This window comes from Muscardinus avellanarius, assembly GCF_963383645.1.
Source record: "Muscardinus avellanarius genome assembly, chromosome: 1".
Taxonomy (NCBI): Eukaryota; Metazoa; Chordata; class Mammalia; order Rodentia; family Gliridae; genus Muscardinus; species Muscardinus avellanarius.
Genome location: NC_137786.1, coordinates 87281944 through 87354032, shown reverse-complemented (window position 1 = coordinate 87354032; position 72089 = coordinate 87281944).

The window sequence follows — 72089 nt, the reverse complement described above, 5'->3', positions numbered from 1 at the left end:
TAGAAATCTCTGATTTTATGTTTTATCGGGTTCTGATGTTGTGGGGTTGTGGGCATACATTGCTCCATTGTTATTCCTCTTTCCCATGATTTCAGAAGTTTGTGCCTTCTCTGGGTTCTTCCCTTGGGTCACTATGACTTCACTTAAGGTGCTCTGGATCTCGAGTCTGTAGTATCTCTGACCCCACTACTCCTTTACTGGGTTGTATCACAGAGTCTTTGACCCAGGGAGTCGATAGAGGCTGCTTTAGACTATGGGCGGTGCCAGGTTGCACGTTCTCCTATGGTGTGATATCTCTGCCACTGCCAATCCCCCACTGGGTCAAGTCCCAGGGAGTACAGTACTGGGATTTCTCCTCTGTGGCCCGCAATTTGACTCACTGTTCTTGAGTATGCAGATGTAGCTGTACTGGACTCAGTGAATTCACTGCTGCTGCCGCCGGTGACAATATGGCGCCACTGCCATGCCCTCGGCCATGAGACTGGCGTATTTTTTCTTCTCTGGTTTTGAGTTCCACTCTGAGTCCCTGCAGAGTGTGCTGAGCTCAGCCACTGGGAGCTTTAGATGGTCCCTGCGCTGAAAGATCCCGCCTGGCTGTTCCGCAGCGGCCTACCTCAGCTTGCTGTAGTCGTCCGGTGAATTCGCCGCTGCCGCCGGCAGTATGGCGCTGCTGCCGCGTCCTCGGGCGTGAGGCCGGTGTATCTCCTCTGTGGCTCTGAGCTCTGTTCTCAGTCCGCTTTCTCTCTGGAGCCTGGTGATTGTTTTGTTTCTCTGGTGATGATGTTTTCTGGCTATGAAAGGCACTGATTTTGTGGTAATGGAGATTGGTTGTTATCGGGGCTCTTAAGCCCCACTTTTCTCGGTCACCATCTTCCCGGAAGTCAACAAGTTTATAATAGTGCTTAAGCCAGCTGAATTTTGCTTTTTGTTGCTCAAAGTACACAATTCTGAGTTAACTCCATTATTCCACACAGGGAATTTAGTTTCCTTGTTTTGCATTATGAAAGCACAATAAACCATTTTATTTATATGAATGGCTATTACTAAAGTTCAGTGTAGTATAATAAAAATATTTGTCAGAATTATAATGAGTAAAGTGCACTGCAAATGTTTTTTGTAAGCAAAATGTTAAAAGAGCATAAATGATGCTATAGATATCCTGCTTTCATTTGCTGTTGTTAATTATTTTAAGTAATTTCTATATGCTGCATTTATAACATTCTAGAAATGTGAAAATACATATATTATAAAAAGAATGTCTTATTTAATAAGAAAGAAATACAAAGTCATATGATGATAATATTTCAGTATCACTAATTTACTTGAAACAAAAATAATTTATTATCCTCTATGAAACATCTGACTAAATATTAGTTATATAGATATATACATTTCCATGCTATTTATTTCACTTTCAAGCCTTTTGTAACAGCAAATTGAGAAAGTTAACTCTATGTTTCTGTACTTTTTAATACATTATCTATCTTATATTCTCTTCTTAACATGATCTGACAATAATGTAATAATTTTAGCAGTAACATAAATTGTTAAAGTTAACCAATTAATATCTCACACTGAAAGCTATCATTCTTTTATTTTTGAGTCATTCAAACAAAATTTTTTAATAAAAAATCATTTGTCATGCTGGGTACAGGAAAAGAAGGGTATGTTGTGGTGCATGTCTATAATCCCAGTACTTGGAAGGCTGAGATAGGTAGTAGCTCATATTTGAGGCCAGTCATAGAAACTTAGTGAGAATTTCTTTCAAAAATAAAAAGAGCTGGGAGTGTAGCTCAATGGTAGAATGCCCCTGACTTCAGTTCTCAGTACCAAAAAAAATTATTTTCCATAGGCTAAGTCACTTGAAACTATAAAATAGTCAACCTGATATTTTAAAACTAATAAATTAAAAAAATCACATCATATCATGATTAATGCAAATTTTAAGATTCAACATCTTATTGTTCTATTAAAATGTGACAATCCACAAAATGATTTTTCATTTTGAAGGTAGTAGCGGTAACTAAGAAGTTGAGAACTAAAAATTGCCATTAAATGAAAGGTTTTATTGGATTTTTCTGTCTGCTAAAAGACAGTTCATTAAGTTTAATCCTCTTTTTTAAAACAGTTTTATTAAGGAGTATAGCTTACCATAAAATTCACCCATTGCTAATTCAATGAGTTTTAGTAAATTTATGGAGTTGTACTACCATTACTGCAATTTTAGATCATTTCATCACCCTGAAGGAAACCCTTTTCATTCCCTGCCTTCACTCCAACTCCACGCCTAGGGGAGCAATATTATGGTTTGTCTCTGTGAGCAGATTTGTTCTGAATATTATGTATGCGAAAAATCACAAAATATATCATCTTTTGCATCCTTTTTCACTCTGCATAATATTTTTGAGGTGCATCTATAATGTGGCACATATTACTGTTAATATGTAACAATTACTAGTATTTTATTCATTTTTATTTACTAATACATAATAAAATGTAAGGATATTTTGCTTATTCATTAGTAAATAGATATTTGGGTTTTTTCTACTTTTTGGCTATTATAAACAGTGTCACCATTAACATTTTTATACATATCTTTCCATGGACATTTTTCTTCTTTTCTTTCTTATTTTTATTTTTTGAAACTCTATGAGAGTGGTATTCTTGAATCATATGGTAAACTTATGGTTAACTTTTAAAAAACTGCCAATGATTTTTAAAAATAGTCATAACAAGATTAAGTGTGGGGGCTTTGCCTGTAATCTCAGTGCTTGGGGGACTGAGACAGGAAGATCACAGGTTCCAGGTCACAGTGTGTAGCATTAATGAGATCCTGTTTTAAAATAAAAATAAATAATAAAATAGATCTTAGGGCATTGCTTAGAGGTACAAAATTATAAAAAATAATTTAACTCTTATTCATGTTCCTGAGCTCAGTCCCCAATAAAACACACACACACAAAACACACACACAAACACAAAATGCTCTAACATTTTACATACTTCCAACCTCCTGTCTCCGCCTCCCAAGCACAGGGATTACAAGCATGCACCACCAAGCCCAGCCTTAGCAAACTTATTTGATACAAAAAATAATTTCCCTCTTACATTATCTTGTTGCTAATACCCAAATGGTCCATTAATCTGTAAAGCTATGTATCAAAAGCACATTATTTGGTTATTGTGGCATTATAGAAAGTTTTGAAGCTAGATTGAATTCTACAATGCTTTTCCTCTTTTTAACATTGTTCTGTCTATTCAATGTCATTTGAATTTTCATAGATAGTTTTAGATCAGTTTATCAATTTCTATAAAAATAATATGTGATTATGTTGAATATATTCATCAATTTTAAAATAATGAATATCTTGAAACCCTTGAGTCATTCAGTCCATGGATAAGTAATGCTTCTCCCTTAATTTAAGACATTAATTTCTCTAAACAAAAATTTATAAGTTTCATATAAGACTTTCCCTTCTATTGTTTAATGCTTTAAATTGCTGCGTGTGGTGGTGCATGCTTGTAATCCTAGCATTTGGGGAGCTGAGACAGGAGAATCACAGTTCGCAGACAGCCTCAGCTAGTTAGTGAGGCAACATTGCAACTCAGTAAGACCCTGTTTCAAAAATAAAGAATAAAAAAAAAAGGGCTGGGTGTGTAGCTCAGAGGTAGAATGCCCCCTGGGTTCCATCTTTAGTCCCGCAAAAAAAAAAAAAAAAAAATCTTTTAAGTGTTCTATGGTAAGTGGAATTGCTTTCTTAATTTCATTTTTGATTGCTCATTAATTACATATGAATATGTAATTAATTTTTGTATATTAACATTTTATGTTAAAATGTTACTGAATATATTCCCTAGTTTCTATTTTTATAAATTTTGAGGATAAAATATATAGGATCATGTCATCTGTACGTAAAATATACCTTTTATAATAAGGATGCCTGTTTCTTTTCTTTTTTTGTTTTTGGTCTGTTTACTTTTACTTTTTTTATTCCTTATGTTCTTCTTTTGTTTACCCCTCTATTAATATTTTCATTCCTTTCATTTTTATTTGAAGGCTAGAGTTTTTAATACAATGAATGGCAAAAGTGGACATCATTTATTTTTTGTTGTATATATTGAGAGGTATTAAATCAATAGGTGCTGGCTTTATTAAATGGTTTTCATTCATCAGGGGATAATATGGTTTTTAAACTTTATTATATTAATACAGATTATGTTATATATAATAAACCTAACTTGCATTCCTAAGATAAATCTCTTTTGGTAATGATATATAACATTTTTATTTATTATTAATTTTTTATTTACTTAACAAGGGTTTTTGAAATGGGAAGAAATTTAAAACTGGTATGTAAATATAAAATTACTATTATTAAAATGTGTTTATTTTGTTATTATAACTTATTGAATTGTATTAAATCTAAAAATTGGAGAGTAAGTTTTATTGCAATTTGTGCCCTCAGTACAGGCTTTCAGTGATCCATATTCTAATAGGAAGTGTATAAACAGTCACTAAAGGAGCCTAAACTTTCAAACATTCTAGTTAATATTCAGGTTTCTCCACAGTATTCAGGTTTCTCCACAGTTTTTAACTACCTTATTTTTTTCTAATTGTTGTGGATTGGTTATGGGATATATCCCCCAAAAACTCATGTGTTGGAAATAAGACAGTGTTCAGAAGTGAAGTAACTGAACATGATGGCTTTAACCTTATCAGTGGCTAAATCCACTCCATAGATTAATAATTTGGATGTATTTACTGGATGGCACCTGTAGGCACATAAACTGGAGAAAGTAAGTCACTGGGAGGTGTGGCCTTGGACTCTGCCCCTGGCTATCTCCTCTCTCTCTTTCTCTGCTTCTCGGTTTCCAGGAGCTGAGTGACTTTTTTTTTTTTTTTTTTTTACCATGCCCTGCTGCCATGATATTTTGTCTTGATGCAAGCTGACCATAGACTGAACCCCTGAAACTATGAGCCTCTGTAAATTGTTTGTATAAGATATTTTGATGCTTACAAATAGCTCTAAAATCTGACTCTATTTTGTCAATTGATATTAAAATTTAGAGCATATAGAATTCCTGCCATGGCTTGTTATAAAGTTTCAATTCCAAGTCACTACAATGGAGATAATTATACAGCAAGTCTGGAGTTGGGACTCAGGAGTCAGCATTTTACCAAACTCCTGAATGAATTTTTATAAAAGTAGTACAAAACTGTATGCCAGCATTTTCTAGTTTGTTCCAAAGTCTGATAAATGCTTCCCAGCACTGGATTTTAATTTTCTCTAGATCTCTCCACTAGTTCTATTTGGGTCAAAAAATGTGAAAAGAAGTATGGAATGTACTGTTAGTAGGTTATGAGAAAATACTATGAGTTCATCTGAAGTGAAAAATACAAAAAGATTGCCATCTATGATAGGTCAGTTATTCTTGAGTCTCTTATATTTTAAATATATTGCAAGCAGAGGCAGTTTAAATCTTTGTTCTGAGCTCTCTTTTCAAGGAAAGATAGTGAAAATGAATCCACCTGGAGCAGAGAACAGATTTACTTACTTTATGGTATAATAATGATAATGACTTCATTTTAAATATGTTAGCCTGCTAATCTCTGTGGTAAAGATATGGTTCACTGGCAGATAAAAATACTTAGGTTCCCTAAAATCCATAATACAGCCCACAGCAGGTATAGACAGCAGATAATCTGATAATAATAAGATTATCATGTCATCCTGTGGGAACTGAAACTCAAACAAATGTAAGCAACTGATCATACTCTCAGAACTGCTATTTTGGTAAGTAATAATGTATTGCTTGCCTCTGACCCAAGAATATCTTCTATTTTTTCTAGTAGCCATAGAATTTTTACAGGTTACCATTAGTTTCTAAAAATTATAAAACTTCTGATGCTTTATTGTTCTTGATATAACCTATAGTTTATGTTTTTATAATTGAAAAGAACATATAATTTTCTATAATTATAGATATGTTTAAGTTAAATTTCCAAAATTACAATAAATAGAAACTTAACCTGTCTTCTGAAAATGGTGAAGATATCTGATGTGAATTAGATTATGGTTTCACAGAATATATGGGAGAGGAAAGGTATAATGTATAATTCTTATATCAAACTTAATGAAAGCATCTAAATACCTGAAATGAAATGCAATTAGACAAGACAAGAAACACATCTCTTATAACAGAAGCTAAGCATATTAGAAAGTTAAAATAATTGTCACGTATTGGGATAAAATGTCTACTCTTTCTTTTCTACTTGGGAAATTATAAAAATAAAGCTTTCATAAAATGTGCCTCTATATATGAAATATTAGTTACTTTTTTCTTCAGAGAGCCTCGTTGTTCTATTCTGCCTCTGACAATCTCCCTTTAATTTGATAAATGTGTTTGTGTTCAATGCAAAATAGTTGAAATAACCTGAAAAGTCTTATCCTCTTGATGTATTCTGAATTTACAGAAGCTTCTAAAGAAAATACTGCTTGAGGCTAGGAACGTTATGAATATTTCAGTAGAACTGAAGTTGTCAAAATATAGGGAAAAATGCCTGTTGGATATGAGGACAAAAGAATAGATCTATGACAATTGAAAATTATAATGCGTCCTTCTAAACAAATTTATTCTGTTTTCGAGAATTTACCAGGGAATGAAAATTCAGGGCTACAATAAGTCTGACAAATAACAGTGAATCAATGTTACAAAATGAAGTCAATAACAAATGGTGAAGAGATATAATTAAAATGAAAAAGTAAATACTAATATCCTTTATTACATTGTATTTCTTAATCAAATTTTGTTTACCACCTACTTTGTGTCAGCCATTAAGGGATTTAGTACCGGACTTAGAGATAGTTATTAGCATTAGGGATAAAAAGAGAAATAGTATATAAAAACATAATGTTCTAAGGACTAGGACAAATAAGTTAACTGTATTTTTCAAGGAATTCCTAGAGATAACCATGGTTTAATCTGTATGGATATGTTGCTAATGGCAAAGTGAGGTTATAGCAATAGTGGTGAGGAAAAAAAATAGCGTTGGAGCCTTTTTTTTTTTTTTTTTTTGGTGGTACTGGGGTTCCTGGAAGCCCTTCTACCTCTGGGCTACACTCTCAGACCTATTTTTACATTTTTATTTGGAAACAGGGTCTCCTAAGCCAGCGCACGCTGCTGGCTTCGAACCTGCGCGACCCTCCTGTCTCTGCCTCCCAAGCGCAGGGATTGCAAGCGTGCACCACCACGCCAGCTTAGCGCTGGGGCCTTTTAATAGCTTCCACTAAACATACCAGGAAAACGTCCTTCTAGCTTCCTACATACAGGGGGTAATTCCTAACATTGTAAAGGTGCAGACATAACTGTAAATTTGGTCTCAAGTAAAAGAAAGATTAGAATAGGTCAGATAATTAAAGGATCTGATTTGTGTTGTGTAACAAAAACTTTAGTTTTTTTTATTTTCAGTTATTTCTTCTTTTAGAATATAAAACAATTAGTCTCAATTCTTAAAATTATTGGGTGATCTAAAGAACACTCCATCACTGACACTGTAACTATCTCTACTTATCCACTCAGAAATTGCAAGATCAAAATCATCTCATCATCTGTTAGGCCTTTTTCTTATTTACAAATTTTATTTACGCCCATTTTTTCTATTGCAACTTGGTCTAGGTTGTGTGGAAGCTTTACCTTTTTTTTCTTTTAACGTTTTTAGACTGGAAATTCTCCAGATTGCAATATGACGGACACTCTCATTACTAACCATAAGAATTGCATTTATTGTAGAGGATTTAGAAACTTTTATCATGTCTTTTGTAGTCTCTGTAATATCTAATAATTACCATAAGTGATCTACTCCACTGGCTTCTGACAGAAAAATATTGTCTTCTTCAACCTTACACAAACTGCTTTGAGAACAGTAATTGCTGATTATATATTTTGATCTCCTAGAAACAGAGTTGCTTACCACTCTACCCTATAACTCTTGATACCCACAAGCATATTAGTTCAAGCTGCCTTTAGGCTACTTTGCTGAAATGAGAATTAAAACCATAGGGCCGAGCCAATGCTGTGGCCTCTGGACACAAGGGGAGGGAATGGTCTTTCCTGTCACTAGTCCCTTGACAATGTCACAAGGCTAGAAGAGACTACCCATGTTTGGGATCTTTTGGATACCAGAGAAACCCTTGTAATTGTGAACGTCAAAGAGAAATTGTACACAAATAGATTTCAGAGCTACTAGTATGTGGGGTGGAGCTTGCTGAGAGCTACTGATTTTCATTAATCAACTGGAATCCCACTGACAAATATTGGTGGCCAATGTTCAGCAAAACTGCCTGAACATTAAGCCATCATCTCAAAAATGGATTCCCTGTAAAATAAAAAACCTTAATAGAATTAATAAACTCTTATGGCATCACTGCTTTTTCATCTGAACCTCCCAATTGAAGTAACAGCTATTTCTTTTCCAGTTTTCTTCTTTAGGGTAAAGAACCCTTGAGTCTTTTGCTTCACATACTTTAAAAATACAACTCACTTAGCATAATAATCTTCAGTTCCATCTATTTCCTTGTAAATGATATAATTTTGATATTATTTATGGCTGAGTAAAGTTCCATTGTGTACATATCCAATATCTCATAATCCTTTCATCTGTTGATGGACATCTTGGCTGGTTCCATAGTTTGGCAATTATGAATTGTGCCATTAATCAGTCACAAAAAAAATTAAAAAATGGATGCTTTTCCTAATATACGGAAGCCAGGGAGAAAATCGGTCACAGGAGGAAATCTAGATAAAGAAGGAGAAACTATAGATGAGCAAATAAGATGACCTAACTGAGGGGTATGGGAGGGGGGAAGAGGGGAATTCTCTAATGTACATGATATACATCAAAGTAAATCACTAAGTCAAACATGAGAAGGAGAGAGGGGGAGGGAATGAGGTGGGAATTAGATAAATGTTGAGTATGTGTGCATATATGTCTCTAGCATCATGTCCTTTATTAATATGCATGACTACAATGCACCAATAAAAAATATAACTAAAAGGCATATATCACTACACATACTATGCTATGGTATAAGTTCTTACCAAGGCACTCCTTCCTTTCAGAGTTTAGTCATTATTAGTAATGACTAAAGCACTCATTCCACTTCAAAATCTATAACCTGGGCTTCTAAACAAGGCACTCATTGGAACTTTTGCCTCAGTAACTGGCCTGAAGAAATAAGAAATATACAAAATGGTTTTCCTAGACAAGTTCAGAAGCAAATCAATAAAATATGATACGTTTCAGTCATCACATATTAGGGATGAATAAAGCACATGACAGGAACTTTGATAACTGTTGATAGCTTTCATGCTCAATGTCTTTCTTTCTCTTTTTTGCCTCAATCTGAGAATGACAAGAAATTCTGAATACTTCTTCCTTGGTGCTGGTGGGGAATGGATACTTGGCCCTTATTAGAAAACCCTCAGCCCCACAATATCACTTGATCACCATAAACTCCAAGCCTTCTTTCTGAGTGCTCTGCTCAAAAGTTGTCCTTATCTACCCATTTCTTGACTCATTTAGGAGCCTGTTCTGCCCTCATTCTTGGAAGCCTCCTTTTATGAGTATTACATCCTTCATATCCATTGGTTGTGTGTGGTGCCATCAGTCTGGATGACCGAATTTATTCTATGTAAGTTTGTTTGTAAGGCACAGTATCTATCAAATGTTCCCAATAGCTCACTTATAAGTTCAGACTTTTTTCAGTAATATTTTTCTATATGGCTCTTTTTGAATTGAAGTAAGTGTGTTACTTTGAGATTTAGGTATGTAGTAGCCAGCCTGTCCCTTTCACATACCACTTTCCTTTCTACACATAATGGGGCCATGTTTTTCAATTGGTTTAACTAGGCGTAAGACTAGGACAAAATATTTAGTAGGCATGATACCTTAAAGAGTGAGAAACTTTGACAGTTAATTCACAGAAATTTATTTGTATGTTAGACGTGTTAGAGTACATTTTCTTAGCTGAGTGTGATAGTGCACATTTGTAATCCCGGCATTTGAGATGCTGAGACAGGAGGATTGTGGTTCTTGGACAGTCTCAGCTACTTAGTGAGGGCTTTATTTTTTTTTTAACTCAGTGAAACCCTGTTTCAAGATAAAGAATAAAAAATTGGGCTGGGAGTGTAGCTCAGAGGTAGAATGCCCCGGGGTTCCATCCCCAATACTGCAAAAAAAAAAAAAAAATCTCAATACACAAAGTAATGGTGTCAGTTTACTTCTCTACTTCTAGAGTCATTTAGGCAATTATTTCACATATTCCCCTTTACTGGATGTTTACATCAGCCTGAATGTTATTTCATATCTCTCTGTAGTCTTAGCAGGTAGTTAATTTGCTATTGTTTTGGAGAAATTTCTTAAAGACCTTCTGCTGCCAGCCACTTGTGTATAATTTCTCTTTCTGTGTTCTTTTGGTTTTAAAATTAAGGAAAAAGTCTTGACACTTTGGGTAATGAAAAATTTTGTATAATTTTTCTTTCTGTGTTCTTTTGTTTTTAAAATTAAGGAAACAGTCTTGTCACTTTGGGTAATGAAAATTTTTATCTAGAAGCTCAGATCTAGCACTTAGTTGTGAGATTATATATAGATAAATCCTATGTTAACAGGTCAGGAAAATAGAGGCGACATCTATGAGACATACAAAATGATGAGATCATAGATATAAAAATTTAAGTTTAAATATGCAAGGTTTTATCTTGGATAAATATAAATGGAAAATAGCTGTTCCCCATTTTTAAGAACTCTGTAATGCATTTCTCATTCTTATTGCGTAGTCTTCCCCATTTTTGTTTGTTTTTAGGTAATCCCTAATCTAATAATGACTTGGCAAGGAAAATTTATTTGATAAGCTCCTAGGATGGCCTTGATTGAACAGGATTTGGCTTTATCCAGCTAAAATGAAAAGCAAATTAAGGAAGAAGAAGCTATTGATTTGAAGTTCTTCTTCTGTAAACAGAACCACCATTGACATGAGTTCAACAGTTCAGCACATAGTGCCCTGGCTAGGAGAGGGGATGCATGCTCTGAAAATCCATGGAGCTCAGATGGACAAACATTTACAGGATAATAAATTCTATCATCTATGTAATAATTTATATTTGAATCTTATCCTTTAATTTTTATATTTTATTTGCATTGTAGTCATGTATCATTTTTTTTTTTTTTTTTTGTGTGTGTGTGGTACTGGGAATGGAACTCAGGGGCATTCTATCTCCAAGCTAAACCCCCCAGCCCTATTTTTTAGTGAAGGGCTATGTTACGTAGCTGTGACTGTCTGCAAAACGCCATCCTCCAGTCTCTGCCTCCCAAATGCTGGGATTACAAACATGTGCCACTATGCTCAGCTGTAGTCATACATTTTAATGGAGCACAAGATGGTGGAGGCATACATGCACATATCACCCAATTAGACCTTAGCCAATCCTACCCCATTTCCTCACCCTTCCTTCTTTTCCTGTTTGGTTTAATAATTGACTTTGATATGTTTATTAATGTATATCTTGAACATTAATTTCCCTCTTCCTTCTTCCCATCCCCTCAGTTAGGTTGCCTTATTTGCTCATCTATATCATCTCCTTCTTCATCTAGAGTTCTTCTTATGACCTAATTTTCCCTAGCTTCTACATATTAGGGAGAGTATCTGATTTCTTAATTTTTGTGACTGACTAATCTCACTTCCATCCATTTCCCTGTAAATAATGTAATTGTGTTTTTCTTTATGGTTGAGTAAAATTTCATTGTGTACACATTGTTTTTTGTAACTCTTTATTATTATTATTATTTTATTATCTTCATGTTTACAGGAAGTCAAATGAAGATCAGACAAGTTACACGATTTAGATAAAACTTCTTGTCTAGTGAATAACAGTTCTGCCTCCTCTGTCTCAATAAGCAGTACTTTCCCTCTTAGTCATTCTGTCCTCGAGGTTCCAAGCACTCTTTAAGAATTGTGTTCATGGATTTGTGTGACATTTATATGAGGTGTGTCAATTTTACTTAGAAAAATGCACATTTCTGATAATTTGCTTCTTCCCATTCCTTCTTTACCTGGCAAAGGGTGGGCAGTAAAATCAGCATGTGAGCATGAAATTGGAAATGGCAAACAGACTTTCATTTTATTAAGAAGTACAGACTAAATCCCAGCATTCGGGAGGCTGAGACTGGAGGATCGCAGTTCGTGGACAGCCTCAGCTACTTAGTGAGACGCTCTGCAACTCAGTGAGACCCTGTTTCAAAATGAAGGGGCTGTAGCTCGGATATTGAATGTCCCTGGGTTCCATCCCCAGACCACGAAAAAAAAAAAAAAAAAAAAAAAAGAGAGACAAAAAAAAAAAGAGTACAGACTACAGACTAAAAGAAAGAGAATGCCTAAAGTTTCTTGAAATATTTGATACACATGTCTTATTCCCCAGCATCTAAATATTGAGTACTTCTATTTGATTTTTTGGTTCTGCAATGCAGTAAGAATTCTTTGTTCTTTTAGGTAATAAGAGATAAGTGTTGCTGTGCATGTGATATGGGCACTCCATGCAGAGTCCCTTATATTCTGCCAAACATAAGTTGCCTGGGTACAATGATGGCTGAGACTAGCAAGACATTAGTTCTCATTTATGAAGACAATTAACACAATCGGTTTCCTTCTCACCTATTGTGCGATGAATCAACTCCTCCTCTGCTATAGACACACCATATTGGGCAGCATAATATGCTTAGTTTGGAGCCAGTCTACTAAGTTAGATGCCATTTTTCTATTTCAGTATTTTTTATTATCAGTAAAACCACACATTCATGTAGAAATTCTTTTTTGATGAAAACACAAGAATTTCTATTAAAAATCAAAATTTGTATTAAATAATATTTCCATGATATCCTGAAGACATTCCATCACTCCTTCCCAAATAGAAATTGTCAGTGGTATGAATGATAAAACAGAAGCAAGTCATTCAGTGAGATTATATAAAATATGAATTTTAAAATCACTGGTGTTGGAGACATGCTCAAACATATGACTATAAAATCTCCTTTACTTAAAGCAGCACAAGAAATTTGGTGGTAAACATATAGTTTATAGATTAATGACACATGAGGTAATAGTTGAGGAGCTAAAACAGGAAAAGTGAATTTATAATAAGCATTTTACTCCAAATCATCCACAAATTGGGAATAGATCTTACGATTGAGCCTAGAATAAAAATATAGGTAAATTTTGCCAACTTTCTCAGAATCCTATAGACAGTGAAGCCACTTAAATGACTGTGCGTGGGTATTTGTAATATAAAACCGTGATTGTAGTTGATAAAAAAATGTCTTTAGAGAGAACAAATACTCAATGTTAGCCATACTTCTGCACATGATCATAAATATCTTTACATGACTAAATTATAAGTATATTATGTGAAATAACTCAGCTGAAGTATATGATGAAGTCATGATGAAATAATAAATTCTTCTTGTTTAATTTTGGACCTTCAGATTCTATTTTTTGTCAGTTCTGTTTAGATTACCACCTCACATAAAACACAGATATGTTCTAACCAATAATATACTCCCAATGATTCCTGAAAAGTCTAGAAGTAAAAATTTTCTGAGGCTTGAAAACTCATATGTGAAAAAAAAATTTAAGGAAATAAGCTTGCTCAGTTGAAAGTTGAACTATGCAAAATGCAATGAACTATTAGTTATTTCCACTTGTTGAAGCAAATAAAAACATCTCCCTTGAATAAGTGTGACCTTTTTGCTTTATATAAATTCTTTGGAAATGATGACTCATCCATCAAATAATATTTATGCAAAAAGATATATAAAACAGTGAAATTGTGGATTTTTATATTATCAATGGTTCTGAATAAATGTCATTAATCTAATATAATCAGATCATGTAATAAAATTTATGATGGTTTGACATACCTGAAAGAAGAATGTAAAAACTACAAAATTTTTTCATTAATAAAATAATTTCTCATAATATATAACCTCAGATTCCCATAAATAACAGACAATATGAGTAGACCATCACCATATTCTTGGAATACAGTTTAGTATAATGTCTGATATCCTGTTTTGTCTTTACAAAGATGTTCAGATTTATCAAGTGTTAGTGGTAAGATGTGCAGAGCATTGGTGGCTTGGCACAAGAGATGAGATATTTCTCTAAGAGCAATATTCCTATAAAGAATGTTTTTCTAAAATGTTACAAGTTTAATTGACAAACCAGTAAGTATATTCTGAGTATCTGTTTGGTGGCTCAGCTACTAAAATCTATGATGGATATTAATGAGTTAGTATAGGAACTCAGAATCTGATTGGAAACCCAGGGTCATAAACAATATTGAAAAAAATTCTAAAATAAAATTGAGAAATGTTGAATAAGTACTCCATTATTTCAAAGGTGGAAAAAAATAAAAGTAACATGGATGGTGTGTAAGAATTTCAGTGGGGAAATAGGCAAAGATAGGTTTTCAAAGACAACCAGAAATAGCTGACTATGGCGGCTCACACCTTCAATCCCAGTACTTTGGAGTCTGAGACAGGAAGATCATATGTTAGAAGCTAATTTTAGCAATTTAGCAAGACTCTCATCAATTTAGCAAGGCCTCATTTCAAAATAAAAATATAAAAAGAGCTGGGGATATAGCTCAGAGGTAAAGTGCTCCTGGGTTAAATCTTCATAACAAAAATAAAATGAAAAGAAAAGAGTATAAAAGATCTGTGATGTTGCTCAGTAGTTTAGCATACATGAGGCCCTGGATGATTTAATCTTCAATATCACACACATCAAAATATAAAAAAGTATTAATATATTCACCCTACTCTTTATCTCAAGATCCCATGAGATGAACATGAAGCTCTTATACAGTTTGTTCTTGGATCATCAGTTTGGCATTAGTTAACTTATATTAGTGTATCAAGTTTGCATTAAAAATTAACTACTGAATGACAAGAACAATATTTTTGAGGATTTAATAATAGGAACATGCCCATACATTTTGGGTAATAAGTATTATATATTTCAGAATTTTATAGCATAGTATATACCTCACTCAAGATTCTTTAATTAAAGAAAACCAATACATAGACATACATATATGTATGTATACATATATATGAATATATATGTATATGTTAAATCTATTTTAAGGAATCTTCTCATGTGATTTTGAAACTGACAAGTCCTAAATTCTTAGGGAAGAACAGCAGGCTATAAACTCAGGTAAATTTGATACTTCAATCTTTATGAGGATTTATTTTCCAGAAAAACTATCTAATTCCCTCCCATTGATTAGATTAGAATTATCCTATTATCAAAGTGTATCATTTTGCAAGATCTACACAATGCCTTTACAGCAGCACACAGACTATTGTTATTTATTTATTTATTTATTTATTTACGATACAAGGGGTGGAACCCAGGGGCTTTTCTACCTCCAGGCTATACTCCCAGACCTATTTAATTTTTTTTTTTTTTTTTTTTGAAACAGTGTCTCACTAGTTGCTGAGAGCCTCACTAAACTGCTGAGGCTGGCTTTGAACCTGTACAATCCTCTTAGCCTCCCAAGTGCTAAGATTACAAGTGTGTGCTATCACACTCAGCAGACTATTGTATTTCAAAATAATTGGACAGTGTAGCATAACATAATGAATTATATAACATTAATAATCATAGCATATACTCAGATCATGGATATTGGAGCCACATTTTCTGAAATTAGATCTGCATCCACCACCATGTGACACTGAGCTTCTCAGAACTCCCTGCTTTTATATTTTTTCTTGAAAGTAGGAATGATGAGATGTGCTATGTCATAAGGAGGTTTTGAATTTAAATGTGTTAATATATGTAAATCCCTTAGAACAGAATTTGATGTATAGTAAGCTCTGAGTAATCATTAGCTATTTTTAGTGTCAGCATATTCATAATTCTGTGAAGGAATAACTGGATGCCAAAAGACTTTGAGAAGTGATATTTCTTTAATATACTTCTAAATTTATGATCTTAGTAAAATATTAATAATATAAGAAAAACAAGAAAAAATAGAAAAATGCAGGAGATTAAGTGTATTCTTTTAACCAAATATTTTCCCCACTGCTTTAAGGAAACTTTAAATCAAGTGGTTTAGTTTTTTTAGCTATGTAACTAGCTATTTTAGCTCTAGAGCCTTTGGTTATAACAATGATTTATGATTCTCAAAGGAACAATAGCCAAATATCTGAAAACATCTGCATGTATGCCATATGTTTATGGCTAAATACCAGATGTCAAACATGTCAGAGTTTATATTTATTAAATTGTTTTAATACTTACAATTAGCCAATTTAAAGCCTGAACTCGACTAAAAGAATAAACCAAAATAAAACTAAGAAGAACATTTCAATAAAGTTGAAAATATTCATAAGCTATGAATTTTCCAAAATATACTTAAGGATTTTACAAATACTCATCAAGTAGAATATGAAAAATAAAGACAAGAATTAGCTGAACACAAAAGCTTTATGAGTGGTTAAAGTAATAATACTCTGAAGAGAAAAATCCTTTAAAATATTGATAGATACAAAACTAATCAGAAACTTATAATTTGAAATGTATTGATCATCATTTTATAACAAAATCCTGTATTCTACATCCTATATTGGAGATTCAAAAAGCACATCATCTCATTAAAATATTTGAGAATTCCTATTTAAAAAGACAGTTGGAAATTTATATTTGTAAAACACATTTCACCAGAGTACGTATTCCACTCTCTATGAGATGCCAGTCTATTAATTCCTAACTTTTGGTTGAGGGTAAAGAAAGATCTAGTCACTCTGGATGAAAAAGGCAATCCTATAGAAGAGCAAACAAGACAACCTAAATGAGGGTATGGGAGGGGGGAAGAAAATTCTCTAAAACACACAATGTACTTAAACATATCGAAGTCAACCACTAAGCCAAGCAAGGGAAGGAGGGATGGGGAGAGAATGGGGTGGGAATTGGGTAGGGGTTAAATCGATGATGTGTACATGAATGTACACACAAGATTTTACCCCAATATGATGTATGAATATAATGCACCAATGAAAAATTAAAAAAAGAAAGATCTAGTCAAAACCTATTGTTAATGTTTTATATTTCTTTTAAGGCGAATTTCTTCCTTTCCTTTAAAATTTGAGAAACATTGTCATAATCATGAGGTAGGATGTAGAAAAAAAGTGCCACGTAAGGCAAACTTATTAGATAGTATCCATTAGACTTCAATTATTTTGAGTAGATACCCAGGAGTGATACACTGGGTAATATAATTTCATTCCCATTCTTTTGAGGAGCCTTTGAACTGTTTTCCAAAGGCTTTGCACTAGTTTGCAATCCTACCAACAATTACCATATTTCTTCTCCACATTTTCACCAGCACTTATTGTTTGTGTTCCTTTCTTTTTTTTTTTTTTTTTTTTTTTTGCGGGCCTGGGGATGGAACCCAGAGGCATTTGACCTCCGAGTTACACCCCCTACCCAAATTTTTATTCTGTATTTTGAAACAGGGTCTCACTGAGTTGCGGAGGGCCTCACTAAGTAGCTGAGGCTGTCCGCGAACCGTGATCCTCAGGTTTCAACCTCCCAAATGCTGGGATTACAAGCATGTGCCACCTCGCCTGGCAATTGTTTGTGTTTCTAATGACTGCCATTCTAAATGAGATTAGGAATAATCTCAGGGTAGTTTTAATTTGCATCTCTATGTTAATGATGTTGAACATTTTTCATACATTTATTGGCCATTTGTATTTCTTCTTTTGTTAAATATCTAATCAGTTCACTTGCCATTTTTATTGGATTATTTGTTTATTGAGTGGTGAGTTTCTTGAATTGTCTGTATATTCTAGATATTAGCCTTGGAAGAGGGAATAGCTAACAAAGATCTTCTCTAGACTACCATAATGATGCATGAATATGTTTATATCAGCACAATTCATAATTGCCAAATTATGGAAGCAGCCGGGATGGCCATCAGCAGATGAATAATTTACCAATGTATAGAATATATAATGGAATTATACTTAGCCATAAAGAAGAACAAAATTAGGTAACTTGCAAGGAAATTGATAGAAATGGAGAATATTATGCTAACTGAGATTAGTCAGTCAAAAAATGAGGGTTCAGATGTTCTCCCTCATATGCAGAGGGTAGGGAGAAATTGGGGCACAGGAGGGATTCCTGACAAAGGAGGAATCTTAGTGGAGTGAAGGAGAGGACCTTACTCAGAGAGATGGAAGAGAGGAGAAAGACTTGAACAGGGAAACACCTTAATGGATATTATGTACATACACAAACTTATTAAAACTTACATAAACTTACATAAACTTATTAAATACATGTGTATAAATGGAAACACCTTAATGGATATGATGTACATACACAAAGCACAGGAAAGTGAGGAGAGGGAGAGAGTGGGGTGGAAATTGGGGAAGGGCTCAATTAGTGCTGTGTGCTGTGTGCATATCTGCCTCTTATCACCTTGAATTGCATCAAGATGTATGATTACAATGCACCAATAAAAAATACAATATTCATTGGGTTGACCTCATAGTAGAGAAATATAAATCTCTCTACAAAAACTTTGTAAACCCCAAAACAACTACTGCTAAAATATATTGTGACATCCATCTGTAATTGCTGCTTGAACTTAGATTTAATTTTTGAATTAGGGAATTAATCTTATTAATTTATAAATCTTTCAAAAGAATTGTTTATTAAGTATGACCATAATGTGATTCTCTGCCTCTCTGACAGACTTAACAGTATAGTGCCAACATAATCCATCTGTTATTCATTCTTTTTTGCATATTTGGGTTCATATTAATTTTATTACTCTTTTAGGTCCTAGCTTTAGATCCTCCAAATCAGGTTCACAAGGTATATGAAAGATATTTTTCTTTATCTTAGTGTTTTTGCCTATAATTGCAAATACATGTGTATAAATGGAAACACAAAATTTCCCCACAAATATTTTAAATTTAAGGGCTGATTGATTAAGATAAAGACTGAATAATAATGTTCTAAGGAAAAGAAGAAATATCCAACCTTAAGAAACAAGTTTGATAATTATTTCTTCTGAAACAATAGAAAAGTTACAGACAGTAGAGGAACCTCATAACACTTGTACTATCACTGTATTTATAAAACTGCAGAAGAATCCATTGCTTTAATAAATTTTACTTTGATCATGTCACCATTTTTTCCGACATCTTCTATGCTCTTTAACATTTATTAGTAGAAAGCAAACAAATAGATGTTCATGAAAGTTATTTTTAGTGGCTCTTTAATAATTGCATTGATGGGTTAACAATCTGAACATACATATTTTGAAATTTTACAAGGGTATTTTTAGTTATACAGACTTTCAGAGGGAGAAATAGAAAATTGATTTGTTACAGTTTAGATATAGAATGTTCCCAGAAAAGCTTGTGTGTTGGTGCAGAAATATTGAGAGGTGAAATAATTGAATCAGGGCTCCAACCTCTTGAGAGAAGAACTGCACTCGTGGATTAATAAGTTGAATGAGTTTAGTGTATGGTGACTGTGGGAAGGCTGTGGAAAATCAGAATATTATAGATCATTAGAATATGTGATAACTTAAAATATTATAGATCTAATAAACATTTAAAGCATCAAATTGTGGATGATTGTAAGTTGACTGAAAATAAAATATATCAATATATATAGTAGTATAAAGATAATACAACAAGGACATATAGCATAAAAATGTATTCTCTTATTATATAAAGATATATGGTACTAAGCCACAATATCCCTGAGAGAGTGCAAGATAAATGACAACCCTAGTTGATGAAATATAAATTAATGACAAGCAATTAATCTGAACATATATATTTTGAAATTTTAAAACATAACAAGATAATTGTGTCTGTTTTGTGTCTGTTTTATGCCTAGTCTAATGTATTGGAATGCAATATAGCAAATATACTAAAGTGCTTGACAAATTAAACAATAGGTTCATATAATGAGATTTTTGTTTTAAAATGCTATAGATAAGCCAATCAGGAACCCAGGAATAGTGAATGGTTCTTTTCATCGAAAGGGTCTGGCTGTGCTTATGGGTGATGTTATATACGCTATTACTGTAGTTTTATTTCAAGAAAGGGAGAAAAAAATGTTTCCATCCTGCATATCTCCAACAGACTCAGAAGTATTAAAATAATCAAAACAACCCTCTGTGTATTCTTAACAACAGTGACATAAAATGGATTTAAGCTTCACAATCCCATTAGTGGAGGAGGTACATGATTCATATTGCGGCTTTGATGTATTTATTACATGTAAATAAGTCATAGTGTCATCAGCATCAGCCTCATTGCTTTTTTTTTTTTTGTACTTGGGATTGAACCCAGGGGTATTCTATTTCTGAGCTACACCTCCAGCACTTTTTATTTATTTTGAAACAGGGTCTTTCTAAGTTGCTGAGGCTGCTACTGAAGCTGTGATCCTCTTGATCCAGCTTGTCAAGCACTGGGAACACCGGCATGTGTCGGGCCCCCACCACCTTGTTTATCTAAGGGTGGTACTTTTTACACGTGGTCATATTTTTGTATACTGTTATTGCCACTAGGATAGCCTTTTGCCACATCTGACTACTAAGCACTTTAAAAGTGACAATTTAAGTTGAAATTCTGAATTGACAATCTGAATTTTTATTTTTTTATTTAACAATTTTTTTATTGAACATAAATAGTATACATTTAAACTATATTTGGTGCCCTCTCCCCCCTGCCCCCATTTTCCCTTCCCCCCTCCCACCAATGGTTGTCCAGCTTAACCATGTCATATTCATAATTTTACATATATTCAGATGTGGACCCTCATTAATCAAGATAAGCCTTCCTCCTCTCCTATCTTTCCATTCAAACTTTGCTGATATTTCCCCTCCATTATCTGGAGTCTCACTGATATCCTCTGTGTTTCCTAGTTTGGGCATATTAGAGGAAACATATGTACCTTCTCCTTCTGTGCTTGGCTGATCTCACTTAACATAATGCTCTCCAGGGCTTTCCATCTTCTTGAAAATGATATAATTTTGTTCTTCTTTATGGCTGAATATAATTCCATTGTGTGTATTTCCCAGAGTTTTGCTATCCATTCATCTGTTGATGGGGACCTGGGTTGGTTCCATATTTTGGCTATTACAAATTGTGCTGCTATGAACATAGGTATGCATATGTTGCTGTATTTCTCTGAATTCAACCCCTTTGGAAAGATACTCAGCATAAAGAAATCAAACAACAACAAATGCTGGTGAGAATGTGGAGAAAAAGGAACTCTTTTACACTGTTGGTGGGAATGCAAACTAGTTCAGCCACTATGGAGATCTGTGTGGAGATTCCTAAGAAAGGTGGGAATAGATCCACCATATGATCCAGCTATACCACTCCTGAATTTTTAATTTTTAAATTTTAATTAAATTAAATATAAATGGATACTTATTTAAATTATCACAAAAATTTCAAGTAACTTTGAACCAACTTGCATATATGGACTACTTTTGAAATAGAAAATGATTTTTTCTATGTAAACAGAGATGAAGTATTTGAGATGAAAATGTAATATATGCCGTAAAAAGTACACTAACCTCTGCTTAGATAAAAAATTGTCTAGAAGTTACTTGAAAATGTTGTGACAACTCAAATTTTAAATTTAAATGAAATAAAAGGTTATATTTAAAATTAATATATTCAAATGCAAAGTATCTTATTAATATGTTATTGATAATATCTTGAAATAACACTTTGGATATATTTATTTAAATAAAATATACCATAGCATTGAAATTTATGTCATCAAGTTCTTTGTATTCTTTATATGTGATTTATAGAAAATTTGAAAATATAAATGAGACACACAATGTAACTCTTTGGGAGAGCCTTGTCTTCAATCATTTTTATTCCTATAGTACCATTATATTCTATATTCTTATATATATTTGTATATTTTATATATAAACATATTATATATTTTATATATTCCTATATATTTATATATTTATATATTTATATATTTATATTTATATTATGTACTTTTTATATGAATATATACAAATATACATAAATATATAAATATATATATATGTAAATATATAAATATAGCATATATTTATACATCAAACTATCATATAGATATATCTCGTGTAGTTTTTCAATACAAGTATCCTAAATATAATATTAATGTTATTTGTGGAAAAATTAAACTGTAACTGAGAGCCTTATATTTTATCTAACATCCATAAGAACTAGATGTGTTTCAGAGAAAGGAAAGATTATTATTTTTAATAAATGTACAATTTGTAACTAGCGAAAATTTGATGCCAATATAGCAAAAAAAACCTTTAGTTAATATTGCAAACCATACTCAAAGAGTAGTTTCTGAATTGATTGCACATCTCAATGTGGAAGATAAAGTATTAAAAGTTTCACTTTAGAGTCAGGGATACAGTTCATTGATAGAGAACTTGTCTAGAATGTACAAAGTCCTGATTTCTATCTTCAACATCATGGAGACACAAATGTCTTTTTTTTTTTTTGAGGTAATGGGGATAGAAGCCAGGGGAATTGTACCTCCAAGCTACACCCTAAGCCCTACATTTTAGTCTTTTTTTATTTTTGGAACAGTGTCTCACTGAGTTGCAAAGGGCCTTACCAAGTAGCTGAGGCTGTCTGCAAACTGCAATACTCTGGTCTTAGCTTCCTGAAAGCTGGGATTACAAGCAAGCTTGTGCCACCATGCCCAGCTCAAAAAAAGTTTTAGTTGATAAAAGAGCAGATTATTTTCATCTCTTTATAATATGCCTATAAAAAGAATGACATCTTGTTAATGTTATTAATAAAATATTAACAGTAAAAGAAAAGAATCAAATGGATTCCAACAGCAGAATTTCTACTATATGTAAGAAATTTACAGACTAGAGAAAATATTTTAGAAAGTATTAATAAATAAATATAAAAGATGAAAGAAATATTCAAAATTTGAAGAGATACTTCATATAAGTTAAGTAAATAGATCACAAACACATAAAAATGTTAAATTCATTTGCCACTAGGGAAATGAAAATCAAAGCTGATTTGCTGTATCACTGCACACCTTCCAGAAAGACTATCAGTTCTCTAGAAAAGATGTGGGGCCACTGAACTAGAAGTGCAGGGTCATATCGGAGCTTGAGAGGACCCAGTAAGAATTAAATAAGGTTTCTGCCAGCACACGCTTGTAATCCGCGCACTTGGGAGGCGGAGACAGGAGGATCACGCAGGTTCGAAGCCAGCTGTGCTGGCTTAAGAGACCCTGTTTCAAAATTTTAAAAAACTATAAAATAGGTCTGGGAATGTAGCCAAGAGGTAGAAGGGCTTCCAGGAACCCCAGTAACACCAAAAAAAAAAAAAATTAAATAAGGTTTGGATGACAGACACAATTTTTTTTATTGAACATAAATAGTATACATTTAAACTATATTTGGTGCCCTCTCTCCCCGCCCCCGTTTTCCCTTCCCCTCTCCCACCAATGGTTGTCCAGGTTAACCATGTCATATTCATAATTGTACACATATTCAGATGTAGACCCTCATTAATCAAGATCAGGCTTCCTCCTCTCCTATCTTTCCATTCAAACTTTGCTGATATTTCCCCTCCATTATCTGGAGTCCCACTGGTATTCTTTGTGTTTCCTAGTTTGGGCATATTAGAGGAAACATATGTATCTTCTCCTTCTGTGCTTGGCTGATCTCACTTAACATAATGCTCTCCAGGGCTTTCCATCTTCTTGAAAATGATATAATTTTGTTCTTCTTTATGGCTGAATATAATTCCTTTGTGTGCATTTCCCAAAGTTTTGCTATCCACTCATCTGTTGATGGAGATCTGGGTTGGTTTCATATTTTGGCTATTACAAATTGTGCTGCTATGAACATAGGTATGCATATGTTGCTGTAGTTCTCTGAATTCAGCCCCTTTGAAAAGATATCCAGGAGTGGTATAGCTGGATCATATGGTGGATCTATTCCCACCTTTCTTAGGAATCTCCACACAGATCTCCATAGTGGCTGAACTAGTTTGCATTCCCACCAACAGTGTAAAAGAGTTCCTCTTTCCCCACATCCTCGCCAGCATTTGTTGTTGTTTGATTTCTTTATGCTTGCCACTCTGACTGGGGTTAGATGGAATCTCAGTGTAGTTTTGATTTGCATCTCCCTGATGGTCAGTGATGAAGAGCATCTTTTCATGTATCTATTGGCTCTTTGTATCTCTTCTTTTGTGACGTGGACAGACACAATTTAAACAATGCTGTCAATATATAAAGGTATGGCTACAAATCTCACTAACGTGTGGGTGGAGGATCAAGATGGGAAACACACCAAGTGCTGTGGGCATGAATGCTTTTATCACTTTGAATTTCACTATGAAATATAATTACAGTATATTAGTAAAAGACTATGAAAAAGAAATACACTTTTGGAATAGCTCGATAGCTTTCAAAAGAGGCATTAATTAGTGAAAGACAGTTTTTCCAAATATGATGAAGACAGGCTATATTAAATGTAATGCCTGGTTATAAAGTGAGCCATAATCACATCTAAAGGTCCCGAGAACCCTACTTACATGTGATTTGGTCAATAATGGATTTCAAGTTAATACCGTAGAGATCCTCATTGTAAGTAGGATTCATGGTATCTTTGGGAAAAGGATTCTAAAACCAGGTATAGAAATTAAGGCATATCTACATTTTCAGAATCCAATCTTAAAAAAGAAATGTATAAATCCTTTGCACTTAAACATTTCAAAAGAGGAATAAATTAGTATGTTTGATTTGCTTAGGAAATTGATCAATTAAACACAATGGACAACATATTTTTATTTTATCAAAAAAGTAGACATAGTTAGTTTGAAGCAATTAACATTACACTACTGGCAAGGACCTCAGATATCATGTGATTCAACTCTTAAATGTCCATTAGAAAAAACAAACACAAAGAAGTTGAATTGATGTTCAAATTCACATAGTCAATTAGTAGTAGAGTCAAAATATAAATTAGGTCTCCTCTTTCCTTACCTGAAATCCTGCTTTTATGCCATATTGTCTATGCGAAGACCCCTACCTTGTACAACTATTGGAAATTTGAGAAATTCTCTTTTCCCCTCTAGCTATGCCATATGAAGTTGTGTAGAACTAGGACATTAACATTTTCATAATCGACATCCCAGTTGAAAGGCTGACACAAGGGGATCATAGGTTTGAGGCCAGCCTCAGCAACTTAGTGAGATCTTCAGCAACTTAACAAGAAACCTGTTTCAAAATCAAAAATAAAAAGGGTGTGGTGGGGGTAGCTTTGAGGTAGAGTGTTACTAGGTTCAATTCCCAGTACTGTTACTATTACCACTGCTACTACTAATAATGATAGTAATAAATAATAATGCTGATAATAACAATAATAACAATAATAATTATTGACATTCCTAAAATGCACATATAGTGTTTTGATAGTAATAAAATAGTAAATTTAGGATTTATACAATTAACCAAAGGAATAATAAAAACAGTGATATAAGTAAAGGTGATTTAGTGTGTGTATATGTGTGGTATTAGGGAAATGGCATATATCTGTGGTCTTAGTGATAACCCAGGGGCCTTTTAACTTGGGGCTATTCCCCCAGCCCTATATTATTTTTTTTAATTGGTAACAAGGTCTTGCTAAACTGATGAGAGCTTTGTTAAGTTTCTAAGGTGGGCTTCAAACTTGTGATCCACCTGTGTCAGCCTCCAAAGTACTGGGATTACAGGTTTACCCACCACACCTGGCCGAGTTCAAGTAAATTTGAGCACTTCTTTAACTGCTTACTTCATGGGAGGTTTACAGAGAAAAAAAATCTACTGATTTCAAGATGGCAAGAAAATAAGAACTTTGGTAACTGTTCATACTCATTTGGTTGTAATAGAAATTTTTTGAATTGTCATAATTTATTCTCTATTTGAGTTATAATTTCTTCCAAAATAAGACATGGTTTTCTGGGCAAATTATCCGAAAGTCCATATTGAGTATATCAATCTGGTTTTATTTTAGATCAATTTATTCAATTAGTTGAATTTTTATTTTCTGCTATTTATCTTAAAGGATATTTTCAAATCCAGTTTCTCATTTATATTCTAGCTTTACTTGTCATCTCCAATTCTAGCTATATTCAAACTAGCACTTTCATACACAAAAATAGAATAATCATGATTGTGGCTTTTAAGGACATTTCACCTGAACAAGAGAAGAAGAAATGTAAACATATAATTGAAATACAAAGCAGTGTCATGAGAAATTTTATAGGAAGTGTTCTGAAGCATGAGTGAAGGGCTATTAAACTATCTGCACTGTTAAAGTGATATTTGAGGTAGATAGTGCATGGCATGGGGAATAATAAAGGCATCAGTAGAAGCATCATGCTATGAGTATATGTAATATTTGAAGAAAAAGGAAGTATTATAATCTCTAATAACCAGACTATGAAACTTGGGAAGCAGTGCGGGGAGATTTGAACTGCAGACTCTAAGCAACTTTGTCCTCGAGGATAACATTGTTGGCATTAATTCTGTCAGTGATACAGAGACACTGGTGACTTTAAAGAAGCAAACTATTATATTTGATGAACACAAGAGAGTACTATAAAGCCGGGCGTGGTGGCACACGCTTGTAATCCCAGTATTCAGGAGGCTGAGACTGGAGGATCGCGGTATGCGGACAGCCTCATCTACTTAGGCCCTCTGCAACTTAGTGAGACCCTGTTTCAAAATAAAGACTAAAAAACAGGGCAGGAGGTGTAGCTCGGAGGTCTAATGCCCCTGGGTTTCATCTCCAGACCCACAAAAAAAAAAAAAAAGAGAGAGAGAGAGAGAGAGAGAGAGTACTATAAAGCAGATTGTTAGATACTTTACCTAACAATTTGGACATTATTCACTTTGAGGTACAAACATGGAATAAACTCTAGATTTTTAATTCAATTTATTCTTTGTAGATATACTTGAAAAAATATATATATATTGATGTTACTGTAATATACATAATTTGCTGGGCATGGTGGTGTACGCTTGTAATTCAAGCATTTGGGAGGCTGAGACAGGAGGACTGAGGTTCACTGACAGCCTCAGCTACTTTAGTGAGTCTATTTGCAACTCAGTGAGACCTTGTTTTAAAATAAAGAACAAAAAATAAAACCTCAGGTGTAGCTTGGAGACAGAATGGCTCTGGGTTCCATCCCTAGTACTGCAAAAATATTAATGTACATATTTTGAAATGCATTGATTTACTATTGTGAAATAGAAAATCAAAATTTGTAGTTACATTATTTTCGCGATCTTTCTCATTTATTATTTCAAAAAATAAAGTATATTTGTCATCATTCTCTCATGTTTTATATAACTTCCTAATGCCTGAGATCTGAAATTTTTTATATTTCAATAAATAAAATGTTTTATTATTAAAATAAAACATGAAATTAACTTTGGCCTCATCTTGAACCAAGTAGAATAGCTTATATTAGTCAGAAGTATTGACTCTTTTCATAGTAACATAAAAATTCTAAAAGGTCTGGAGTGTTCATTATTAGGTTTAGATTAAAAACCCAAGACCATATGCCTTTTGTCTGCAGTATAGAGACAAATCAGAAATTTATCATTAAAATTAAGAATTTTTTGTTATTATGCTGCTTGGATGCAGTTGTGTCATTTATTTCTTAATAAATCTTCTGTAAAAACCAGCCAAGTGCATTTATTTCTGAAAACTTTTAATTAAAACTAATTGTTTTATTACTTAGGATGTTGTGCCAATTTATCATTTGCAGTGATTTTTTAATGGATAATTTTTAGAGTATAGCTAATGGTCTTAATGTGGGTAGTTAATAAGGAGCGATGGGCATTTTCTACATTAACATATTTACAAAAATTAGTATATATGAAGAATATGATTATGTACGCTTAGCTAACATCTTGTATCTTTTTCTTTTATATAAATACATGCCTTGGAATTAAGTTTAATAGGCAAAACGGCTGATATAACTCTTTTAAGCTGCAGCCTCAAAACAATCATTAAAATTATGGAAGATATTTTATTTTAAAATGCTATCTAATTATTATATAGCTTTAGACCATAATTGGGCTCAAGTTCTATTTACAATTAACAGATTTACAAAGTACCTTATATGGTACAATTTTGAATAACATTATTTTCGAAAACTTGGTATTCATGTAAAAATATTTAGAATTCAGTGTTTTCTATCCACATGAAAATGTTCTTATTTTTTGCTTAAAGGCATGGTGTTGTTAAAGTAGGACAAGGTAACCTAATGACAGACACTGCAATGTAGATATTTGCATGAATGCAAACTGTTTAACAGGACAAGTAACTCAAGACATTGAAATGAAATAAAATGAGACAAATAAGCCGGGCGTGGTGGCGCACGCTTGTAATCCCCACGCTTGGGAGGCGGAGACAGGAGGATCGCGCAGGTTCGAAGCCAGCCTCTGCTGCTTAAGAGACCCTGTTTCCAAATAAAATATAAAATAGGTCTGGGAGTGTAGCCTGGAGGTAGAAGGCCCCTGGGTTCCATCCCCAGTACCACCCCAAAAAAAGAAAAAAGAAAAAGAGAGACAAATAGTGATAAAACAATAAAGGCAGATCTTACTAATGATTGGTGAGTTTAAAACATCACTTATTTATCTGTTAACTTATTATATGTATCTTGAATTTCTATTCATTAATTTTTGCTTAAATTTCTATTCATTAATTTTTATCTACCCAATTATATAAAGCAAATTTGAAAACAACAGCTGAAGTTGTTAGTCCTTCAGTGATCATTACTTTTATATTCTTGTTTTCTGCTTAAACAGTATGTGAACATCATCAAGTATTATAATCAGGTTTTTTTTCTAGATTGTCAAAATTGATAAATGAGTATTTTTATATTAAAAAGTACATGTTAATAGATTATCATTTACCCTTTTTTTGTTCAGAGGAGCTGGTGAGCTCCAACTGGTCAGCAGCATTGAACATGAACAGCCAGTCTTAAGCTGATGGCATTTTTGTGGACAGCTGCTAAAAAGAGAAACTATGGTCTTAAGGATGAGTCAGGATGTTTCCTTGGGTTGGCCCAGTGGGGCAGTTCCTGGAATAAGTATTTGTGACGTATTTCCTATGGCATTTCATCTTTATTTTATTTTAATATACATTTATTTTATATTCTATTATTCATACTATATTTCTTAATATATTAATATATTATATTTCTAATTTTTATTTTATATTTATAATATATGTATTTTACTTTGTAATATGTTAATAAAATACACAGAATTTTATATAAATAATATATTATATTTTATATCATATTATTTATATTGTATTTTATAATATATAAATGGTACATATTATATTTTTGGTACTAGGAATTGAACACAGGGGCATTCTACCTTTGAGCTATAACCCCAATCCTATGTTTTATTCTTTACCTTGAAACAGGGTTTCCTTAAATTGCAGAGGGCCTCACTAAATGAGGCTGCCCGGGAACCTGCAGACTCCTCTTAACCTCCTAAGTACTGAGATTACAAGCGTGGGCCACCATGCCAGGGTTTAGCTCTATTTTAGATGATTACTACAAGCATGTATTTTTTTTTTATTTAGAAACAGGGTTTCACTAAGTTGCTGAGAGCCTCACTAAATAGCTGATATGATCCTCCTGTCTCAGCCTCCCAACTGCAGGGATTACAAGTGTAGGACACCATACCTGGCACCAGTGGTCATTTACAGTGTGGCATAATATAGTAGAATAGTATAGTATAGTATAGTATAGTATAGTATAGTATAGTATGGTATAGTTGATAGTTTTAAAAGTATAAACTTCCCATTGTCTATTTAGCCCTATTCCTCCAGCTAAGAAAGGCAGAAAAATCAGAATGATTAACCTCAGCTCAGAACAACACTGTCCATTTATACCTATATCACTATGTCTAGCTATATATTGTCTCTCTTTAATTTCAAGGATGACAAATTACCTCATTACATGTTTCTTTTTTTCCTTTTACCTAACCTCATTGCTTTATTTTGAACTAAGATTGGAATAGGTAAAATTTACTTTTTTTGGCCTTTCCCTTGAGAAGCATTATTCTTATTTAGTAATTGACATCAGTGTTTCATTGTAAAACCTGATGAAAGCCACACTGTTAACCCAATATTTGGAATGTTGAGACAGGAGGATGGAAAGTTTGATGCCAGGATACAGTGAATGAGAGAAGCTCTGTTTTAAAATAAAAAGTAAAAAATGCTGAGATTATATCTCAGAGGTAAAATGTCTGGCTTTTATCTCTAACACTACACACACACACACACACACACACACACACACACACACACACAGAAATAAAAGTAAAAACAAATGCATAAGAGACTAAGATATGCCCAACGAGGAAAGAACACATTGAAAGATAAATTATTTGAAAGGGTTTAACTTTATCAACATTGCTTTAATTTAATTTGTGTGGCTAAATTCTGTATAGTTTCACTGCATAAAAAATCCTGCTGATGTGATAACTTCTTTAGACCTTGATAAAATAAAGACAAAAAGAGAGAGAGAGCTTAAAAATGAATGAGGCTAAGCCGGGCATTCGGGAGGCTTAGATTGGAGGATCGCAGTTCGTGGACAGCCTCATCTACTTAGTGAGGCTCTCTGCAACTTAGTGAGACCTTGTTTCAAAATAAAGAATGAAAAACAGGGCGGGGGATGTAGCTCAGAGATCAAACGGCTTTGGGTTCCATCTCCAGACCTGCAAAACAAAACAAAAAAACAAAACAAAAAAGAATGGGATTGATAAAATGACCGATGTCCATATGATTAATATATTTAATAGGGGTTTGAGATGGAAAGAGAAAAGAGAATATGAAATAAATGCACTTAAATTAGGGACTTATTCAGCTAGAAGTCATTAGAAAAAGGCTTCAGTGCTGTATTTTCATTCTTTTATTTTAAATCCCTCAAGTATCTATTGCTATCATAAGGGTCTTACCTGTGAGGGCTCTAAAGGATACCCAGGGAGACTCATGAGCAATAATTATTTTAGAACCTGCACATATCACATGTTAAAGCACTCTATTGTTAATATCGGTAATTAACAATTTTAATTAAGGGAAAGATAATTTCTATACCTCACCAATGTCTACACACATGTTCAAAGAGCAACTAAGTATACACTGACGTTTTGTGAAAAAGGAAGACCTCTCTTGCTCATTGCATAATCGACTTCCTTCCTAATTATTAATTTTTTAACTTTGAATATCCCTTTAGGTCCCAAGACAAGAAGCAAACATCCCTTTAGGTCCCAAGAAAAGGGTTCCTGAATAATCCACTAAACAGACATTCTTTTTTTTTTTTTTTTTTTTTTTGGTGGTGGTGGTAATGGGGTTCCTGGAAAGCCTTCTATATCCAGGCTACACTCCCAAACCGATTTTCTATTTTTATTTGGAAACAGGGTCTTTTAAGCCAGCATGGCTGGCTTCGAAACTGCGTGATCCTCCTGTCTCTGCCTCCCAAGCACGGGGATTACAAGCGTGCACCACCACGCCAGGCTCCCAGCAGACATTCTTTCTTTGTTCCTCATTCCCAAAGATAGGTTCAAAGAACCAACTTTTATTTCCCACAGCTTTCTTCTGTCTTACAAAGAAAAATACCTGAAACAGTGACTAGAGTTGTCTTCTGTTTTGTTTTGTTCAGCTAAGCAGTCTAACCTTTGTAAAAAATAAAACTTGATGCATATTAAATTCAACATAGTTTAATTGAAAAGGGAACTATTAAGCTGGGTGTGGTGGCGCACCCTTATAATCTCCGTGCTTGGGAGGCGGAGACAGGAGGATCGCAGGTTCGAAGCCAGCAGGTTCGAAGCCAGCAGTGCTGGTCTAAGAGACCCTGGTTCCAAATAAAAATATTAAAAAAAATAGGTCTGGGGGTGTATCCTAGAGGTAGAAAGGTTTCCAGAAAACTCAGTACCACACACACACAAAAAGGAAGTATTTGGAAATCAGGCAGACCCCAGAAACAGAATAGATCCAGAATGACTCTAGGACTGCCACATGGTTGGGTAACACTTCTAGACAGAAACAAGAAGTGATGCTTAGAAAATGGAAGTGAGATACAAAGACAGCTAGACTAGTTACACTTGGCAGTGGCCTTATTGAAATGAGGTTTGAACAGTTGGTTGGCTGTTATTGACTGAAGCCCAGCCACTGTGATTGGCTGAGACTTGGCTTCTTGTTTTAAGAGTAGGTTACATTCTGTTCACTACATAGGGAAAGTCTGTAGTCCAAACTTAAAATACATACTGAAGCAGCTGTAGGCCAATCTTAATTAAATTAAACACGTGGAAAAACTGAGCAAAGAATAGAATTTTGTATTTTCGTATCAGGGGAAGCTCGTAATTGGAACCCTTTCAGCCTTTCAAACAGAAACCAGGTCATCTTCATGTAGAGAATGCTTCTGAAACACTTGCTGTCTGAATGTCTCCCATTATGTTTACTTTAAATCAGTGAATGATTCAATATAATGATATTTGCACTATCTTCATTTTTTATTCTTTGGGACAGCCGATAAACCTTTTTTTTTCTTTTTAAAAAATTTTTACTGGTGCATTATATCCGTACATCATATTGGGGTAAAAACTTGTGTGTACATACATGTACACATCACTGATTTAACCTCTACCCAACTCCCACCCCATTCCCTCCCCATTCCTCCTTCCCTTGCTTGGCTTAGTGGTTGACTTCTATATGTTTAAGTACATTGTGTGTTTTAGAGATTTTCCTCTTCCTCCCTCCTTTCTCGTCCTTTAGGTTGTCTTATTTGCTCCTCTATACGATTTCCTTTTTCATCTAGAATTCCTCCTATGACCCATTTCTCTTTAGCTCTCACATATTAGGGAAAGCATATGATTTCTTATTTTTTGTGACTGACTAATCTCACTTAGCATAATGTCCTCCAGTTCCATCCATTTCCCTGAAAATGATGCAATTGAATTTTTTTTTTTTAATGGCTGAGTAAAATTCCATTGTGTAAATATCCCACAGTTTTGTAATCCATTCATCTGTTGATGGACATCTTGGCTGGTTCCATAGTTTGGCAATGGTGAATTGTGCAGCTATCCTTATAAAAACATATAAGCTATGAAGGATCCCTCATACATTAAGTAATGTAGATAGTGCCGAAAATAATATCCAGTAGATTTATTTCTATTAAACCTGTATTTAAATATGTGTTTAGAGCTTTGCACTTCAATGCAGTTTAGAAAAATGCAAAAAGCCAGGTATTTCTGAATCTAATGTACAATGTGTGATCATTTGTGAATATTTGTTTAAATTTTTAATCATTCTTTAAAGAATATGCCACATTGAACATTAAGTATGTTTGAATATGCAGTATCTCGTAAAAACACTGTCACTTAACCATAACTTTACAATAACTTACTCTAAGGTTTTTAATACAGTACTAGAGTAAAAGTCTGTACATATTATCTTTGGGCTATTATACTCTGAGCCATAGGGTACTATTATATTGAGGTACCTATTAGCACCCTACAAAGAAAATAGAGAGCTGAGATGCTTGTCATGTCCTTGTTTCACCAAGCCTACATGTCTTGGTGGTATTAAATTTGATATAGAAGTTTAAAGACCCGATGACAAAATATTCCAAGTTTAAGAATAGCATGCTTCAAACAACAAGATGTATGCCGGGTGTGGAGGTGCACGCTTGTAATCCCAACATTCGGGAGGCTGAGACTGGAGGATCGCGGTTCACGGACAGCCTCAGCTACTTAGTAAGGCCCTTTGCAACTCAGTGAGACCCTGTTTCAAAATAAAGAATAAAAAAATAGAGCAGGAGGTGTAACTCGGAGGTCAAATGCCCCTGGGTTCCATCCCCAGATCTGGTAATAATAATAATAATAATAATAATAATAATAACAACAACAACAATAATAATAATACAAGATGTACAAGTTTTGCATAAAATATGAGTTTTACATTTTTTTCCTTACTTACTTCTTTTATCTTCAGAGAAGATAGAAAATCCAGGAACTAATTCAGTTGCCTAATTTTTATACAAAACTCAGCTCTTAGTGCTGGCTGAGTAATCTTTGGGAAATACATTGGATAAGGGAAGGAAGCATTTTGTAATCCCCAGAGGAATACAGGGAGTCATGGCTCATTTAAAACATCTGGCCCATGTGCCAGGGCAGAGGAGGGCAGAACATAAACAGCAGTGGACTCTTGAATCAGCTTCCTTAATTCAATAATGATGGAAGATGCTTTGAGAATAAAAGCGAATGATGGAGGCCTAAAATTCTCACTCATAAAAATACAAGATATCTACATTAATGGAACAAAGAGAAGTGCCAGATACATCTGGAATTCCTTCCCCAAAGGGCATCTCAATAATTGTTTGGTCCTTTGACATACTATCTTATGAGTGGAATATTCTTCCAATTGCCTAGAGCCTATGTCAGAGTTATGATCAAGCCATGTGTCTGTGCCAGCGTTTCTTGTGGCCCAATACTGAACCATAAAAAATTTACTAAAGAATAGGTACCACAAAATGAGAATTTTAGGGAGACAAATTAGGTAGCCTCCCCTTTCCACCAAACCAGCATTACTTCATTGCTTTACTGCAATTATTTTCTACAGCCTCACCATTTTTCACTTTTTACCTTTCCTCAAGGGTATTATATATCCTTTGCCAGGAGACATGCAAGGTGCCACTGAGGGATGTTGTGTGGCAGGTGCTGTCTTCCCCACTTAATGGGTTTTGGCCACAGAATGAGATTTATCCAATGATATTTATGCGTATGTAGCATCAAAGGCATTTGAAATTTTTGCCTAGTATTTTCTGCATATCCCAGACAAAGCCCATTTTTTTTAAATCCAAGAACATGGAATGAGGAATTATTTGAAACAAAACCATTATGGTTGGCTTGAAGTTACTGGCAACTAATATAGGAAAGAAATGCATGCTGTGAGCTACTGAGATTTCATTAGCTGGCTAATGAATGCACTGTCATTTAAAAAATGATGATTAAGGAAAATGGAAAATAGAACCCATTTTAGTTGATGTATCAAATAAGAGTGGGAAAATGCTGCTGAAAGAGTTACATGTTATTATAAATTCATATAAAAACTAACCAGACACTGGCTATGGTGGCACATGCTTGTAATCCCAACATTCTGGAGGCAGAGAATGGAGGATAGATGATCGCGGACAGCCTCAGTGACTTAGCTAGGCCCTATTCAGTGAGATTCTGTTTCAAAAAAAAAAAAAAAAAAAAGAAGGAAAAAGAAAAGAGAAAAGACTAAAAAATAGGGCCGGGGTATAGTTTGGGGGTACAATGCCCCTGGGTTCCATCCCCAATATTGCAAAAAATCAGAAAACAAAACAAAGCAAAAAAAGAAGATATTCCTAGGTAATCTACAACTGCTAAAAAGCATGATTTCTTTCCATTGATTATGGCAATTTAAAAATGAAGTTACTACTAAAGGGTGGCCTGGTGGTACACGCTTGTAATCCCAGTATTCAGGAGGCTAAGACTGGAGTATCCCGGGTTTGCGGCCAGACATCATTCACCCCCCAGTCATGGGAGGGCTGTTTGACTCAATTTACCTCTCCACGGTATACTTCATTTATCTCTCTCATCATTTGTAGTGAAATACTCAGAGGAGAGCACTTAAAACATTGGGTCCTCTCTTCTTCTCAGTTTCTCAGCCTATTCATTCAGTGTCTTTTCCCCTGAATCTTTCATTACTATATTACCTTGAACACTACAGCTGAAATCTAAATGTTAGTTATCCTATCTGACTACCATCTTATATTTTGTTTTTTTCCTAGTAGCCTCATTAAAATAACTTTTATGCCATTAAATTTTTATTTATTTGACCTCTTGATTCTTCTTATCTTTTATCACTCCCAAATTGATTTAGTGTTAGCCAATATTTAGTGATTACTATAATCATTTATGTAAACAATCTTCAACATTTTCCTTTTTCTCTATTTCTCTTTATTCCTCTTTCTCCATCTTTCATATGGACTGGTATATCTCTACATTCTATAGATTTGAATCATATATCTTCTCTCTGACTAAACATGAACAGGTAAAAGTCATGTGAAAGATTCTTTTATTTATGCCTATCCCCTTAAACTAACACTCAGTAGAAGTAATTTCTTTAAAAATCTAAAAGATAGTCCAGATTTTTATATAACTATATAAAGTATATATTTTTCAAGTATTCCAAATCTTCCTCTCACTGCCTTCCAATTTGCTTCGCTGGCCAAAACCATCTCTTTTATGTTCATGTTCACTATTTTAGACTTTCTAACCTTAAAACTGACTGCTTTTCCTGATCTTTTATAAGTTCTTTTCTTTCTTTTTTTTTTGGCAGTATGTTAACTTGGCCCTCTCTAAAAATTCTCCACTATTTTATCTTCTTACATGTATTCTCTACTCTGCATTTAATACTTTCCTTACGCACTTTTTATTTCTACATTGAACAAAAGAAAAGAATGGATTCGGCTCTGTTTTCTGCTTTTTCTCTAGAGCCTGATATGATACTCGTCTCACAAGAGATGCACACTATGAACATCTGCTAAGTGAATGAATGAATCACACATTAGGAAAATCACTTAAATCTACTTTACTCCAGGCTCTATATCAGTGAAGTGAAATGGTTGAACTACATGATATACTAAATTACTTCTATGATTCTAATCACATCTCCAAACCCTTGACTGCATTCTGAGTAATTTTACCCATGGGCTTAGGTAATTAGTTGAATTGGCTGGTACTCCAATTTGTTGGTGCTATTTAATCTTGTTTTTGCTATTTTTTTTCTCAGAAAATAGATGCTATAGGGCTGGATCTTGAGATTTTGACATTTCTTTTTGGGGTTACTTGCTTTAATGCCAATAAGAAGCCTGTTCACCAAGAGGCAGGAGGAAATCAGCAATCCAAGAACTTTTGTGTTGAAAATCACCTCAGGAAGAAATATGCTGGTTTCTGTGGCATAAGCAAAAATTTCTCCCATGGATTCTGTCTCTCCACAGGACTTCTACCCATCATGCATGTTTGACTAACCACTGATAAGAATTTTTCTCTTTGTGAATTATTCATTTTTAATATATTTAAAAAACATGTATATGTGTATATAAATAAAAATACACATATACATGGATATATATAGAAATATGTATGTGTTTATATGTTTCTCCCCTAATTTAAACACAAATAAATATATGAACGTATGTGAGTGTATATAAGGCTATATGTACAAACATATATGTGTTTGTTTATTTTTTCTCTACTTCTGACCTTAGGCCTCTACTGCGGAGTTGTTTGCACGTATCCAGGCACGTGCCTGAAATGGTTAGCTGTTTGTGTTTTAGATTTCACAGAATGTAATGAACAGATACAGTTTGAATTTTCCTGAGAGAATTTTCAAATGCATTTTTCGGACTCTTCTAATTATAGGTCACAATTTTAACTAACATGCAATCTGGTTAAACTGTCATATTAGAAGAGCACAATTTTCTCTAAGTTGTCCGCAAGTATTGACAAAAAGCTTTTGAAAGGAATGTGAAGAAAGATAATTGTGGCAGTGCAGAGTCGAGATCAATTATTTATATTACTTTGGGCAGAAGTAGGTCAGATGTGAATTAGACTCATTATTTTTCCTTATTCCCTTGGGCTTCCAGAGTAAATATTCATTGAGTCACATTTAAAAGTCACAAATGCTTCATTTAGCTATTTGCACAATACTTCCTTTAAGCAAACCGAGCTTATAAAAACTTTTATCTACAAAATTGATAAATAATGATCACCCTTATTCTGTCTGTGCTGAGGTCCATGAAAGAATTAAGACATGCATTGTATATAGTGACTCTCCTTCTCTTCTATGCATCTAGAGTGGTACTATCTATACATTATCCATAGAATAACGGGGAAAATAACTTCTTAAGTTTATTTCTTACACTGTGGTTCAGATGAGAAATTCTAATTGAGAAAGTCTTACATCAAATACAGATTGAGACCTGGTAATTAAAATATGTGAATTAAGAAAAGATTATAAGGTAGAAGTAGCGAAGTATATCTATAATCCCAGTACTTGAAAACCTCAATAGGAGGATGACAGGTTCAAGGCCAGAGCATGGTAACTTAATGAGACCCTGTTTCATATATATATATATATGTTTATATATATATATGAAACATATATATATATATATATATATGTTTCATATATATAATATATAATAGATGCATTGTAATCTCATATCATATTGAGGTTTAAAGTAATAAGATCATACATGCAAATAACAGATGAGGTATACTTCTGTGTTAGAACATCCTTGGGCTCCATTTCCATTACAAGAGAAAAAGAAGGAGTGTTGAGAGAGAAATATAGAATATAAAAGAATAACACAGTTAGATGTTATAAAAATAACTTGCTAAATTTAGTACTCAGAATGCAATAGAGCAAAATATAGGAAGATCCGCATTTAAAAGAGTCAGCTTATATTCAACCACAAACCAAACAATTATATCATTGGAGATTCCTTCAGCATTACCAAGTACACTTTTTCTTTTGAAAAGAACCTTGAAATTTGTGAAATTTTATGTATCATAAATCCTTGAAACTTAATTTTGAACTTTCAATGTAAGAGCCAGGCAAATGCATCCTTTCTTTGGTTTGTTTCTTTTTCCAGGTTGTCAGTGAAGACCTCTGCATTATAAAAATTCACTGAATAATTAGCCCTTGAGGAACACTTAGAACATAATCTACTTCACAAAACTTGGTATATAGAGTTATCGTTGGAAAAGATGTTTTAAGATGCTATTTTTTTTTTTTTTTTTTTTTTTTTTGCGGGTCTGGGAATGGAACCCAGGGACATTCAACCTATGAGATACACTCTCTGCCCTATTTTTTAAAATTCTTTCTTTTGAAACAGGGTCTCAGTAAGTTATGGAGGGCCTCACTAAGTAGCTGAGGCTGTCCAAGAACCTGGATCCTCCAGTCTCAGCCTCCTGAATGCTGAGATTACAAGCATGTAGCACTATGGCTGGTTTTAAGATGAATTTTATAGATAGGCTGTTTCCTGATCTTTGTAGTTCTTGAATTTAACAGCATATTGACTAGGGCCAAACTATACTTACCTTGGCCTAAGTATTATACATATAAAACATAATACCCTATACTTTTTTCAGGAGGAAAATCATTTCAAAATTGTAAAGTTTTAATTTTTTATGACTTTTAATTTTTCTATGACTTTCCCATACCACATTTTTTTCCTGGGTAGTTTGTGTTTCCAAGTGAAGTGATTCTTTTATTTTTATTTAATGTTTACTACCCAAATAATTGCCCCACTGAAAGAATTCCTGCTATAGTTCTATCTACAATCATCTCGACAGTGACATATTTTCATTTAAATACTGAACCTTATTTCTGGAAAATCTCTCCTCCCACTCAATCCTCTAACTGTACAGAGTTACCAACATAGTCCTGAACTGCTAATGTTTGTTTGCCTTTAGCTTTATACATATTCTGCTTAGAATGTTCTATTTTCTCTTTGTTTGCCTGATATAGTCATTCTTGAAAACACAACCTAGAAGTTTTTTCCCTAAGAGAAGTTGTCCTTTCCTGCAATTTCCTTGCTTCCAAAACATAACAACTTCTCAAGCTTATTCAGACAACTGATGCAAGCTTGGAATTCTACAGTGAGGGGGCTGTACAATATTGCAATCTACTTCTTCTTGAACCTAATTCACCTCTGAGACGGTGAGCTCCTTTTCTGATCAGGGGCTATATTTTATTTATCTCCATGTCCCCACACTTTCATACACAGCCTGCTCCATGGTAGTCGGTTAGATATGATGGGATGAGTTTAGTTAAGTGCTGGATATTTCTCCACAGCTGTTTTGCTGTTTTACTTTTAATCCAAAATACATTGCAGAGTGGGGTGGAATGTGACCAAGAGCTGTGTGCTTCTATTTCTGTGCTACATTGAACCTCACTATGATGTGTAATTGCAATGCACTAAGTCTTAAAAAATTCAAATGTAGAGGATTTGATATAGTAACCAACAAAACTACAAAACTGTTAAGCTCTTCCCATTTTACATTTGCAGTTTTTGTTCACTGAGAAACAGTTGAGTGACATAAATGCATTAATGCCAGTGATTTGTCCAAGAATCAGCAAAACTCTGGCTTCTCTTCAAAACATATAAACCTTTTATGCATTTATTAAAGAAATGCTCCCAGCAATTCACTGAAAATTTAAAGAATGTTCATGATTATGGATTCTTTTTTTTTTTTTTGCGGGTCTGGGGGTGGAACCCAAGGGGATTTGACCTCCGAGCTACACCTCCTGCCCTATTATTTATTATTTATTTTGAAACCGGGTCTCACTGAGTTGCAGAGGGCCTAAAGTAGCTGAGGCTGTCTGCGAACCATGATCCTCCAGGTCTCAGCCTCCCAAATGCTGGTATTACAAGCGTGCGCCACCACGCCCGGCTTTTGATTATGGATTCTTAAGATCGATTTTGATCCAATTTCAGAGCTTCCTGTTCAGAGAGGTCCAGTACTAGAACCAAAGGTTCTTAAATCTCCCGCGAATGGTGATAGCCCTCCCTTCACCCGGGTTGCCCCCTCACAAGCCAGAAGCCTTGGATCCTGCTGGCCTACAGCAAAGCCAAGTCCCAGTCCCAGCATAAAAACACTGAGGAGGGGTTGGGGTGCAGAGAGACCCCTCTCTCCTGCCCTTGACAGAGTGCAGCCCACTGACAGGCAGGTGACCAAGCTGTGAAAGAAATGGAAGAGAACAGCAAGCTTCAGTTTGTAATGGTTGCAACGGCTTCTAAAATTCCATAGTAGGGGAAAAAAAGAAAGGAAAAAAAAAAAAAAAAACACTGAGACATTAGATTGCTGAGCCCTTCTCTTCCCTTTTCTCTTTGAGGATGTTGAGTGGTTGCCTGGAGTTTCTCTTTACTACTTCAACTCAGAATTGTTTCTCATTGGGGAACCTTCCGTGAGCTGGGAGTTTCCTTCATTTCTGCTTGTGGGGTAGTCACAGGGGCACTGCGAGAAAGCCATGTAAATATACTCAAAGTTTCTAGGGATATTTCTTCCAGGTTGACTGTGAACAGAATAAACAGTGTAGAACGTGGTTCTTCTGTTTACTCCCTCTCCAGGTTCAGCTGGCTAGGGGCTGGGGAACGTCTGCTTTTGTTCAAGTTCGTCTCAGCATCCGGAAGCTTAACAAAGGTGCTTGGAAGAAGTGCCCTCTTGCAAAGCACCAACAGCTCTCTGGGAAGCATCCCTCTGAGATGCCCCATAATATGGCGCATCTCCACTCCATTTCGGACTGACTTTCTGGGATCTCCAGGGTCCAGAAAGCTTTGGGCTGACTCCTTCCTAGGGTCCTGGCTCTTCTCAAGGCTTGTGAGCACTGGTGCACGCACACAGGCCAGGTGCATGAGAAAGGGAGTTTCCAGGTCTCCAGGGTCTAGAGGGCAGGGGTAAACGAAGGCGGAGTCTGTCTCCACCCCTTCAACCCAAAGATTGGCTGTTGTCTCTCTCCTCTTCACCTTTCTTTCAGAAGAAGGTGCCCAGGGACATCTCTGAGCCCAACTGGAGAATCAATTGCAAACTTCAGTACAACAAAGCTGCTGGGAGCAACTCCCCAGCTGGAACAGGGAAGACAATAGGGGCGGAGAACAGGAAAGATTAGCAGCCGCGGACACTGCTAGGATGCTTCAAAGATCCCAGCTGCACGCAATCCTCGAATTTTATACACATCCAACTCCTCTCCCTGCTATCTAGATCCAATCCCAGGAGGGTGACAGAGCTGGTGCTCTGGGACTTTCCTAGGTACGCAAGATGAGCTCCTTTGGGGAGAGCTGGAGGATCTTCAGTGATAAATCTGCTCCTGAAGAGACCTAAGAAATAGCAAGCACAGAGGGGCAGAGGGAGACTTGAATCGTGGACTAATTCAGGATATGATAGAAAGTTAAGCCATGAAGGATATAGGGACGTAGACGGGGTAAAGTGAAGACTAAGGTAGTGTGTATGTTTCTGGGACCATTTGTGTGTTAAATATGCTGAGTTAAATAACCAAGTTTGTTGGGCTGCGTGGTTCTTTTTCTTGCTCCCAGTAACAGCTCAAGTTTTCCTAAAAGCCCCGAAAGCAGGAAATGCCTTCCTCATCTTATTCTCCTTTTCTTTGCTACTGTAGATTTATATATTGAATCTGAAACAATGCTATGAGAAATAGCAGCTAATACATCATCATTATTATTATATCCTTCTTGGGGAAAAGGTTTTTTATAGACTAGAGTATATTTGTAGAAAGTGGGTACATTACACTCAGATTTTATTAACTTTACCACATGTTTGTCTAGGTGGAGTCATTAATAAATTTTATCTCTGGAATTTTAATTTAAAGTTTACATAGGGGGACTTCCGGGAAGATGGCGACCGAGAAAAGCGGGGCTTAAGAGCCCCGCTTACAACCAATCTCCATTACCACAAAATCAGCGCCTTTCATAGCCGGAAAACACCATCACCAGAGAAACAAAAAAATCAACAGGCTCCAGAGAGAAAGCGGTCTGAGAACAGAGCTCAGAGCCACAGAGGAGATACACCAGTCTCACGCCCGAGGACGCGGCAGCAGCGCCATACTGCTGGCGGCAGCGGAGAATTCACCGGATGGCTACAGCAAGCCGAGGTGAGCTGCTGCAGAACAGCCAGGCGGGATTTTTCAGCGCAGGGACCATCTAAAGCTCCCAGTGGCTGGGCTCAGCACACACTGCAAGAACTCAGAGTGGAATTCAAAACCAAGAAGAAATAAGCCAGCCTCACAGCCGAGGGTGTGGCAGCGGTGCCATATTGCCACCGGCGGCAGCAGCAGAGAATTCAATGAGTCCAATAAAGCTACATCTGCGAACTCAAGAACAGTGAGTCAAATTGCAGGCCACAGAGGAGAAATCCCAGTACTGTGCTCCCTGGGACTTGACCCAGTGGGGGAGGGGCGGTGGCAGAGATATCACACCATAGGAGAACGTGCAACCTGGCACCCCCCCACAGTCTAAAGCAGCCTCTATCGACTCTCTGGGTCGGAGACTCTGTGATAAAACCCAGTAAAGGAGTAGTGGGGTCCGAGATACTACTGACTCGAGATCCAGAACACCTTAAGGGAAGTCATAATGACCCAAGGGAAGAACCCAGAGAAGGCACAAACATCGGAAATCATGGGAAAGAGGAATAATACTGGAGCAATTAATGCCCACAACCCCACAACATCAGAACCCAATAAAACTGAAAATCAGAGATTTCTAGAAGATCAAATCAGGAAAATAACTGTAGAAATAATAGAGGTGCTTCGAAAAGAACTCAGAGAGAGCCAAAAAGAGATAAAGGATGCAATTAATGAAGTAAAGGCCTCAATTCAAAGCACAAACAACCGATTGGAACACATGGAGAACAGAATCTCGCTCTTAGAAGATGATAATTCCAAAAATGAACTCATAGTTTCTAATCTAGAAAAAAATATCTGACAGCAGGAATCTGATATTGAAGAAATATGGGCCCATTTTAAGATAGCTAACCTAAGAATAATTGGAATAGAGGAGGGAAAAGAAAGTGAAACCAAAGGGATCAACAATCTCTTCAAAGAAGTAATAGCAGAAAATTTTCCAAACATAGAGCAAGAGGTTGATACACAGGTCCAGGAAACTTATAGAACTCCCTTTAGACAGGATCGGAGAAGAGGATCCCCACGGCCACATAATTGTCAAAATGACCAATGTGGAAGCCAAGCAGAGAATCTTAAAGGCAACAAAAACAAAGGGCCAACTGACATTCAGAGGCAAACCAATTAGAATCACTCCAGACTTCCCAAACCAAGTCATGAGAGCCAGAAGGGCTTGGAGTAACATATTCCAAACTCTGAAAGAAAACAACTTCCAGCCAAAAATTTCCTACCCAGCAAAACTTTCTATCAAATTAGATGGAGAAATAAGAAGCTTCCATGACAAACAGAAACTGAAGGAATTTATGTCTTCAAAACCAGCACTAGAGAAAATACTCAAAGAGATTAACTACAAAGAAGAAATAGGTAACACACACCAGAACCAGAGAAACAAGAGTTTCCATTCAACAGACAATTAAGATTGGTTATCTGTGGAGATTCATTATTTATGTTAGTCTTTTACCTATCTCTAAAGGGTATTGTTTGCCTTTATTGTTGTTAATTTCTAGGATTTCTAGTTGGAACATTAATATACCTTCAGATATAGCATTTGGAAATATTTTATCCAATTCTATTAGTAACTTTTAACTCTGTTTACATTGTCTTTGGATATACAATTTTTTTTTTTATTTTTTAGGGAGTTTGTATACTCTTCTGTTGCTTGTGCCATTGAAATCATATCCAAGAAATCACTGCCAATTTCAATGTTGTGAGGTTTTATGACCCAGATTTTCTTCTAAAAGTTTATAGTCTTAAGATTTATATTTAGGTCTTTTATCTATTTTGAGTTAATATTTGTATATGGGATTAGGTAAGGGTCCAATTTTATTCTTTTCCATGTAATTATTATTTTTCAACAATATTTAGTTAAAAGATTATTATTTCTACCACCAAATGTTTGTGGAAACCTTGTCAAAAATAACTTGACAATACAGGGAAGAATTTAGCTCTAGGCTTGTATTTAACTCCAATGGTTTATATATCTGCCTTTAGAACAGTACTACACTGTTTCAATTATTGTAGCTTTATATGGTTTGAAATCAGAAAATATGTGTCTTCTAGCTTTGTTCTTTTTCAAGATTGTTTTGGGTATCTAGAATCCATATTCCATATTAGGATAGATTTTTTTCTGAAAAATAAATATATAAATATATGATAGTTTCACCTAAAAAAATAAAAAATATATATTCTCTGGTACGAAAGAAAGCAAAAAGAAATATTGAAATGTTATCTTTAAGTCATCAAAAGCTTGGTATCAGACAAATGAAACTGTTATGTGAGATTATCATTTTTAATTTTGGATAAATTGCTATAATACTAGATGTCAACCACCAAGCCAAGCATGGGAAGGAGGGATGGGGAGGGAATGGGGTGGGGATCGGGTGGGGCCTGACTGGGCGATGTGTGCATGTATGTCTACAAAAGTTTGTATCCCACTATGATGTATGAATACAGTGCACCAATAAAATAAATAAATAAATAAATAAAATAAAGTTTACATAGATGGTAGCTACACTTACATTAAAATAAAATAGGTTAAAACTATTTCTTAAAGTATTAATGTAATTATAAATTCATCTCATAGTCTTATTTTAGAAATTGTACTTTCATTTATGTAAAGAAATTTACATCTCCTAAGGCATAGATGTTTTTTTTGTTTCTTTTTTGTTTGTTTGTTTTTTGGCGGTACTGGGGTTCCTAGAAACCCTTCTACCTCTGGGCTACACTCCCAGAGCTATTTTTATATTTTTATTTGGAAACAGGGTCTCTTAAGCCAGCGTGACTGGCTTCCAACCAGCACTATCCTCCTTTCTCTGCCTGAGCCACCACGCCTGGCAGGTATATGTGTTTTGTCATAATGTAAATATACTCCTTTTATTCTTCAGACTGTGCTTAATTGTGTTTTGCTTACTCTCTAATTAGATAAGTGGTATATATAAATGATTTTAACTAATAAAAATAAACAATATATTATACTGCTTAAAATTTGCCTTACTTTCACTAAGCTGGCATTTGTATGTGTTTGCATTCCATTTCTGAAATGGTGAACTCTGAATTGATCTTCATTAATAGTCCTTCAATCTTTCATCACTCTCTAGGAGCCTACAAAATCAATTCCTCCTCAGTCCTATACAAAGTGAGTTTCCTTAATAATGTATAATGATTTTCACATTATATTATGGAATATCTTGTTCTTAACCAATATGTTGAACACTGAATTTTACTTTAAAAGGGATATTTTAATAAGCAAACTAGTTTAGGTTAACTAAGCTCAGTAATGATGTGATTCATAACAGTCAAATCATTATGTGATTGACACCTTATAGGATCAGTAGTTTTCAATACACTGTTTTCATGCTGATAGATTATTTAACATAGTATTTGTAGTTAGCATCTTATTGTCTATACTTAATCATCTCTGAGAAAGAACCTAAAATTATATGTTCCTAATAGTTTAAAAGACAGATATGCCTTCAAGTGGGGACAACTTTCCATAGAGGTAGGATATAAATCTGAAGTGAAATAAAAATAAAGCCAAACTTAGAAGATACTTTCAAACCTCTTTTGTTTACCTTTGATATAAAGATTAATCACTTCTAGTCTGTCTTTTACCTTAGTGAAACATTTATTGACTACTGTCTATCTGTAGATTTCTTTGACAAAATGCCTCCTCCTAAAGGAAGAAATTGGAAATAAATGAGTGAATAATATTAGAAACTAGAAAAAATAAATGTCATGGTACTAAAAGGAAAGTGAGTTCACTCTTTTATTCGGCCAGGAATGGTTTCCTAGCCCAATGAAGAAAGGAAATTTAGATTACTATTTATATAATAGAATTTTGACAGATAAATATTGAAAAACAGGGCTGGATGATGCAAAAGTGATATAGTAAGAAAATGAAGGGCTTTATTTCAGAGCTAGTTTTAATGAGACTATCGGAAAACAGAAAAAAAAATGTCCAGAAGTGTTAAAAATAGGTAGAAGTCAGTTAGTTGTGTAGACCTGGCTTTCACTCCCATAACTTCCCTCTATACAACTCTCTGTGTGGTCTTCATAGAAGAGTAGAATGAATCCATATAGATAGAAATAAATAACACATGAACCTGAAAAATAAATGGAATCTACAGAAAACCATTAAGTAGGAAGTTGTTCATACCCTTACGAGAGAAGAAGTGGGTTGGAACAATTTTTCCAGTGCATGCTAGTAGTTCATAACTAAGCAATATGGAGAGCAGAGATAGGTGGGAAATGTCCAGTTGTTTCCTTAATGGTGTTTACTGATTAAAATTCTATTTATTTTGTGTGAGCTTTTCATCACTATGACAAAATATTTAAGCAAAACAACATAAAGTTTAATTTTGGCTCAGGGTTTTTTGTTTGTTTGTTTGTTTGTTTTTGGTGGTACTGGGGTTTCTGGAAGCCCTTCTACCTCCGGGCTACACTCCCAGACCTATTTTTTTAAATATTTTTTATTTGGAAACAGGGTCTCTTAAGCCAGCGTGGCTGGCTTCGAACCTGTGCGATCCTCCTGTCTCTGCCTCCCAAGCGTGGGCATTACAAGCGTGCACCACCACGCCCTGCTGGCTCAGGGTTTCAGAGGGGCTCCTGGTCCACTGGCTCCATTGCTTCAGGTGTGAAGCAAGGTGGAACATTGAAATGGAAGGGTATGACAGAGGAAGCTGTTCCCTTCATGTCACCTGGGAATCAAAAAAGAGAATGGGAAGAAGAGGGAGTGAGAGGAAGAGCCAGGGTCAAGACATAACCTTCCAGAGAACACTCCCACTGATGTTTTTTCTTCAACTAGACTCTGTATTCTATAGTTTTCACCACCTCCCAATCCTCCATTGGAAGGATTATCCATCAATGGATTCATCTAGTGATTCAATCAGAGCCCTTTGATCCAATCATTTGCCGATTGTCCCAGCTCTACACTGGAGACCAAGCCTTCAACACAAGAGCCATGGAGAACATTCCAGACCCAAACCACAGCATTTTTTGTGAAATTTCTTTTTATCTTTTCTAAGTGTCAAGAAGAAAGAATAAAGTTTTATATATCTCTCACTCCCTAGCCTCATGAGCAACAATTATTAAATTTAGTTTCCTTGCTTTGAATATTGAAATGTCTACAACACAGACAGTTTAGGCATAATAACTTGTCCATTGGAACTAATATTTAGAAAGAAGAAAAGACTGAGGACCTTGGGAAATTCTTCTTTAGGTAAAGGGTGAAAGTAGAGGTTGCAAAAGTTAAATATTTCTAATGGAAGATAGAAATTCATTTAAAAAACAGAGGCTTTACAGGTTCAATCAAAAGTGGGCCCAGTAATAAGTTCATTTTTTATGCTTTGTTTAGTTTGTTTATCAATGTCATATAAAACATTAAGATAACCATTTTATAGCATGTTATATTATGAAATATTGTATTAACATCTATTTTAATTCAGATATTACCAAGTGCTACCATAGGCATGATTAATAGATCATTTTTCAAGTATAATTTTAGAAATCCACTAACTAATTTTTCTTTGGGTTTTATTTTAGTAGTTAGAATAAATAAAGGTAATTTTTTTCTTTTTGGTTAGAGCCTCATTATCAATATAAACTATTACTTTCTAATATTTTTGTGTAGCTAGCATACAACTAAAAGTTTATTGGCATGCATATTAAAATATTACATTACTTTAGGAAAAATTTTATTGTAATCTAGGTATAATTATAGATTAACAGTTAGAAATGAATAATGTTCTATTGCTACTATCAGTGGAAATACTATAATTCAATCACTATGTTATGCATATATTTATTTTTGTAGTTACATAATTTACCATAAAGTAATGAAATAGACTTTCATAAGATATAAATTAAATTAATAAAAATCTCTTGAAAATAGGAAATATTTCTTAGATATTTTTATTTCTCTCCAGAACCTAGCATACTGTCTTATACTTGGTATAACTTAATAATCATTGATCAATTACCATCATAATTGCATATGGAAAAATTTTAATTTGTGTATTAATTAATTAGTTAATTAATGTACTGGGGATTGAACCCAGAGAAATTCTACCTCTGAGATAATTCCTTAGCCATATTTTATATTTTTATTTTAAAATAGGATCACAATAAGTTGCTGAGGACTTAAGTTGCTGAGGCTGACCTAGAATTTGTGATTTTCCTGTCTTAGCCTTCCAGGTACTGAGATTACTGGCATGTGCTGCCACATCTAGCTGAAACATTTAATTTAAAAATAAACGGATGGCCGGGCGTGGTGGCGCACGCTTGTAATCCCTGCTCTTGGGAGGCTGAGACAGGAGGATCACACAGGTTCGAAGCCAGCCTCGGCTACTTAGTGAGACCCTGTTTCCAAATAAAATAGAAAATAGATCTGGGAGTATAGCCCGGAAGTAGAAATCCTCTGGGTTCCACCCCTAGTACCACCAAAATAAATAAATAAATAAATAAATAAATAAATAAATAAATAAATGAATGAATAAATAAAATAAAAATAACTGGATGGAGAATAACTATATATTTGCATGGTTTGTATTAATTTGTCATATCTCTGCAAACAAGTCATTTAAAGGAAAAAAAATTTTGTTATTTAACCAGTATTATAGTTAGATATAGAATGTCTCCTGAAAAGTTCATGTATTAATGTTCAGAATTGATATAACTAATGTTTCTGTAGTCCTTATGGAACCCAGGCAGCATATTGGAGGTGGGGCTTGGTTGCCAAGAGGGGTCACTCTGAGTGTGGCCTTGGAGATTATGTACCATTCTTTTTTCCCTTGTTGTCTCTCTTGCTTCTGGCCTCCATGCCCTGAGATTCACAGACCTGGCTTAACATGGATTGAAGCTGTGAAATCTCCAGAACTCTGATCAAATAAAAATTTTCCCTCTAAGTTCTACTGTCAGTTATCTTTGGATTGCAGAAGTGGGAATGCTGACTGAAACAACCAGCAATTAATTTATAGATACAGAATAGAAGTAAGTGTAGAGACTCATTGCCATTTAGTAATTAGAAAGTTTTCTCCCATATAATTAAAACAAACACACCAACAAAATGAAAAATAGTTTGCTTAGTTCTCCAGATTTTTTGTCCTGTTGCTTCTCTTGACTTTAGTTTTGTTCTTCGATTCACTGGCTCTGCTCCCAATATTTGGCTGACAACACTGTATTGTCAGTTTGTACTTTCTAAAATCCCTGACTACAACTGTTTTTTCTGATGATCCTTTCCATCAAACTTACCACTCATTTTGTGGTGTTGTGACTCCAATATGCTTTTGTCATGAGCACTTTTGTCATGGGTACATTAAATATTATTATTCTTTAAGCATATTCATATGCACCCCTTGGAGAGATTATTACAAATTAATTATGGTTTTTTGTTCAAATAGTCTAAAGAGAATTTTAAACAAGCATTTTATTATCTAAACTTACTGATGGCTGAGGTTTGAGTGTTGCTGAAATGTCACGTGCTCACCATGACTACCCTGGTGTACCACATCTGAAACAGCCTCCTCCCTTCATCCTGTTTTGTTTATTCTTTCTTATTGGCTTATCAATGAGAGATGCATAATTTTTGGGTCTAATACATTTTTTATTTCTTTTCTTTCTCATTCAAAAGTTAAATCCAACAATAGTAAGTTCTTGTTTTATTTACTCAATGAATATTCATGTGGATTTATGTTCATAGCTGCACAATTTACACTTGCCAAACTATGGAAACAGCCAAGTTGTCCATCAACAGATAAATGGATTACAAAACTACAGGATATATACACAATGAAATTTTACTCATCCATGAAGAAAAACACAATAACTTCATTTACAGTGAAGTAGATGGAACTGGAGGACATTTTGCTAAGTTAGTCACAAAAAAAAACCCCAATAAATCGGATGCTCTTTCTAATATGTGAAAGCTAGGGGTGAAATGGGTCATAGGAGGAACTCTAGACAAAGAAGGAGATTCTATAGATGAGCAAATAAGACTACCTAACTGAGGGGATGGGAGGGTGAAAGAGGGAAATTCTCTAATGCACATGATGTACTTTAACAAATATATCAATCACTAAGCCAAACTTGAAAAGGAGGGAGGAGGAGGGAATGGGATGGAAACTGGGTAAGGACTTTATTGGGTGATATGTCCTATTATGTCTCCACCATCTTGCATTCCATTAAGATGTATGCATGAAGTGTACCAATAAAATTTTTTTAAAAGAATAAATGAGTGAAAACTAAGATACATAGATACTTATGAATTGTTCATTAGAAATTATAGTTTGTTCTTATAGCATTTGCTATCTATTTTGTGTGTGTGTGTGTGTGTGTGTGTGTGTGTGTGTGTGCGTGTATGTGTGTGTGTATGTGGTATTGGGTGTGGAACCCAGAGGCTTTCTACCTCTGGGCTATATTCCCAGACATATTTTATATTTTATTTGGAAACAGGGTCTCACTAAGTTGCTGAGAGGCTCACTAAGTAGCTGAGGCTGGCTTCGAACCTGTGCAATCCTCCTGTCTCATCTTCCCAAGCGGGGGGATTACAAGTGTTCGCTACCACACTCAGCTTTTCTTGTTATCTTTGCAGTGGAACTAGTAAACTAGGCGATGACTTGTAGTACTGATTGTGACTTTGAGAGCTTATCTTTATTCTTATAAAATAAGAAAGAATACAACAATCTTTTTTATATGCCTTTCTCTCTTCTCTCTTCCCCTCCTTTTATCCATTCTTCCTTCTTTCCTTCTTTTTTTTTTTAACCAATAATTGAACCCAAAGATATTCAACCACTGAGATACAATCCTAGCCCTAATTTGGGACAGTCTTGCTAAGGTGCACAGGCTAATCTTAAATCTACAAGCCTCGATGCTCCTTCTCAACCTTCAATGTACTAGTATTATAGCATGCACTAACACACTTGCTAGAGCACAGTAGTTTTCGTTGTGCTTTAAGAATCCCATATATTCAGTTCCAAAAGAGAAATGCAGAGTATGTTAACCCTGAGAAGTAACACAGTGTGTGTATTTACAGATAAGCTTTTGAATCATCAAGGCACCTCTTCTCTGTGCCGCTACCCTGGCCAAAGAGCAGTCCAAACTTTTCCTGTCATCAGAGACTTTCTTACTTTCATACTCCAGATATCGTGTGGTTGAATAATCTATTTGGAAACTATTCACTTTTGATGTTACTTTTGTCACTGTAAAATGTTATTTAGCTTTTCATGTTGTTATTTTCTTGAGTTATATTTTGAACCCCTTGAAGACAGTAATATTTCTTATTACTTAGCACAGTTCATAAATAGCTAATAAATATTTATTTTGATACACTTTAGTGTATAACATGTATTGTCCAAATCATTGAATAAAATTCAGATGATGCAGTTTAATGCATTTAAAGTATGTATAAAAGCCAGGCATGATGGCACATACTTGTAATCCCAGCATTTGGGAGGCTGAGGCAGGAGGTTCGTGGTTCACAGACAGCCTCAGCTACTTAGTGAGGCCCTCTGCGACACAGTGAGACCCTGTTGCAAAATAAAGAATAAAAAATAGGGCTGGAGGTGTAGCTCAGAGGTAGAATGCCCCAGGGTTCCATCCCCAGTACTGAAAAAAAAAAGTGTATGTAAGTTTTACTTAGATGCTATCTCTTCTAATACAGTTAAGAAGTAAATGTGAACTAATTAGAATTTTATTATACTTTCTCTGCAAATAAGAGATGTTTTTCTTAACTTAGCATCCCTGTAACAGATGTTCTTCAAATTACCAAACTTTCTTTTGAAAAGATGAGTTATTAATATTAAAAGAACCTGAGAAAAATATACTACAATAAAAGAGAACAAGATAAACACAAGTTCTAGCCTGTGTTCTTTTCCATCTTTTATTTGTTTACCTTATTTGTAACTTTTATTTGTACTTTTTATTTATTTACATATTTGTCACAAATGTAAAGCTTTCAAATAAAGAATCAATCTATGTGGTGTTTATTGTAATCAATATCTAAAAATTATCTTTATTTCTCTCTTTCTTTCTACCCTAAACAGATATTGCTATTTAGAGTACATGCAGTTAATTTAGTTTTCTTTGTCAAAACATTAAAATACTTTTATAATATTTTGGGTCAATCAAACATAATACCTTCAATATTTTATCATAACAAATAACACTATTGTATTTTATTTTATACCATAAATAATATTGTAAATATATTATAAAAATAAGAGGATATAATATTATTACAGAAGCTGAATGACTCACATAGAATCAAAACATATTTTAGTAATTTAACCAAAATTTTCTTAATTTTTGCCCCAAACTATTTGACCCCCTAGATTTCTAATTTAATTTTTATCTAACCTCAGTAAGTTTATATTTTAATAAATTTGCCTATTAAAAGATGGATAAATATGTCATTATTATATCAAATAATGATACAGGCTGCAAGAAATATTTAAAAATATATAATATGACAGGTATACATATAGCCATTATGATATATATTTAGCAGCTGTCTTACATTATTCAAATGATTGATGTGCAGTTACAGAAAATTTACTTTTAAGTAAATGAATATTTAAATACTTATAATACACTTAAACTCATAAAAGATTTTCTTATTTAGTAAACTTCAAATATATTTTTCCCATTATGGAAGTTATTTTTTATTTTCCTTGAAATTTTTAATAATAGATGATAATTTTCGTTAGTAGATATACATTTTATAAGTATATGTTAACAATTACAACTCATATTAAATGCAACATGTATTTACCAACTCCTAGCATTCTTAGTTCCTTTGAAAAATGTTACTTATGTTTTAGTACAGAATATAATTGAGAAAGCAAAATGTATATATGATACATTAATAAAAATCCAGAAAAATAGGTAAAGTGATGTATAATAAAGGATGGTAAGTAGATTGTTTGGCATCAATTCAGGGGAATAGTGTAGATGATAAGTCTCAGAAAAAGTTTTCTGTAAAGGAAGTTCTTCATATGAATCAGAGAGATTTGAGAGAAAGAAAGATGGAGGAATATTCTAAAAAAAAACATAAAATTCAGGCATAAAGAATTGAGAGACTCATGTGGCAGTAGATAGATCAATTATTAAGGCAAATTAAGTATATTCATGGGATATAAGTAGAAAATCCATCAGAAAGGTAGAAAAAGCCTAACAAAAGAATCCATTTCTTATTAGGACTTTTTTGTTAAATTTGATTTGTGCCTGACAACATAGTCATTTCTGAAAATAAAGATTTCAAGATGAAAATATTGAAATTGTCATTTCATAGATTTTTTTTTTTTGGCCTCCTGGAAACCCTTCTACCTCTGAGCTACTCTCCCAGAACTATTTTTATACTTTTTTATTTGGAAACAGGGTCTCTTAAGTCAGCGAGTCTGACTTTGAACCTGCGCGATCCTTCTGTCTCTGCCTCCAAGCGCGAGGATGACAAGTATGCGCAACCATGCCCCCCTGGCCATTTCATAGATTTTGAATACTCTCCCATGTATTTTATTTTTCTTAGACCTGGTCTAGCCATGTTACCTAGGCACAGAGAAGAGGTGCCCCTACCCTGGACAAAGAGCAGTCCAACTTTTCTTGTCATCAGAGACTCTCTTACTTTCTAACATTGATCTGGACAATGACTCTTTGGTATGATCCCAAAAGAATGGGTTAGAAAATCGAACACAGGAAAATTGGATGATATCATACTAAAAAGCTTCTGCCCAGCCAAATAAACAATTGAGAGAATGAAGAGACAACTATAGACTGGGAGAAATATTTGCAAATCATACACTGAATAGGGGTTAATATCCACAATATATAAGGAAATCAACTGCCCAAGAATAAGAAACCCGATTTTAAAATGGGCATAGTTCCTAAATAAAAATTTTTCAAAAGAATACATAAAAATGGCCAACAGATATATAAAATAATTTTCAACATCATCTCTTATGAAGAAAATGCAAATTAGAACCATAAAGAGAAACCACCTCAAACCTGCTAACGTGATTTTTGTCAAGAAAGATAAAAGATACTAAGTGTTGGTGTGGTTCTAGAAAAATAGAAACCCTTGTACATTGTTAGTGGGAATGAAAATTAGCCTAATAATTATGGAAAGCAATATGAAAATCACTCAGAAAACTAAAAGCTAGACTTAGTATGTGATCCAGCAACCCCACTTCTGGAACTGAAATCCGTATGTAGAGGAGACATCAACTCCAGTGCTCATTGAAAAACTGTTCTCAACAGCCCAGCTGTGGATACAACCTAATGGTCTATTAATGGATGAACATGGATTGGTAATGTGGCATATAGACAACAAAGGGCCATTATTTTTAAAAGAAATCCTTTTGTTTGTAACATAAATGTTCTTAGAAGACATTGTGTTCAGTGAAATAAGCCAAATACCAAAAGACACACTGCATGTCATCACTGATGATATGGAATCTAAAAATAATCAAACATAAAAACAGAAAGTAAAATTGTGGTTACCAGAGGCTGGGGAATAAAAGGTTTGAGGAAATGGTGGCTAATGACACAAAATTTCGGCCAGAAGAAATAATAAGTTCAAGAGCTCTATTGTGTATTATAATAATGATAGTTGGTCATTGAAATTATTTGGACATGATTTGTACCCCATTCCCAAGCAAAAGTTTAATCTCAAAAGTGATGTGCTAATTATATTAAGAGAACAAAAACTTAATTTGACTTTCATGTTAGAGGTGAGACCTTTGGACAGTGATTAGGTTTAGCTAAAGTGAACAGGAAGGAGCCTCTATGACTGACTAATGGTGGCTTTACAAGAAGAGGGACAGAGGCCAGACACACAGATATATATATATGCATATGAATATTATTGCCACAGAAATGTATGAGGGAATATATATGCTAATTATTATGATTTAGTCACTTTATAATGTATGCATATATCAAAGCATTTTTCTTGTCAATTAAAAATATAAAGAGTTGAGCCTGGCATGGTGATACATGCTTGTAATCTCAGTACTTGGGAGGCTGAGATGGGAGGATCACAGTTCGCGGCCAGCCTCAGCTACTTAGTGAGACTCTCTGCAACTTAGGGAGACCCTATTTCAAATAAAAGAATAAAAACTAGGTCTGGGTGGTATAATTTGGAGGTAGAATGCCCCTGGGTTCCATCCCCAGTACTGTATGTATGTATATATGTATGTGTGTGTATATATATATATATATATATATATATGCATATGTATATGTATATATATGCATATGTATATATATATATACACATGGAGAGAGAGAGAGTTAAACACAAATTTTAAGACTGATTATCTTCTCTTCATATGTCAAAAATGGGTTTTGTTTTCATTATTTTTTCTACTTAATAAAACTACTTAATGTCACTCTATATTTAATAATATGTTTAGTTAATCCTCTTGCCATATCATTATGTTATTTTGTTTGAATCTCGAATAATTCTGTCTCCCAAGGAATTATATACTTTTAAGAATGTTTGTCATAAATTGAAATGAAAGACAGGTTGTTAGACGAATTAAGTTTCTATTTCAGAAACCCCCCATGAGCTAAGTGTCCCTTTCCCGAGAGGCCCTGGTTCAATCAGATAAGCCATCAACCCCCTCCAGCTGGACCTGGTCAGTTACCAGGAAGACTTGTACTCTCATGGTCCACAATGGCCAATCAGTGAAAAGGACATTCCATGCTGACCCCAGTCCAATCACCTGGCCAGACAAACACACCCCGCACCCCTGCAGGACCCTGGCCAGTTAATTCACAGGGCATTTCTCCTAGGTTATTAGCGCCCAACGCATAACCCCAAGCCGGTTTATAACACTGACCCTGGCCTGCATTCTCTCTCTTTCTTTTGTCTCTTCCTGTCAGCCCCCTACCCAATAAATCTCTTGGCTACAAGGCACCCTCTGGTGTGGTCAAACTTTCTCCCTTCCAGGTTACCTGGGTCTAATAGTCTTGAGTCATATTTTATTTAAATTTCAGAGGTTGTTTTACTGTTTTTATTCCTTTAGTGCTACAGTGGGAATAGTTTAACTTTTCCCTTTTATGGTTTTTTTCTGCCCGAATGCTTAAATGATTTTTATCTATAAAGTCCAGTTATTATCCAGGATATATCTTTCAGTTAAATACAGTGAGATTAACTTTTTCTAAATAGACTGTATACTTGAGTTCTATAGACTCAAATCTTCATTCTGAGAATTTTGTCTTTAATTATGTCTGCTTTCTTTTTGCGTTCACTTGATCTCTCCCTAAAATCATATTTATATTTTTAGGGACATAAAACTTTCCTGAACTGCACACATTCCTTGTGCTCTTGGAAAATCTCTAGCCTCCTAATATTCTTCACATATCAGGGAGATGAATTTTGTCTCCATTCCTTCAGTAAGTTGTTCAATTGTTCTGATCCCCAAAGGCCAAAGATTACAGCCCTAACTAGATGTCTAGAATAAGCCTCAGGATGAGGGGGAGACTAGCATCTTATCATCATAGAACAAAAAAGGAATGAATCTCCAGTAATTAAAGACATTTTAGGTCATTAAAACTCAGAAAGGCTTTTTGGATCATGAAGGGATTTTATGTAGGTATCAAATGGTTGGTATCAAATGCTTGTAGATGAAAGTCATCTTACTGTGTCCTCACATGAGTTCTACCAGCACATCCCTGGTGTCTTTTCTCCCTTCTTATGAAGATACCGCTCCTATCGAATCGGGGCTTTCTTTGAACCTAAATATCTCTTTAAAAGCCCTATTTCCAAATGCAGTCATATACTAATAATAAATGGAACATTTTTTTCTGCTTTTTTGAGATGCAAACATAACCCTTCAGCATGTCATGTTCTACATTTGTGAACACGACTGAACATTCTTAGAATTTTCTAAACACATTTCTGTTCCCCATATATTAGAGGAAGAGACAGATAGGATCAGTTCACAGACACGACAGAGTTTTTACATGATTTCTTTCATACTATTAACTTTCAAATTTATAGCAACATTATTTTCTTAATGGATTACTTCTAATGAAAAAATTGTTGGTGTATCTATTGATGATGATGATGATGATGATGATGATGCGTATTTATTGGTAGAGACCCAAACTGATCTGGTTCCAGTCTGCCCTAAATTCATTTTTCATAATCTTATATTTGTTTCATATGGGTTTTTGCATTTAATGATTCAGTATGTGGAAGCCCCTTACTCTCTTTAACTTTAGTCTGACTTCCCTTGCTACTTTTTAATTAAACAGGATATTCACTGTTCCATTTGTGATTTTTAATCAAGAAAATGAAGTAGCACGATTGGTACCTTGAAATTATGAGCAAACTCACCCACACACTTTTCCACAGACATTTATTTTGTCCTGACTCGTTTACATTCTAAACAAAGAAAGGTTCTCATAAAAGACACTGCTGTAGACAGAGCAGGCTGGGATAACACTGGCTCAGACACACTAAAGCTAATTACCTATGATAAGTGACTTGAAGCAGGGCCAGTAAGAGACTAGAGAGTAAGCATATTAAAGTCACTATAACAGAAGACATGGAATGAGACAAAAGAAATGAGGGGTTGAAACGTAATGCATGGAAGAAAATTCATATGGGAAATTAAGAAAATCATACTGATATTGTGTTTTACTCTAGTTAAAGTGAATGACCTTTATTGGCGTTGATTTCAAATTCAGTACTTCTGAGAGAACAAACGTGTCTTGTGTTTGATGCCATACAGGTTAATTTTTTTATGTCTTCCTTACTGTACCTTCTTTCCTCACTCCTCCCCTCATTGTGTAGATAATTAGATACATGGCAGAAAATTATATGGATGTGTCAACTCCCAAAGCAGGGATGCTGTGGGCTATGCTTATCTAGCTGAAGGCAGGATTTTTCCAATGTCATAGCCTCTTCATCAGTCACAAAACTGCTGGGCTTACACATTCATAACTCTTCAGCTGATGAAAGCTTGTGCTGTCAGAGTACATTTTTTCAACTTTAATTGAGCTTCTAGTTCCAGAAGGTGTGACCCTCAGTTGGCTAGGATGTCTCTATTTTGGTGAAAAGTCATTTTTTTTTCAATAACTCATTATAATACACTAATAAATGTGAATAATATGTCTTAATATCCCTGTGACAAGGTTGTAGTGAGCCATATGAGTGGAGAAAAACAGAACATATGTCAGGCAGTATATCCTGCTCTCCTTCTCTCTCTTTCTCTCTCTCTCTCTCTCTCTCTCTCTCTCTCTCTCTCTCTCTGTCTCTCTCTCTCTGTCTGTCTCTCTGTCTGTCTCTGTCTGTCTCTCTGTGTATATATATATATATATATATATATATTCTCCTGCATAAGAGGTGATGCTAATATTCATAACATTTTAAAAATATACTTTTATTGGAACATTGTGATCATACATCATATTGAGATTTTCGGTGCTAGAAACATACATGCACATAACACTTGATGCATTTCCCTCTGGATCCTACTTCACTGCCTTGTCCTTCCTGTTCATAATAACCCTCCCTCTTTACAATATTGGAATTGGTATTAATAGCTTCACAAATGTACATAAAATTGTTTGAACTGTTCCCAGGTCACTTTTTTCTCTCCAAAGATTCTCTTCCACAATCCTACTGATATCTCTCCGCATTATCTGAAGTCTTCCTTGAATCCCGATTTCTCTCTACCTTTCACATGTGAGAAAAACATTCACTTTCTGAGACTGACCCTTCATTTTCTGAGACTTCTTAGTCTCACTTAGCATGATACTTTAGTTCCAGTCATCTTCCTGCAAATGACATAATTTTTTTCGGCTTTATGTTTGAGTATATATATTTTCTTTTTTTTTTTTTGGTGGTGGTACTGGGAGTGGAACCAAGGGGCTTTTCTACCTCCATGCTATACTCTCAGACCTATTTTAAACTTTATTTGGAAAGAGAGTCTCACTAAGTTGCTAAGAGCCTCACTAAGTAGCTGAGGCTGGCTTTGAACCTGTGCGATCCTCCTGTCTCAGCCTCCCAAACTCTGGGATTACAAGTGTGTGCTACCACGCCAGGCGAATAAATTTTTTATTGTATGTATCTACTGCAGCTTCCTAACTCATTTATCAGTTGGAAGATACCTAAGCTGTTTCCATAGTTTGGCTATTGTGAATTGTGCTGTTATACACATGGATACACATATACCGCTATAATACTCTGATTGTTTAGATCAGCAATAGGAAGATCCAGAAGAATAACAACTGCAATTTTTTTTTTTTTTTGGCAATACTGGAGATGGAACCCAGGGGCATTCGATCTTTGAACTATACCTTCAGCTTTGTTTTTGTTTTTTTTTTTTTTTAGAAACAGGTTCTCACTAAGTTGCAAAGGGCCTCACTAAGTAGCTGAGGCTGTCCACAAACCTCGATCCTCCTGTTTCAGCAACAACATTTTAATGAAAATGCACTTCATTAATTGGGGAAAAACATAGAAAGATAAAATCTAAGATCTTAGCTCCATTGCTAAAGGCAAAGAAAAAGGAGATTGGGAAATTAGTCAAGTAAAATAATATAGCTTTGCAGTCTTGTAAAGATTCTTGTCACATTGTTTTTAATCCATCATGCCTTTATATTACTTAGTTATAGTTGCCAAAGTATTAGTCTTAAGGATTTTTGAGTATTGGCATATTTTAGGACTATTTTTATAAGACAACTATATGCAAGAATATAGAGAATTTTTGTTTGTTTGTGTGGTTACTAGGGATTGAATCCAGGTCCTTGCAATAAATGCCAGGAAAGAATTCTACCACTGAGCTATCTCCAGTCCTAGAGATAATTTTTTTTGGATGCTTTCAGATTAATATAGCAATAACATTACATTGGAGGGGGTTCTTTTTTCTAGAGAAAATCTCTTGATAGTTTAAATATAAAGAGATTTATTACCCAGTATTGAATTTTAGGCAAGCTGATGGAGACAGCAAATTGAGCATCTACACATGGGCTCCTATGTCATACCATAGGCCTGAGAATACAGCTAGTTCCAGTCTTGCAATACTGGAGTCTCACTAAAGGAGTTAGAATATCTCCTGAACTGAAGAGGTTAATCCAATATCAACTGTATTCTGTGAGCATTGCATAAATATCCCCTGCATTTCTGGGGTACTCTATAGTTTAAAGTACCTTTGGAGTTTTTAGTGCATTTCATCATCAAAAGAGAACAGCTATATACAAGTATGACAATTTTATTCATACTTAGCAACACTGTAGAAATGCTTCCAAGATAGCTATAAAACTTTGATTAATAAATTTCAATGGCTCCACATTATTACATGATGTAAACATATCCCAAGTCATTTAACAATACCCTATTACCATACATTTATTTACTTTCCTATTTTCTTCTAATGCTATTGAGAAACTGTACAACAAATAGCTTGGACCATATGTGTTATTTGCTATCTATTCTTCCACCATGTCAAAGGGTACATAAAACATATTTTTTATGCTTTTCCTTAGCAATGCACTCTATGAATTTTGGTTGAGTATATAGTTTCCTTATAGCTAGAAGTGGCTATATATATATATTTTTTCTTATAGCTAGAAATGGCTATATGTTGGGCGTGGTGGCGCACGCTTGTAATCTCCGCACTTGGGAGGCGGAGACAGGAGGACCGTGCTGGGAGTGTAACCCGGAGGTAGAAGGGTTTCCAGGAACCCCAGTACCACCAAAAAAGGAAAAAAAAGTGGCTATATGATTAAATAATGCAAAAATAATTTCAGAAAATGCCCTTAAAGGGTAAAATGAGCTTTTTTATGCTTTTTCTTTCATATACTAAGTGAAATTGCAATGTAGTGGCTCAAACTCAATTATTCATCTTGTGACTCAAGATGTAAGCTATAGGTGGTGGTGATGGGCAGAACTCTGAGGACATTGGGGTGTCCTAATTATAGTAACTACATACAGGCTCATCTGTGAGAAACTTCTAAATTTTTCCACCATAATCATAGTAGATTTATCTGTTACTTATAGAAATATGCTTTTATAAAAATTTAGTCTAATTGTGTTCCAAAAAATGATAAATATAAATTTTTATTAATGATGAATTAAAGCATACACTCTCTGTGTTATAGTTCTTTTAATTTTTGCCTATTAAATAGATTTTAAATATTCTCTGTTAATTTTGTTTTCATTCCCTAGATATTGTTTTTGAGCATGTGTCCATTTGGATCTCCTTTTTAAAATTATTATGCCAAATTATCCTTTTTTATAAGATATATGAAAGCCTTTTGTACATTATTAATAACCTTCTAACATTTAGCTGCTTTGTTAAAATGTCTAAAAATTGTTGTTAATCACAAATTATAATTCTTAGTATAGTTTAAAGTTATTTTCATTATAATAATTTTGTTTTTCTTATCCAAGTGTAATTATTTGGAAAAAATAATCTTAATTTCCTAAAATAATATTTCATTTAAAGTAATTTTTTTTCAATGCTGGGGTTAGAACCCAGGCATGCCCTAACACTGAGCTATTCCCCCACTGCTTTTTATTTTTTATTTTGAAAAAGAGTCTCACTGAGTCTCTGCATGCTGGTCTTGAACCTGTAATCTTCCTGTCTCAGCCTCCCAAGTACTAAGATTACTAGCATGTATCGCCAACCCATGTGCATTTAAAGCCTTTTAAAAATAAGAAATATTAAATAATTTTATAGCCGGGAGTGGTGGTGCATGCTTGTAATACCCATGCTTGGGAGGCAGAGACAGGCGCAGATTCGAAGCCAGCCTCGCTGGCTTAAGAGACCCTGTTTCCAAATAAAATATAAAACAGGTCTCAGAGTATAGCCCAGAGGTATAAGGGTTCCATCCTCAATACCATAAAATTATTATTTATAATAATTTTATAAATATATTAAAGTAAATATATTTATTATATATAGTAAAAATAAGAGTAATAGTAACTGTTTTACATTTTTCAGAGTTTTGAAAGTGAATTTCATATATACCACATCAGGAAGCAAGGAGCTATGTATTGATGTAATGACCAAAAAAAAAAAAAGAGAGAGAGAGAGAGAATTCAAAAATTAAGACTATCAATGGGAAAGAGTGAGGGAAATTTTTAATCTATGTGCTCTGTAGCAGATACAGAAAGCAACCATCTTGGATTAGAGATCAGTTTACTATCTGGTCCTCTCAGGAGTTTTCCTTCTAAAGTGGTTTCCTAGGAAAAAATAAAAAGAGACCTTGCATCTTTGACCATGCAAAAAATGACCCACAGGCTATGGTAGATACAATTTTAAGATGCTCCCAGATATTCCTGCTGCCTTGTGTACACAGCTTTTATAATAATTCCTCATTTAAGTGGGTGCCAGACCTGTATGTATGATAAGATTATAGAAGCCTCCTTGTAGCAAGATGGAGAGAGCCTGCTGTTGGCTTTGAAGCAGAAAAATAACTATGTTCTAAACAGATGGGTTAGAGGGATGGTCTCCCCAGTGCTGCAGGCCTCAGTCCTACTACCAGTAGAAACTAAATTCTATAGCAACCAAGTGAACTTGAAATAGAGACCCAAACCCTGGATGAGATCCCATTTCAGGCTGAATCTTTGATTGCAGCCTAGTGAGCTCATTATCAGAAGACCCAGCTCTCCACACTCAAACCTGTGACTCACAGAAACTGGCAAGTAAGAAGTAATTCTTAGCCAGGCCTGGTGGTGCATGCTTTTAATCCCAGCATTCGGGAGGCTGCGACTGGAGGAGATTGGTTTGTGGACAGCCCCAGCTACTTAGTGAAGCCCTTTGCAATTCTGTGAGACCCTCTTTCAAAATAAAGAATAAAAAATAGGGCTGGGGATGTAGCTCAGAAGTAGAATGTTCCTGGGCTCCATCCCCAGTCACTAACTTTGTGGACATTTGTTATGCAGCAATAGAAAACTAAAATACATTTAAACACACACACACTTATAAATAAATATACCTACCATATATTTATATGCATATAAAATCTATTACGCACCCCTTTCCTGCCCTTCTCTGTACCACAGGAAGACATTTCCCATGATTTCTGGTTTCGGGCTTCAAGTGGCATTTCTTATAGCAACTTTGTCTCCTCAGTGATTACTGAGCTGGCAGCACAGCCCTTCTAATTTAGTCTGAGTTTTAGAAAGCCTCATGGTGAGTTTTGAGACCCTGGTTTCTGGACTATAGATTATCATAGTCCACTCTATAGCTCTTCTTACTTCTCTACTTTTAAAACTTCTTAGCTCACTCTGTTCTGATCTTAGAGCGGGTATAACCTTGTGCTCTTTTTAAACCATGGGTTTACAAAAAATTGCTTCTTTATTTTTAATTTCTCAACACATCCTTATACTAAGTTGGCTTTGAAATATCTGGCAGTTTTCTCTTTACCTCAATAAATCTTGACTGATACTGTGAAAGCGAACATCCTTACATCCAAACACAACTAATTTTAAACAAATTAAAAAGCTATTAATTCTAGAAAAATAAAAATCACACAAGAAAGAAAATATAATTATAATATACTACTTGGGCTGGAAGCAATTAATCATCAAAATAATAAAGCATTGAACAGAGTTAACAGAACACAATATTACTATAATGAGCAGAAAAGAAACATGGTTTTCCAAAGGGATATCTACCCCTACCCCAAGGGAAAATCACTAGGAAATGGCTAAAACTGATGAAAAGGTAATATTAAACATCTATCATTTAATAAATTGAGTGTCAAAACAGAAGCAGAAGTGTTGAAAACGAGTAATTCTGGACATAGGAAAGAGTGTTTATATGGGGGAGTAGTTGGGAAAGTACAATTAAAAACAAACTTCAGCACCAGGCATGGTGGCACATGCTTATTATCTCATCACTTGGGAGGCTGAGTCAGCAGGATAACACAGGTTCAAAGCCAGCCTCAGCTACTTAGTGAGGCTCTCAGCAACTTAGTGAGACCCTGTTTCCAAATAAAGTATAAAATAGGTCTGGGAGTATAGCTCAGAGGTAGAAAAGCTCCGGTTCCACTCCCAGTACCACCAAAAACCAACCAAGCAAACAAACAAGCAAACAAACTGAAGCCTGGAATGATAGTGCATGCATGTAATTCCAGTACTTGGGAGGCTGAGATGGAAGATGATAGGTTTGAGACCAACCTCAGCACTGTAGTGAGACCCTTGACAACTTAGTGAGACTTTGTTTCAAACTAAAAACATAAAAAAGGGCTGGGATTGTAGCTCACAGGCAAAATGTTCCAGGGGTCAATCCCTAGTATTAGAAAACCAAAACCAAAACTACAAACTCATGTGGCTGTTTTTATTTTTATTTTTGGTAATAGGGGATTGAAATCATGGGCATTTTACCTCTGAGATACACATGCACTAGACCTTTTGATTTATTTATTTAACTTTGAATCAGGGTCTTGTTAAGTTGCTCAGGGTCTCACTAGATTGTGGAGATTGGCTTTAAACCTCTGATCTACCTGTCTCAGCCTCGCAGGTACTGGAATTACAGGACTGGCCTATTGCGCTCAGCTGCTACGGCTATTTTTAAATCAGCCTTTCTAGCACTACTTAAAATTTTGAAATTATACTAATATAATATTAAATACATATATTTAATTCATTTTCCTCCTGACTCATAAAAGGGAAATAATCATTGGGGCAAAGAAAAATTAACTTAAACAGGACTTGTTATTTCTCCAGTACAATAACAAATGTCAATTTTATTTCCAGATATAACCTATTTTCTCTCCTTTCTCACGTGAATCTCAGGATGAATTCTTAGCTTGAGCTTTGTCTAAATCTCGAGATCAAAGTGATCAATTTCTTTTTGTTGTTGTTGTACTCGGGATGGAACCCAGGGGCATTCTACCACCGAGCTACACTCCCAACCCTATTTTTTATTATTTTTATTTTGAAACAGGGTCTCACTGAGTTGCAAAGAGCCTCATTAAGTAGCTGAGGCCGTCCATGAACCACAATCCTCCTGTCTCAGCTTCTCGAATGCTGAAATTTACAAGCGTGCACCACCACGCCCGGCTCATAATCAATTTCTGATAATACCTATATTTCAAAAAAGTTAGAATAAAGAATGAAGGTGTGTCAACACTCTATGTGATGCTACAATAATCAGGTTTACAAGTGCAGATTCAGTTAATTCAGGAACTACCAAACATTTTGACTCAGTGCAAAGGATTTCCAGATTGTGAAATGCAACCTCATAAATAGTTCATGGCTCTTATTTAGTATTTATACACAACACTGGAATGTAAATATGTTGATACCTTTCCCAACTCTTGCAAATACCAATAAGTGTACCCATTATTTTTAGCTTACAGAAGTAGCCAGATCCACAGTTTAAAAAAAAAAATAGACCTTAGAAATAGTGAAACATGTTAACAAAAAGTTCATTTTTTTTTGTTCAAAAGAACAAACTTAAATTTTAGGTTAAAACTACAAAAGTAATAACTTATAGCTTTAATACAATCAGAATTTTGTCAGAACTATAAGGGCTTTGTTATCTTTACTTTAGATAGATATCAGGTCTATGTCTACAATGAGAATTACCTGTAGTGTTTATCTTTAACGACCAAATATCTGTCAGGAAATAAAAGTAAAGCACCCTTCTTTTTCTTCTAAATGATGACTGAGGTCATTTAATATTTGGAAACACAGAAGTTTAAACACTAACCTCTTAAAGGTAAAACAGTTTGTGTGTTTGCTCAAATAATATTGAGACAAAAGATGAGCCGAAAGAATCTCTAAGAAAGTAGCTCATAGCAAGGGATTTCTAAACTAGAAGGCATTTTTTTTCTTCTCTAGTTAATGGGTTTGAAATATGCTTTATGGCATCATATTTTAGTCGTTCTCACTGATTGGGAGAGTAGGGTTTGGATATTGAACAGTATATCACTGTGCAGTCCTATTAACATTGTAGTCTTCTTCTGATTCAAGATAAATTGAACACCAAGATCATTCCACTAAAAGCACAAGGAAATTATGTCCTTTAGGTTCTATTGATTATGTTATTATATTTATTGTAAATAACTTTCTACATCAAGTTTATTCTTAGTCACTTGGAACTTATAAAAATAAAATCTCTTCTTTAGCTTAAATTTTTAGTGTTCGCATGTGGCTTTCTTAGTGATGATAATAAAGGCATATTATAATAACTTGTATTCCAACAAATTCTAACACAAAGGTGAAATAGATGATGTTTTCAAATGCATCCATTTATAAAAAATTGCTAAAAGATGAAAATAAAATCCAAATCTATTAAATCTTTTAAGAAATTGAAAATATGATAAAATTCTTCCCACAAAAAATGTAGGCTTATATGCTTTCATTGATGAATTTATAAGTTTTTTTGTGGTGGTACCGGGGTTGCTGGGAGCCCTTCTACCTCCGCGCTACACTTCCAGACCTATTTTTATATTTTTATTTGGAAACAGGGTCTCTTAAGCCAGCGAGACTAGCTTCGAACCTGTGCGATCCTCCTGTCTCCACCTCCCAAGCAGGGGATTACAAGAGTGCGCCACCACATCTGGCAATTTATAAAAGTTTTAAGAAAAAATTTAATATCTCATAAATTCTTTCAAAATATGACATATGATGTAAATATAACAATAATACCAAAAGTTAACAAAGAAATAGAGTATTTTCTTGCAAAAGATCATGAGTATCAACATTTTGATTAAAATATTTGTCCAGAAAGCCATAGATAGACTATAAATAATAAATATAACTAAGTGGTATTTATCCAAGAAGTCTAATTAAATAAAGATAATTTGCCATATTAAGAAAGTGAAAGAGAAAAAATATCATTTCAATGAAGAAAAAAATAGAAATTTTATAATTATTCTCAGCTAACTAAGAATAGGAGGAAATTTATTTGCTCTCATAAAGGGCCTCTATAAAAAAAAAACCTACCTATGAAGAGGCATCAGTCCCAGCTATAGCCCAAAGAAAGCAATTTCTTTTCAGTGTCTGTGTCTTGTTATGAATTTGATGAAGAGAAATAAGTGTCCTAGAATATAAGAATGAGAACCAGTATACCTCGTGGCATGTTGTTATAATTCTTAAAGATATAAAAATTTCTTTTGTGGAGAGACACTGACAATACCCACAGATCTTATTTTTAATTTTAAAAGTGTTTTTTTAAGTGGCTATAATGGTTTGGATTTATGTTGGAAGTTAGGCTTGGTTGCCAAGAAGGGGTCTCTGGGAGTGCGTCCTTGAATTATATAAGGTTCTCCCTCTACTCTTTCTGTTTCCAGACTCCATGATGTGAGAGTAGAGTCTTGTTCTCTCCCTCTCTCCACTTCTGGCCACCATACCTTGAACTCCACAGACCTGGCCTGATATGGACTGAACCACTAAACTCTTTAAGAACTGTGAGCAATATATTTTCCTTCCTCTAAATTGTGTTATTACAGCAGTGACAGATACTAGGTGTCTCACCAAGTTTCTGAGGCTGGCCTCCAACCTGCAATCCTCTTGTCTCAGCTTCTCAAGTACAGGCATTCACCACCATGCCTAACTCAAATGTTATATGATGGTTTGTTTTTAAGTAAAATGTTCTCTATAATAAAATAAATGTTCTGATATATAATATTGATTTTCTTCCAAATGCTGAAACTCTTTTTCTGACCTGAACTCAGTTCTAGAGGACCAAAACTAATATACGAGTGTCTAAGAAAGTGTTAACAGCTCCAAGATCAAGTCTCATATTAGACATCTTATGAAATATTATACCCACAACAGGTGTAAAGTCCTTATTTTCTTCACTTAATGTTATTGGGTGTCAAAAACATGTAACTTTGAATCTCAGAAAGTCTGTCATTCTTTCACATCTTTAAAATTTCTATTTCCTCATCAATAATAACTTCCTCAAATTTTCCCCAAGAATAAATATGTTAATATATATGTAGATGCTTAACTCTTTTTCTGGTATGTAACGGACTGTGCATAAATATAAACCCCCTTGATACTTCTGCAATGATATTGGGATGGTTATTTGAGTCACTGTAAGAATATATATATACACATACATACACACACAATATATACAATATATTCTCTGTAAAGCAGTGGTTCTCAACTCAGGACAATTTTGTCCCAAAATGTTGCAATGAATTTTGGTTGTTACAACTTTGAGAGAAAGTATGATTTGTATTTTATGGGCAGAGTCCAGGGATGCTGCTTATCAAACAAAACAAAGGACAGATCTGATAACAAAGAATTATTGGGTTCAAAATGTAAAGTGTTCTGCCAAGTATGATGGCACATGCCTGCAATCCCAATACATGGGAGGTTGAGAAAGGAAGATAAAAGAATTTGAGTTTAGCCTGGGCAACTTAGACCCTGTCTCAAAATAAAAAATTAAAATATTTGGGTGTAGCTCAGTAGGAGAGTGCCCCTTAGGTTCTCCAACACACACACACACACACACACACACACACACACACACACACACAGAGAGAGAGAGAGAGAGTAAATTGTTTTGTTCTAAGGAATTTACTGTGAAATATGAAATATTTAAACATACTGTTAGGCCGGGCGTGGTGGCGCACGCTTGTAATCCCCGCGCTTGGGAGGCAGAGACAGGAGGATCGCGCAGGTTCGAAGCCAGCCGCGCGCGCTGGCTTAGGAGACCCTGTTTCCAAATAAAAATATAAAAATAGGTCTGGGAGTGTAGCCCGGAAGTAGAAGGGCTTCCAGGAACCCCAGTACCACCAAAAAAAAAAAAAAAAAAAAACAAATAAACATACTGTTAACTAGGTAGAAACGCTGAAATTTTGACCCAATGAATTTGTTACCTCCTAGTTTTTGCTCTCATAGTGGTTTGGGGAGAATCCTTCTGTACTTGGTGACTGATCCATTGGTCCTTTCTTCCAGGTGAAGAGTGTTCTGACAGCACTGACCCTCAGCAATACCAGCAACACCGCAGAACAGGAATTTAGTCTGGGGTAGTGCACAGTGTAAATCAATCCAGCTCATGTTGCACAGTCCTACTTTATCTCTACCACATGGCTTTCCAATGTCATTCAAGTTGTAACCTTATTTGTTCTTTACAGAACAAAATGAATAACAGCATCAAAATATTTAGCTGAGCCGGGAGTGGTGGGGTATGCTTGTAATCCTAGCATTTGGGAGGCTGAGACTGGAAGATCGCCATTCACAGACAGCCTCAGCTACTTAGTGAGGCCCTTTCCAACTTATTAAGAACCTGTTTCAAAAATAAAAACACTAAAAAATAGGGCTGGGAGTGTAGCTCAGATGTAGAATGTCCCTGGGTTCCATCCCCAGTATTGCAAAAAAAAAAAAAAAATTATCTATCAATCTATCTATCTATCTATCATCTATCATCTATGTGTAGCAGTACTGCAGTCACAAAATAGCTGGCTTGATATCCCAGGAAAAGGGTGACTAGTCACTTGATTTGTGTCAAAAAAAGAATTATTAATCACACAAGAAACTCCCTGGGAGTCTATCTGACAAAAGAAAATCCCTGCATTTCTCTCCTGAATTCTTCTTGCTCTGTCTTGCTCACTATAAGCAGTTGTTTTTCTTAGAATTCTATCTATGTCACCATTACTTTTAACAGTAACCAGTATTCTTTACCCCTTTCTTCACTCTGGGTGTTTTTTAGAGAGGCACTGAATTTTACTAGTCTACCACACAACCAATTTTATTTTGTTAGAAAAAAAATTCCTTGGACTTCCGGGAAGATGGCGACCGAGAAAAGCGGGGCTTAAGAGCCCCGCTAACAACAAATCTCCATTACCATAAAATCAGCGCCTTTCATAGCCAGAAAACACCATCACCAGTGAAACAAAAAATCACCAGGCTCCAGAGAAAAAGCGGACTGAGAACAGAGCCACAGAGGAGATAACCGGCCTCACGCCCGAGGACGCGGAAGACGCGGCAGCAGCGCCATACTGCCGGCGGCACCGTCGAATTCACAGGACGGCTACAGCAAGCCGAGGTGAGCCACTGCGGAATACCAGGTGGGATTTCTTCGTGCAGAGAGCATCTAAAGCTCCCAGTGGCCGAGCTCAGCACACGCTGCAGGGATTCAGAGTGGAAATCAAAACCAATAAGAAAAACACCAGCCCCACAGCCGAGGGCATAGCAGCGGCGCCATATTGCCACAGCGGCAGCAGCACCGAATTCAGCAAGGCCAGTACAGCTACATCTGCGTACTCAAGAACAGTGAGTCAAATTGCGGGCCACAGTGGAGAAATCCCAGTACTGTACTCACTGGGACTTGACCCAGTGGAGAGGGGCGGTGGCAGAGATATCACACCATAGGAGAACATGCAACCTGGCACCCCCCACAGTCTAAAGCAGCCTCTATCGACTCTCTGGGTCGAAGACTCTGTGATAAAACCCAGTAAAGGAGTAGTGGGGTCTGAGATACTACTGACTCGAGATCCAGAACACCTTAAGTGAAGTCATAGTGACCCAAGGGAAGAACCCAGAGAAGGCACAAACATCCAAAATCATATGAAAGAGAAATAATACTGGAGCAATAAATGCCCACAACCCCACAACATCAGAACCCAATAAAACAGAAAATCAGAGATTTCTAGAAGATCAAATCAGGAAAATAACTGTAGAAATAATAGAGGTGCTTCGAAAAGAACTCAGAGAGAGCCAAAAAGAGATAAAGGATGCAATTAATGAAGTAAAGGCCTCAATTCAAAGCACAAGCAACCGATTAGAACACATGGAGAACACAATCTCACTCTTAGAAGATGAGCAAACCAAAAATGAACGCATAGTTTCTAATCTAGAAAAAAATATCCGACAGCAGGAATCTGATATTGAAGAAATATGGGCCCATTTTAAGAGAGCTAACCTAAGAATAATTGGAATAGAGGAGGGAAAGGAAAGTGAAACCAAAGGGATCAACAATCTCTTCAAGGAAGTAATAGCAGAAAATTTTCCAAACATAGAGCAAGAGTTCGATACACAGGTCCAGGAAACTTATAGAACTCCCTTTAGACAGGATCGGAGAAGAGGATCCCCACGCCACATAATTGTCAAAATGACCAATGTGGAAGCCAAGCAGAGAATCTTAAAGGCAACAAAAGCAAAGGGCCAAGTGGCATTCAGAGGCAAACCAATTAGAATCACTCCAGACTTCCCAAACCAAGTTATGAGAGCCAGAAGGGCATAGAGTAACATATTCCAAACTCTGAAAGAAAACAACTTC